Raw genomic sequence first — 72089 nt, 5'->3', positions numbered from 1 at the left:
ATGGTTGAAAGTTGAAATTTGGTTGGTAAATATTTCAATATGTTTAACTAAGTCTTGTAAGGTCAAGTCTGTGGTTGGACATGGTGTATTGGGGAGAAATTCAATAAAAACAACATTATTTTCCTACATTTTTTCAGACTTTTGTTGTAGTTGCAAACTATTGTATGGCCATGTATGGTAAGATAATTATCTAAAAATAGTTGTGTTGGATAAATAAGTGAATCTAATTTCTATTAAATCTAGTTTCACTAAATTTCATTAAGATTTGAGCATTTTATAGCTTTTTGTATAAAAATTGTCTTGAAACCCTAAGTAAGAGGGTTTGTGCACAAAAAAATGTTGTAACTCTCATTCCACCTAGTGGAATTTGATGAAACTTGGTGAAATAGATATTTTGAAAATATTTTTGGTTTCTATAAAGTTGCAAAAGTAGGGGACCAAGTTTGGTGAAATTCTGGTGATGCCCTAGGCTAGAACCTACTTGTTTTTGGTATGAGAAGATAGCTAAGAGTTGGGTTTTGATTAAAATCCAATGGAAAAGTATTGGAGTTAGTTTGGTAAGCATAGGAAGACCATTTGGGATATTTCTAAGCCACTTCTATGAAGGTTTGGGGTCTAGAGTATGAAAACCTTGGTGTGAACTAGTGAAGCAAACCTAATTAGGCCTATTTGGGACTAGGATAGTCCAATTTTGAGACATACAATCCAAAGAAACTATTGGAAATTTGGAGGAATTGATTATGTGTTGCATTAATTTTTTGTCATTGATATCAACACTAGTTGTTTTGTTATCTACCTGCTTCCGGTAGAGTGGTTGGACTTTGATATTGACCTGGAGACCTTCTCTGATATTCTCCAATTTGGTCTGGCTTGTGGTATTGGATTGGATTGGTTATTCATGTGTTCTTGATGCATATCACATTTATTTGGTTCAGGATTCGATGATTTGGATGCTATCATTTATTCTAGCAAGCCTTTTGGTCACTAGTAAGGGTTTTACCAGCATCACTTTGATGAAGATCTTTTGATGAATTTGATAAGTGGTGTTGGTGCAGCTTTTAGAAGGTTATCAGGATGCTGATGGTTATCATGCTCATGTTCCAATTATTCATGGTGTTTGATTTGGCTTGTGAAGACCTATTTTAGGTTTGGTGGTTATTCTGCTAGGTTATAGACCAGTTTGTGTAACGTGTTGGTTGATTCTTCTGATGCGGCACCAATTGGATTTATGGTTTTGTTTATGTTGTTTTGGTCTTAGGCAAACTTGGTTTATCATTGGTTTGTGGGATTATGTAACAGATCTATTGTATTATCTTCTAGGTGGCTGACCTAATTGTTTAGATCCTGGGTTGGTATAAATATGATGTAAGATCTCTTTGTAGATCATCACTTGGTATGTGGGTTTTGGGATATGAAATTATCTGTGTGCGAATAATGTTATAATCATATGCATAGGTTTTGGTTGATCATAGGTGATCGGATTGGGTTTGTGAAAGAGGTTTAACACCTTCGGTATTGAGCTTAACCGGAAATATACTCAAGCATAGGAGATTTTATTCTTGTAGTTCACTCATCTTTCTGAATTGTAGTCTGGATTTCTGGTGAGGGAGCACCCAAAGACACCAAGGAAGACACAAATGAAGTCTAAAAGAGCCTAATATCACCCATGAAGTGAAAATGATTATCTATAAGAGGTTGATAGTTGTGAGTCAATAAGACCTAATTGATGTAAGGCATTGTACTGGTTGCATTTTATAAGCCACCATGGATAAATGACCATGTGGATCAATAGGAGTCTAGGCATGAGTCAGGAAAATAAATATTGGTCCTAGAAACATCAGGCCAATCTTTGGAATAGGTTGAATACACCTTGGATTCGACAAAGTTGAAAAGTGCAAGTTGACAGCTTTTGTTGTCATTGCAAAATATTGTGAAAAGGGTTAACAAATACTCCAACGGTTCCAAAGTTTGAAAATTGGATGGAGACCATTAGGGAGGAGATATTATGCCCACTTGGATTGATTCTAGGTTTTTGTTGGCATAGTTGTTGAAGTTGATGAAATTCGATGATGTTTTGGAGTTTGGAGCAATACAATATACTTGGAGTTTTTTGAAATTATGTGTTTTTGTGGTTCATTTTTTATCAATCTGGATTGGTGGATGTTTGAAACCATTGGATGAGTTAAGTAAGTCTCTTATCTTTCATTTGAATTAAGTTTGAGGTTATGTAACAATCGGATTGTAGGGATCCATCCAAATCTAACCAGATTGGTCACAAACCCTACCAACACCTAGGTTTTCACTGTAAAGAGGCCCTTAATCTGACATTTTCATCGGAGGAACAAAAAACCTATGGGGAAAATGTTATAAGGGACATTTTATCATAATATTTTGGTATTGGTTTGTAGGGAGGCTCCAAGACCGGAGAGATTGAATTGACCCTAGGCGGGCATCTCTATGTGACCACCTGAACTGTAGAAGTGGAAATCACTTGAATAAGATAAAGAAGATGGGATCAAGTCTTAAAACCTTATATTTAGTGGTTTGACACCTTACCCCACCTTTCAAAAGTTTTGGTTTAGTCGAGGGACTTATACTAGGGGTACTTGCTTTGTAAATTAGGCCTAATTGGCTAATTAGGTCTGGAAGGATAGTAACGATACAGACCTTTCAACTTGTGGTTAGAGCCTAATTTTTTGGGGAATTGTGTAACTAGATAAAGGGTATCTGAAACTATCTTTATTTTACCTTTTACTTTATAATTTTGTTAAGTTGTGTTTGGAAAACTCAACCAATAGGGCTACTAGACAATTGGATAGTTGTGAGGAAAGTATTCCCTAACACATTGTTAGTAAACAAACTTGTCACTTCAAAATATTCTACTATATTCCCAATGGAGAAATGGAAAAAAGTTCCCAACAATTGGATAGATCATTCTTTGAAACACGATCTTCCTCTATGTTTGAGAGGGGCAACTCCCTTGTATGATAGGGGTATTTGTATTTTTACGTATAATTAACTTTGAAAAGAAAAATAGGAAATAAATATGATTGGAGTTTAAAGAAATCTACACAACAAACTTACGATGGCCACTTCGATTCCATTGACTTCTAACCTTATCATTGTCAACTCTAGACTACGCATAAGATGAGAGTGAAACAAAACATTACATTTGCATAATGCCTATATATTTCAGAGATACCAAAGAAATCTATAACATTTTATGACCATTGTCTTCATGAAACTGGGAAAGTAATTTGCAACCTTGTTATTTCAATATCACACGATAATTACATATTATTGAGCAAATGAACACTTAACAACCATGGAAACACTCCCAATCTACCTTGTATTCAAAATAGTGAAATTATACAATCCAAAAATTTTAACTATCCCAAACTCACAAAGTCCAAAAAGTCCTTCTACCATCTATATTTCTAATATTCATAGCCTCTCAAAACAACTACCTCATAACCAACTTTGATTCTGAGTTAAAAACTAACTCATTTATGCACAAATTACAATGAGTTAATAACTAGCATATTTATGCACGGAAAAAGTCAACCTACTAACCTTGACTCTATGAGATAGAAAATCACAACTTATACAATGAAACAAAAAATAAACTAAGTAAAATATGACCAAGGGGAGTATGCAAAGATATAAACATGGTGTTGATTTTCGATATCATGGAAGAGCATGCTAGATGATTATTTGTTTATGCTGAATTTGTGTTTTAGCCTTGAATAACTTGTATGCTTTGAGCGCATCTACCATGAACTTGTACCTGGGAATGATCACATTATCCATTTTTAATTTGGCAGTAGCTTGGTCATCCTGAATGTTAACCAAATTATGGTAATATGAAGGCATGTCGCAAGCATCTAAGGCAACTAAAATGGAACTGAGTCTCTTCATTCTATTTGCATTTGACACCTGTACATTTGTTAATTCAGTAATGACTCTGTCATGAAACTTTCTTAGGAGTACTTGGTTGTCTATTTGCTGAAATTTCTCTTTTATTGATACATCACCAATGATATTCATTGTATCTTCTATTACCTTCATCTTTGTTTGTTCACAAATTATCAAGAGTTTTTGATACTCATCCAAGCATTGCTTGATATTCTCCAATTTCCAACTTATACTCTTGCACCATGTACTGGATTGATTTTCTTCTTTATGAGAGAAGACCTTTTTAGCAATGAGTACATTCATATCTATTTTTGCTATCCTTTGGAATTGTTTCAAAGTATTCTGCCAAGACATTTCTTGTTCTTTGGCGTTCTTCAACTCTATTGCAATTTCCTGTTCTTGTGCATCCACCTTCATATGATCATCCTTGGCCTTCTCAATGAAGTCTAATTTTTCTAACTTCATTTGATTAATCCAACCTAACATCCTACTCTATTTCTTGCATTTGTGTATATCTTCCATCACCTTCTTTTCAATAATTCCTTCAGTGTGCGCCAATGCCAAAGTTGAGGCTGACTTCAATTGTGTATCTGAATAATCCACAACAGATATTATATAGGATGAAAGAACCTATATTTGCTGCTTTAGTTGATCTTTTGTTTCCTTATCTTTATTTGCTTTGTCAACAAGAATAGCTGCTGAAATTTGAAAATTATGGATAGCTCCCTCGTGTGTTGTAGGACCTAAATCCATCCATGTCATGCTAAAATCTACCTCATTAGCTTCACTTATATCTTTTTCAACAATGGGTTGAGCTACCTCAACACATAAATTTCCTGATGATGGATTAATTCCCAATCTGGATGCAATTTTGGTTTTCTTGGGTTTGGTTGTCCTGTGAAGTACATTTGCAACTACATCAAAACTAGGAGCTATCAACTGAACAATTCTCTTCTTATTCTACAAACTCTACTATAACCAGAATGATGAAGATGATGGTAATGATTCTTGATTGTTCACACATGCTAAGGTTAAAGATGTTAAATTATTTGGGAAGAGTGGAGATTGAACTTTAGTATGAACATCATTCATTTCAGCTTCCTCATGAATGGCAAAATCATCTTGTTGGGGTGATGAAATAATGATAGATGGTGAGATGAAAGGAATTTACTGACTATCAAAATTGGGAGGGTGTTGAGGTGAAATACTTTCTAACTCATCTTCAAGCTCCTGGGCAAGATTCACTATTTTTCCTTTTGTCTTTGATCTCTTTTTCTTAATGACATAGCTAACTTCACATGCCTTTGCAAGATCCTTCCCTTTTTCTGGATCTTCTCCATCATCACCTCCTTTGAAAATATTTTGGTGTAGACTCATCACTAGGTTTGATCTTTGTGAATTAGCTGGAATGGAAGAAATTCCTTGTCCTCCACTTCTATCTTTTGAGGAATTAGCTTTATATGAAGGTCTAGTTGTTGTAGAATCAATCCTCTTACCTTTAACCCATTCAAGCATCCTTCGAACCACATAAGTTGATCTTTCTTGAATACTTCTTATTTCTGAAATTGACCAATTGATGGGTGGAAGTGGAAGAAGTTGAGTTCTCTCAAAGTAAAAACCATCAATCAAATCAAGTTCATCATCCTCAATGCCATTCACATTTATTTCAATTCTATAGTCAATTATTTCTTTGATAGAAAATCTCATCCAGTCCCTTTTCCATACTTCAAAATCATCTTCACAGTCTTGCCAAAAAACTTCTATATCAGGAAAGTGTTCAAATCCGACACCAAGCTCGAACTCTCCTGTAGCATATCCTTTTCTATCAAACAGAAACCTCATTTAATAAAGATATAGGTGAATCTTTGCTATAGACCTCTCAATACTTTGAGCATCTGAATACCTCTCACAGCTATAATAACCAAGTCCAATGGGAAAAGAAATAATACTTTTTCTTTTATTCTAGCAAATTTTGTTGACTTGTGCAATCTGCCTGCATACCTCAATGAGGATCAACTTATCTTCGAAAAACCTCAGCAACATGAGAGGGCAGCCATCATAACCTCCTATTTGAATGTATGTGAACTTCAGAAACTATATAAAGTAACTACCATATTTCTAAATCAATGTTGTTGCTTCTGAGGATATTCTGAGTCCAATATTACCATGTAGTTCTCTTACTGTCAACATAGTGAAAACATCATTAATCTGCCTGAAGTGATGATAATTTTCCTCCAACTACAGCTATGGGTGATAATTGTAAATCTAAGTTGCATCATCATAAATGCCTTCAACATTCAACCCTGGCCATTTCTTCATCCCAACAATGGCATAAAAGAGGTATGATGTCATATGGAAATTATAATTGTTCTCCAGTTTGAGTAGCTGATCACAAAGATTATTGCCAATAATATCAGCCCAATTAATAAATTATATACCCTCATAGATGATATTAATGAACAAGAACATCCACCCTTCCAAGTCATTCAAGTCTTCATTTCCTATGACTCGGTTCAAGAAAATAACCATATTAGCAATATCTTCCATCAGTAGAGACCTGTGAATTATTTTAGGAAGCTGTGTTTTTCCTTTCCTTGGTTTTGCTAACCATTTTCTGGCTATATTATTCAAACACTGAGCTTCATTATTAATAAAATAATTTTCTGCATATTCCCTATCTACTACCTCTGTTAACTGGTCTCTGAAAGGCAACCTAAAAAATTATGGAAATAGAGATTGGATCAAGTTTAGCGACCACATTACCTTCTTATGTCCTAATCTCTTTCAGATCTAGATTAAATGCTTTCATGCATTCCAAAACTAATTTCAGACATTGGATTGATGTGGGGTATCCTTCTGCATGAGCTAATCCATTGTCTAATAACCTCTAGGTTGTCAAAGACTTATCTTTCCTTTCCACTGATTTCCAAAAATCAAAAAGACTCACATTTCCCAACTTGGTATGAAAGTGTACATTTGAGAATGGGAGCATAATCGGGGCTATAAAATTTGTATTTCATTATGACAAATAAAAATAACACTTACTCAGCCTTATTTTAATGAATGCTTACAAATAGTCAAAACAATTTACGTGCTCTATCTATGCATCCACATTGTGATTTGGACTATAAGCACAAGTTGCTATGTACTAAACATTTTAGATGTATGGTCTATGTCTACACGTTTTGCATCTTGAAGCTTCTTTGTTGTCTACTGGAAGAGGTCGTGAAATTTGGTTATACACATGCCAATTGTATTTCATAAGGCGATGTCTCTTTGAAGCATTCTATCAGACAGTTTACATGCATCATCAATACTTCCCATAATCTGCATTTTACAACCACAGTTATTCTGTCAAACCATCCACATTCTGCAGCATTCTGTCAATCATGGCATGTTGTGAGATGACATCCATTTGAGGCATTTTCATTTTAGCCACTCACATGCATTGTCATGCTTTGATATTTGCAATTGCGACATTCTATCACACCTCTCCCAATAGTGGCTATGCTTCACACTTCACGTGTATCATCCTTGTAAGCTCCCACAACCTACATGTATATTGACCATGATATTCTGTCAAATAACTCGCATCATTCCTTTCTCCTACCCACGATTAGTGATCATATAAGCACAAGAATCTGTTAAGGAATCTGCAACATTAACTATGAGTCTATAATTTGTAATTCCCATAACCACAAGATTCTATCGAGTAGTTCCAACCAGATCAGCCCATAATTTCTCCATGCTTCCATGGTTGGAGTAATGTTTACCACTGTAGCTCGTAGTGTGATTTAGCTTCCACGATTTAGCATGAATGTCAATCACAACAATTTGTGGTATGATGACTTGAGAGCAGCTTCAACTGCATTGTGGTGAATCGTGGTTTGGCATGAATGTCTCCAGAGCATTTCCAACATTAAGATCTCACAAAAATATTTAGTGCCTTTAAGCTTTGATGGGCACCCAAAACTTATCATGTGTTTGAGTTTTTGAACAAAACCAACTATTCAACTTTGCATGCATTATATCAAATAGCTCACGTGCATTGTCTGTGCGGTCACATTCTTTGAAGAGTTCTATTAGACAGTTCACTTGCCTTGGCTACGCCTCCACATTTTGCACATATGTCTAACACTTCATGACATTGTCTATGCTTCCATAATCTATAGCTATTCAAACAAATGACATGTCTTGGACCCGGATCTTATGATTTGCATCATTACAAAGTAATTAGCAGCTTTTCCAGAGCAATTGTAACGACAACATCTGGTGAAAACTCTTTATTTTTAATGCACCGATGAATGTCCATAACCATTTTCATGTATATGATCTTCCTTTGGCAATCAACTCCTTCCATTTTCTACAATTTGTCTGTGCATTTTGTTCAACAAGAATGAAATGTTGATGCTTTTTAACAAATCCCCAAATCCACAACATGCATGAATCAGCCTCTCCTAGAGCAAATGCAACAATAACTAATGAAATGGCTCTATCATTTAAATCTTTGGTGAATGCCCATGACTAGTTCAAAAATTCCTGACTTAGTTATGAATGAAATGGAAGGAGGATGAACTTGTGTTGCAGGTTTCCATTGTTATTCATTATGCTTTTCTTTTTCTTACAAAAACCCATAAGATTGCATTTTATTTGCACACACAAAAACTCTTATGGAAATGTTAAGAATGATCCAGAACGGAGCATTTCTAACCTTCTTGACAAAATGGACCCACACAAGATTAAGAAATAAGGTTAGAGATGCTCTGTTCTGGAGCATTCTTACCCTTTTTTTTTTTGTGCTCTTGAGGTTATGAAAATGGGTTAAAAATGCTCAAAAATGGAGCACCTTTAACCATTTCTTATAAACACAATGACCTCAATCTCAAAACCCATTGACCATGGAGGCAAATAGAGGAGAAATGGAAAAGACATTTTTAGACAACTTATACCTCCTTAAATGATGTCAAACATTAAAATAATTTAAAATATTAAATTATTTTGGAAAAATAATTTAAATATTTTAAATTTAATGCTCAAGCTTAAGAAAGATGACCATATCTTCCAAACGGTAGGGAGTCAGGTTTTGAAATTTGAAACATGCATTGATGGTAGGGAAACGGGCCAACAACATTATTTACTCCTCATGAAGAAACCTAAAATTTGAAAGTTTGATATATGGTAAAATATGAACTGCGTTCAGGTGAAAGTTAGCTACATGATACAAAATGACGCTTAGAACCTGCCTATCGAATGATTTCCCTCAATTATTTGTAATTTTTAAAACACGTGCATTTTTCATATTCTGACTAGCAATGACCTTGAGTCACATGCTCACTGCTTACACATAAACACCTATTGGATCTTCATTCAACATTGAGACTAGTTTGAAGTTCAAATATTAGGCATGCCAAAAATGGGGCAACATGCATCTGATAGCCAGATCTTATGGGTGTTTTGTGTTGGTTGGACCACAAATAGACAAAATCCAACAGGTTTCCCTCCCACCAGTATCAGAAGGTACTAAGCCGGTTCACACAAGGGTAGAGTGTTTTCATCATACCGGTACTGGAAGAGACTAAACCGGTATGGTTTCGGTCACACAAATTATTATGTGAGTTGATAATTTGGTAGGTGTGTTGTTCACACCTTGAATAAGAAAAATAAATTGTTTTGGACATAGTAGATGTGGGTGAGAGAAGTTTTTCACCTAGTTGGTTGCCTAGCTCTGCATCAATTTATTTGTAGTCAATGAGGCTCCTTTTGTGATGAGTAATGTGCTCTATGGGATGTGCCTTCCTGCATGTGTAGGACCCTCTTATTGTAATCACATACTTGCTATAAAAGTATTATCTAACTATGGGTAGGCTTCCCACCGTGGTTTTTCCCTTAACCAAGTTTCCACGTACAAATATTGGTGTTATGTGTTATGGATGGTTGGTTAATTGTTCTATGATTTATGTTTGTTCTTAACTGTTACATCTACTATTCTAGTATTTGGTTTATGCATTCTGGTAGAAGTTTTTATGAGATTAAAGTTTTATAATGTATTGATAACTGATTCACCCCCCCTCTCAGTTGTCCACCAGTTATCCTAACAATTGGTATCAAAGCTTGGCCATCTTTTGTAGAAGCTTAACTACTTAAGGTAGATCCTATGGAAACTAATAATTTAACTGCATCTATTTTCCAGAGAGAAACCCCTAAGCTTGATTCAACAAATTACAAAGTATGGAAGAAGATTAAGATGGAAACTCATTTGAGATGTATTGGGAAAGAAATTTGGGAGATCACGAAGAAAGGCTATACTCCTTATAATCTGACATCTGGCAATCCTCTTTCGGCAAGCCTGGATAAGGATATTGAAAATGATTATAGAGCTAGAGAAGCACTCTTGAGCATATTATCTGAGCAACAAATTATGAGATTAACTAACCAATCTAAAGTGAAGGCTATATGGGATAAGTTGGAAACTTTGAATGAAGGTGACCCTATTGTTAAAATTACTAAACTTGATGGTTACCGAGTAAGGTATGAGAACCTGAAGATAGAAGAAGATGAAAGGATTATTGATTTCATGGAAAGAGTTAATGAAATTGTTATGGGAATTTAGTGTTGTGGTGGATCCTTGAGTGAAGATGAGATTGTTTCTAAAGTTTTGAGAGCTTTCCCACTGGCTTACAAGATGAAGGCTACTGCAATTAATGAGTTGATAAAAATGGCTAACACTTTTGTTAACCGAGATACTTTGGTTGGAAAATTATCTTCTTTTGAGCTTCAAGAATTTGGTCCTCAAGGAGCTGCAAAGACTAAATATGCTTTTCATGCACCTATATCATCAACCGACAAGAGTGGTTGGAAAGTTTTATATCAGAAGGAATTGGATGAAATGAAGAAATAATATGAAGAGTTTGAGAAACTGGAAGCCCTATTTTCTAGAAGAGTGCCTACAGGTCCTGTTGGAAGTAAGTATGAAGGAAAATCACCTTTTAAATGTTTCTCATGTAATAAGATAGATTATTTTGCATCTAGATGTCCTGAGAGGAATTCAAGATTTGAAGAGAGAGATAGAAGATCTTTTAGGCCTAATCATGATTATCAGAACAAGCATAAGTACAAGAGAAACAAAGAAAAAATCATGTTACTATGCAGATGAGGAAGGTGTAACTAATTCTAATGATGAAACAACACAAGATTCGGCTAGTGGATTTGATAGTGGTAAGGAATGGGTATTTTTGGCTATTAAGGAAGATGATCTGGTACCTGTTGTTCAAAATGAGGAAAAGTCCCTTGCTACTAAAATTGAAGACAAGGATGAATGGGTGATAGACAGTGGTTGTTCACATCATATGACTAGAGATAAAAGGAAGTTTTTATCTTTGCAAAAATTTGATGGTGGATTGGTTAGATTTGGAGATGACAAAGCATCCATGATTAGAGAAAGAGGAACTATATCTTTGGATGGTAAGAATAATACTGATAATGTTTATTATGTTGAAGGTTTAAGGCATAATCTTTTGAGTGTGGGATAGTTGGTGGATAAGGGATTTCGATTACAGTTCAAGGATGAAAAATGCAAAATCATTACCAGATCTAGTTTGGAGATTGCAACCGGTACATAGACTAAAGGTAACATCTTTCATTTGAGTTGTGGTGAGAAGACATGTTTGATTGCACAAATTGATGAGAGTTTTCTCTAGCATAAGAGGTTGTGTCATGTGAATTTTGATTGCATTGTAAATATTAGTTCAACTAAGGTTGTTAGAGATATACCTAATATTGTGATGCCCTATAATCCGGTATGTAAGGAATGCCAATTAGGAAAGCAATTCAGAACTTCTTTTAAGAATATACAAGATAAATCTAATGATGTTCTTGATCTTATTCATACTAATTTATGTGGTCATTTTAGAATTAAGAGTTTTCATGGTGATAGATATTATATGCTAATCATTGATGACTATTCTAAATTGATGTGGGTTACTTTTCTAAGGGAGAAATATGACATTTTTGAAAAGTTTAAGATCTTTAAAGATAAAGTTGAGATAGAGATAGGGTTGAAGATTAAATTCTTAAGGTCATATTAGGGTGGTGAATTCACATCCGGTGAATTTAACAGTTATTGTGAGAAACATGGGATAAGGAGATAATTATCTGCTCCCCGGACACCTCAACATAATGTTGTTGTGGAAAGAAAGAACACAACTATCTTGGATGCGGCTAGAACTATGATGATGGAAGCTAATTTTCCTCATATCTATTGGAGAGAACTTGTGAGTACAACAGTAAACACATTCAATAGAGTTCATATGAAAGGAGACACTGGTAAGACACCTTATGAGTTATGGTTTGGTCATACACATTTAATTAAGTATTTTAGAATCTTTGGTAGTAAATTCTATATCAAAAGAGATGATTACATTGGAAAGTTTGATCCTAGATGTGATGAAGGGATATTTCTTAGTTATTCTAATGAAAGCAAAACATATAGATTTTATAACAAGAGATTGCAGAGAATTGTGGAAAGTGCTAATGTCAAGGTGGATGATCTATACAAAGGTCAAATTAGAACTTATGAGAGAGAACCAGAAGTGGAGATGATCATAATTGAACTGGTAGCACCTGTACCACAACATAATGTTGAACCAGTTACTCCGACAGTATTAGAAAATTTAACAGTAACTGAAGATCAGAGCAGGGAAACAGAAAGTCAGAAGACTCCTCAGTATGTAAGGTTGAATCATTCATAAGATCATATCATTGGAGACAAGAACAAAGGAGTGATGACAAGAATAAGGCTGGCAACTGATGAGGTATGTTTAATTTCTCAAGTTGAACCGACATCAATTATTGAAGCTGATAAAGATGAATGGTGGATGAAATCTATCGAAGAGGAATTAGATTAGATTGAAAAGAACAACATATGGACTTTATTTCCTTGGCCTAAAAATAAGAATGTTATTGGAACTAAATGGGTTTTTAGGAATAAATTGAATGAGGATGGACAAGTTGTGAGGAATAAGGCTATATTGGTATGTAAAGGATTTTCTATGAAGGAAGGAATTGATTATGATGAGACTTTTTCTCTAGTAGCTAGGATTGAAGTTGTGAGATTATTTCTTGCTTATGTTGCCCATAAGAAATACAAGGTTTATTAGATGGATATTAAATATGCATAATTGAATGGAGAACTTTAAGAGGAAGTTTATATTGAGCAACCTGATGGTTTTTTAATTTCAGATGATAAAAACATGGTTTGTAGGTTAAAGAAAACGTTATATGGTTTGAAATAAGCCCTTAGAGCTTAGTATGCTAGATTGGACATATATCTTTTGAAGCTTGGTTTCACTAAAGGTAATGCTGATAGTAACTTATATTATAAGATTACTGATGATGACATATTGATTATTGAAGTATTTGTTGAGGATATTATTTTTGGAGGTGAGGATAAGTTATGTATGGAATTCTCTGAAAAATATGAAGAATTAATTTGAGATGTCTATGATTAGGGAGATGAAATTTTTCTTAGGTTTGCAGATAACTCAGAATGATAAAGGTATTTTCATCTATCAAACTAAGTATGCTAGAGAGTTATTGAAGAAATTTGGTATTGAAATTTCTAAACCAGTTGGTACCCCTATGGTTACAAGTGAGAAATTGACAAAGAAAGATGTATCAGCTCCTGTAAATCCTACAAGTTATAAATCTATGATTGGTAGTTTGTTATATCTGACTCAGACTCGGCCGGATATAATGAATGTTTTTTGTATTGTATCAAGATATTAGAGTGATCCTAGACAAAATCATGAGTGTGCAGTGAAAAGGGTTTTCAGGTATTTGCAAAGAACAATTGAGTATGGTTTGTGGTATCCTAAAGATGACTTTACACTATGTGCATATACAGATGTTGATTGGCCTGGAGATGTTGATGACCGGAAGAGCACATCCGATGGAGCTTTCTTTCTTGGAAAGAAACGTGTTTAATGGATAACCAAGAAACAATCATGTAGTTCTTTATCTACTGTTGAAGCTGAGTATGTTGTTATTGCTACTAACTATACACAAGTTTTATGGATGAAGCAAATGTTGAAGGATATAAGGGTTGTTTACAATGAACTGGTAGTTATTCATTGTGATAACTCTATTTCTATTAATATATCAAAGAATCTGGTATTTCATTCTAAGACTAAGCATATTTCTATCAAGTATCATTTTCTGAAGGAGAAGGTGGAAGCAAATGAAGTCAAACTGGTTTATGTGAATGCTAAAGAGAAGATTGCAAATATCTTCACTAAACCTTTTCCTAAGGAATCATTTGAGTACTTCAGAGATAGATTGGAAGTTTCTTCCCCTCTGATAGAGACTTGAGTGATGTTGATTGGCATCAGTCCGGTATGCATTTATCAATGCTATCATTCATTCCAGATTGATGTGTTGATGCTACTACTTAGGGGGAGTAGTCAGTTGTGTGGTTCAGAGGTTGTATGATATTTCTTTGATGTTTATGTTAGATTTCTGGAATTGATGTCAAAGTGGGAGAGATATATATGAAAAACAAAGCTTTACAGAGATATCATTTTTAGGGGGAGTTTGGTTTTGGTTCAGAACTTCATTATCATATCATCTTGGAGAGTTTGTTGGATGTCTTCCATTAGGGGAGACTTGTTTGGCATTTTCTTAGCACTTGGATGTTTTTCACATCTAGTGTTGCCATCAATGCCAAAGGGAGAGATTGTTGGCAATTTGGAGGAATTGATTATGTGTTGCATTGATTTTTTGTCATTGATGTCAACACTAGTTGTTTTGTTGTCTATTGGCTTCCAGTAGAGTGGTTGGACTATGATATTGATTTGGAGACCATCTCCAATATTCTCCGATTTGGTCTAGTTTATGGTATTGGCTTGGATTGGTTATTCATGTGTTCATAATGCATATCACATTTAATTGGTTTAGGATTTGATGATCTGGATGCTATCATTTTTTCTAGTAAGCCTTTTGGTCATCAATAAGGGTTTTACCGACAACGCTTTGATGAAGATCTTTTGATGAATCTAATAAGTGGTGTTGGTGCGGCTTCTAAAAGGTTATCAAGATGTTGATGGTTATCATGTTCATGGTGTTTCATTTGGCTTATGGAAACCTTTTTGAGGTCTGGTGGTTATTCTACTAGGTTATGGACTGGTTTGTGTAATGTGTTGGTTGATGCTCCTGATGCACTACTAGCTGGATTTATGGTTTGGTTTATGTTGTTTTAGTCTTAGGCCGACTTTGTTTATCATTGGTTTGTAGGATTATGTAACGGATCTATTGTATTATCTTTTAGGTGGTCGACCTAATTTTTTAGGTCTCAGGTTGGTATAAATATGATGTAAGATCTCTTTGTAGATTATGACATGGTATGTGGGTTATGGGATATGAAATTATCTGTGTGCGAATAATGTTGTAATCATATGCAAAGGTTTTGGTCGATCATAGGTGATTAGAATGGTTTTGTGAAAGAGGTTTAAGACCTTTGGTATTGAGCTTAACTAGAATTGTACTCAGGCATAGGAGATGTTATTCTTGCAGTTCACTCATCTTTTCAGATTGTAGTCTAGATTTCTTTGTAGTCAATGAGGCTCCTTTTGTGATGAGCAGTGTGCTCTAGGTAGTGTGTCTTCTTGCATGTGCAAGCCCCTCTTATTTTTAATCACATACTTGCTGTAGAAGTATTATTTGACTGTGGTTAGGCTTCTCATCGTGGGTTTTCCCTTTACTAGGTTTTCCATGTACAAATCTTGGTGTTATGTGTTATGGCTGGTTGGTTAATTGTTTTGTGGTTTATGTTTATGTTTAACTATTACATCTACTATTCCAGTATTTGGTTTATGCATTCCTGTAGAAGGTTTTATGAGCTTAAAGTTTTATAATCTATTGACAACTGATTCATCCCCCCTCTCAGTTGTCCATCGGTTATCCTAATAGAAACTATTGGAATTTTGAGTTTGTTGGCATTTTGCATATAGATTGCATTAATGATATATTGTCATTGATGTCAATTGTGTTAGGAACCAGAAGGGTAACTGAGAGGGGGGGTGAATCAATTGTCAATGAATTTCAACCCAATTATAACTTAATCAAATTTGATACTTAATACCGGTAAACCAAACTTAATGTCGGTTGTCAAATTAGCAGTTAATATTAATAATGGTGAAACTTAATCCATAAAACATAAAGAGAAACAACATCCACAACACATAACACAAAGATTTTGATGTGGAAACCCTGTAAGGGGAAAAACCATGGTGGGAAACCTTACCCTCAATCAGATGATCCTACTGCAGATAGTATGTGTATACAAATGGGGTCTGCACATGCAGAAAGGCCAACCACCTAGAGCACACTACTCAAATGGGCGTCACAATGACTATAGTAGGATGGTTAAATCCTAGAATAATGTACTGCTTAAAATAGCATCTCCAATGCTAGATTCAGTACCGGTTAAGTTTTGATAAACACCTTCAAACCTTCCTTGAACCTTCTCCATGGTCTGCTCATATGATCTTCAATATTTGCACATACCATGTTACAATACCATACCATAACCATATCTTATTTTTCATCTCACAAATGAGATCTTACATATATACAAAACCTAAGACCAAATGTGTAGGTTGGCTCACTAGGAATATTACAATTAAATTAATTATAAATAAGTCTTGATGTGATACATCATGTCGGCTCAATACATTTACAACAATATCCAATCAATAAATCATCTCCATAATGTGTCGTGCTGATCTGGAATAGATAACGCATACCCGTCCATAACCTAGACCAATCTATTGGTAACAACAAATATGTTAACCCGATTAGACCAATAACCAAAACACCAAAGACAAATATCCAAACCATGTCTTTGATATAATCAAGTGATCTCCAGATGATAACAAGTCATTAACTATGTCGGTGAACCATATAACCTGCCAGTGAGCATATACCGATGATTGTGCATAAGTCACTAACATTGCCAGTGAACATAATGTGTCAGTTCAACAGTAAACCTATATAACCATATTGATAAATCAACAATGTAGATCTCCAAAAGGATAAGTGTTGACATCAATGACAAAACCAATGCAACACATCCATAATACCAACAAATTGAACCGGTAATGGTATTCATGTTATTGTTGATATTGTTGTTTTTTATATTGGCTAGTAACAGGTTAGAAGAGCTTTGTGGAAGATGTTGTAAACTGGTGTGTTAAGTTTGTGAGTTGAATCGGTAAACCGGTGTAAAGGGTTAAACCTTTCTATGCAATGTAACCAGTAAACCCTATCAATTGTTAAACCCTAACCAATCAAGTTTGTTGGTTTATTATCTGATGACCAGTAATGATGGAGACACGTGTGATCATTATATGAGGATAAGTTCAAATTGTTTTGGCACGTTTGGTTATTATCTAGGGAAGGAGCAAAGTGGATTGCATCTAATGCACAATGCGTGAAGAGTTACAAAGTCCGATAAAGCGGTGATCATGAAGTAGTTGGAATTTTCTTGAAGAATGTGAAGAGATTGTCATGATTTTTAATTGTCAAGATTGTACTAATTTATTTGTAATCTCGATGATGAGAATTAGGATTTTGTTGTGTTACCGACCTAATTGATTTGTATTTAAGGTCGATGAATTTGTTTGTAAAGGTTGTTGGAAAGATTGGCAAAAACCTATTGAGTGTGTAGTTGCCTAACCAGTGAATGGATCTGTACTTTGAGTAAAGGCAGATTGAAGCTTAAGAGGATTTGATCAAGAAAATGTAGTGCTATTCAGACAGATCAAGAAAACCTGTTCTTTTCTAACAATTACAACAGAAGTGAAATCCCTTAACTCGGTAAGCTCTAACAAGTTTGGTTACTTAGTAAATCCTCTAACAATGTGGTCCATTAGCTTGGATTCTTAAATCCTCTAGCAAGGTTACTCCTAATAGGGTATTGTGTTTTTCATCAAGGCATATTTGTAAATCCCTTAACCGGGTGATTCCTAACCGGAATTAGTTCTTAACTAGACTTATTGTAAAGCTTTAACAAGCTTGGCTCCTAACAGGGTGACCTTTAGAAGAGTTCAGATAACTATCCTTGTGAGTCTTATCTCACTGTGGGTTTTACCTATTTGGGTTTTCCACGTATAAACATTTGTGTCAAGTGGTGAATTTTTTTGTGGTTATGATCTTATTTGCCAATTTGATTAATTTCTGATAAGGCGTGATAACTAGAAGCATTGAGAGATGAATATGTTGAGTTATGATTAAGCATTGGTGAATGTTTACAAGATTGAAGTTGGTTACTATTAAGTTGTCATAAAAGTCAAACCAGTTGATGTCAAGTATTCTTATGAATATTGATCTTGACTGAGATATGTTTACTTTGTGTGATTGAATTTGAGTTGGGAACTTTGTATTAGTTTTTCAGTAAATTGATTCACCCCCCCCCCCCCTCTCAGTATTCTATCAGATACTTATTCTTTCATCATACCATCAATTGATATCAGAGTGTCTCAAGTCCTCTTTAATCTAAAAGCCTAACAACTTGAAGAAAAGATCTTGTAGATCATGATGAAGAAAGAAGGTCTGAAGTTCAACAAAGATAACTATAGAATATGGAGTGACAAAATGAATATTTACATTAAGTCTTGGTAGTCAGTATTGGGAACATATAGGAACTAAGTAATGGAATCTTGACTGATGATTAGAAGAAAGAACAACAAGAAAATCACCAAGCATTAGAGGCTATTATCAGTTCCCTGTCTGATGTTGAATATGTAGATGTTCATGGTCTTGAAACTACACATGAAGTGTGGCAAAAACTTGAAGATACTTATAGCGGTGATGAACATGTTAAGATTGCAAAAGAGGAGAGTTTAAGAGGAAAGTTTGATGACATGAGAATATCCAGCAGTATGGTCAAAGGATTAAAGAGATAGTTGGTGAAATAAAGAGTGCAGGAGGGAAAGTGGAAGATGCCACAGTAATCAGTAAGGTATTAAGAACCCTACTACCGGTCTATGCTATCCGAGTTGCAGCTATTCAGGAGATGAAATCCATTGACAAGAAAAAGGTAACTCTTGATTCTATTATTGGTAAACTTACTGATTTTGAACTAAATGGCTATGGTGCTAGTGTATAGAAATTAGATTAGCATTCAGATCTTCTGTCTCTAACCCATCTGTGAGAAGAAATAGAGATACTAGCCATAGCTATGAATCTAGATCCAACAGAGATGCTGATGATGAAGACAACTTAGTGGAACTTGAAGCATTGTTGGCAAAATGACTTCCTAGAGGCACTGGTAAATATAGAGGTAAGCTACCTTTAAAATGTTTTGCATGCAACAAGATTGGTCATATAGAAACTAATTTCCCTAATGGTGAAAATGAATACAAGAGAGACAAATTTAAGAAGTATAAGGGTAAAGGCAAGAGATATTGTCTTGTAGCTATTGACAGTGGTATTACTGATGAAGAATCTAATGATGATGCTAGTGAAGATATTGTGTTTGTAGCTATTAAGGAAGAAATATCAGATTAGAAGGCACTAGTATCCAGGATGGATAACTCTAATGATTAGATCATTGATAGTGGTTGTTCACATCACATGACCGGTGATCGAAATAAATTTTTTTCCTTGAAGGAATTTGATGGCGGTGTTGTTAGATTTGGCAATGACTCACCCTATATGGTTAAAGGTAAGGGAGTTATTTCTCTTAATGGGAAGAGTAGTGTTGATGATGTCTATTGGGTTGAAGGATTAAAGCACAATATTTTGAGTGTGGCACAACTTAACGACAAAGGATACCCACTGGAGTTTAGAAATGGTATGTGCAAAATCTTTGACAACAAAGGTGAATTGATTGCAACCAGGAAACAAACCAGAGTTAATCTATTTCATCTTAATCCTAAAGTTAGCAACTGTTTGATTGCAAAAATAGATGATAGATGGCTTTGGCATAGGAGATTTTGTCATATAAATTTTGACAATGTTGTTAAAGTAAGCAAGTCTAAAACAATAAGAGGTGTGCCTCAGTTAGACAAACTGGTTAATGTTCTTTGTAAAGAATGTCAGTTAGGGAAGATGACTTCTTCAACTTTCAAGAGAAAGTCCTTCTTAGTAGAGCACTTGTTAGATTTGGTTCATATAGATCTATGTGGACCAATAAGATCAAGAAGCATTCAAGGTGACAAATATTTCATGATCTTCACTGATGATTGTTTAAGGATGATGTGGATCATATTCTTGAAAGATAAGAATGAAGCTTTTGATAAATTCAAGGCATTCAGAGCCTTAGATGAGAAAGAGAGTGGCAAAAAGATAAAATGTCTGAGAATAGATCAAGGTGGTGAATTTACTTCTGAAGAATTCACTAAGTACTCTGATGAGAATGGTATCAAGCAAAAACTTTCTGCACTACGAACACCACAGCAGAATGGTATAACAGAGAGAAACAATTGGTCAGTGGTTGAAGCTGCTACGACTATGTTGATACAAGGAGGTGTAGCAAATATTTTTTAGAAAGAAGCTATAAGTACAACCGTCTACACAATGAACCAAGTTCTGGTGAAAAGAGGTAAGGAAAAGACCCCTTATGAATACTAGTATGGGAGATCAGCTGATGTTAGCTATTTTAAGATATTTGGAAGTAAATGTTTTATTAAAAGAGGTGATTACATAAGTAAGTTTGAAGCTAAGAGTGATGAAGGCATATTTCTTGGCTATTCCACCAAGAGTAAGGCCTATAAATGCTTCAACAACCGGACATAGAAAATTGTTGAGAGTGTTGATGTTCATGTAGATGAATGTCCTGAAGTTTCATATGTAACCAGTTCTGAGAAGAAGGATGAAGATCCTTGCATTTTTCTTATGGAACCTGAAAATGTTAAATAAGAAATTTGTAAAGCAAATCCTGATGTACTTGTTCAACCAAAATAAATAAATTCAAAAGAAGATGATAATGAAGAAGCTGAACCTGACGAGAATGATCATGTTATTCCTAAATATGTGAGGCTGAATCACAGTCTTGAACAGATTATTGGGGATAAGGATGCTGGAGTACTAACTAGAAGGAGAATAAGAGAGAACTCTTGCATGATCCTCACCTTTGAACCTAGAAGTGCTAAGGAGGCATTTGGTGATGATCATTTGATTAAAGCTATGGAGGAGGAGTTGGATCAAACTAAGAACAACAACATTTGGAACCTGGTACCCCGAACAGTAAACAAGAATGTTATAGGTACTAAATGGGTGTTCAAAAACAATATAAATGAAGATGGTGTTGTAGTTCACAACAAGGCAAGATTACTATGCAAAGGTTATGTGCAAGAAGAAGGAGAAGATTATGGAGAAATTTTTGCACCAGTAGCAAAACTAGAAGGTGTGAGAACATTACTTACATTTGTAACTCATAAGAAGTTCAAGGTATACCAGATGGATGTTAAGTCTGTATTTTTGAATGGGATATTGGAAGAAGAGGTTTATATAGAGTAGCCTGATGGTTATGCATTGATAGATAAGGAAGACATTGTGTGCAAATTGCATAAATATTTATATGGATTAAAGCAGGCACCCAGAGCATGGTATGAGCGACTTCATACTCATTTGATGATGATAGGCTTTGCTAGAACCAATGATGACAACAACATTTATCTCAAGTCTGAAGGAGATGAAATAATGGTCAATGAAGTATTTGTTGATGACATTATATTTGGAGGTAATGATGACATGAGTAATTGTTTTGTAGATGAAATGAAGAATGAGTTTGAGATGTCATTAGTAGGGGAAATAAAAAATTTCATAGGCTTGTAGATACAATAAATAAAGAATGGTATTTTCATTACTCAATCCAAGTATGTGAAAGAGGTTTTGAAGACTTTCGGTATGAGTGACTGTAAACCTGTTGGAACCCCAATGGTTACAGGTTGTAAGTTGTCCAAGGAAGATGTATCTAAGTCTATAGATGAAAAGGAATACAGGTCAATGACTGGCTAATTACAATATGTTGTTCACAGTTGACTGGATATTACCCATGTAGTTGGTATTGTTGTTAGATTTCAGAAGAATCCAAAGGAGGTACATTTGATGGCAACCAAGAGAATTTTTAGATATCTGAAAGGAACTATTGACTATGGGTTATGATATCCATTTGGTGGAAATTTTGATTTGAAGGCATACACAGATGCTGATTGGGTAGGAAATATTGATGATTGGAAGAGTACTATCGGTGGAGCATTATTTCTAGGTGGAAGGTTAGTTTCCTGGAGTAGTAAAAAGTAAAGTTGTACTTCACAATCTACTGCTGAAGCTAAGTATGTAGTAGCTTATATGAATTGCACACAAGCTATGTGGATGAGGCACATTTTGGAAGGTTTGAAGATGGAAATCTCAAAACCAATAAAGATTTTATGTGATAATACAAGTGCAATAAACATTTTTTAAAATCTTGTTATGCAGGCAAGGACTAAGCACATTGAATTGAAGTATCACTTCTTGAGGGAAAAAGTTCAAAGTAAAGATGTTATCTTGGAGCATGTTTCTACCAAGGAGCATCTTGCAGGTATCTTTACCAAACCTTTGCCTAAGACCACTTTCAAGTATCTTAGAATTCAATTGGGGGTTGTCCCTCTTCATGAAGTTAGTTCAACATGATGTTGATTGCATCAATCCCTGAATTACTTGTAGAATATTACATGGATTGATGAAGAAGTGGATGTATTCCATACGGGGAGCATCAAGTTGCAGTATGATGTTGATGCACAATAAGAGCATAATTACATGTTTTATTTTCACTTTGCCATTACTATCAAAGGGGGAGAAGGATGATGTGATTGAGGAGAAGAATTATGTGTCTGATTAGGTGAACTAGTGGAAAGCTGAAGACATGCAGAGCAAGGTGAATACTTGGTAATGTAAACTAGGATTCCTATTCACCAATCTCAGCAACAATCAGAGGTGTTGATATTTGTATTGCCATCAATGCCAAAGGGGGAGATTTTTGGAATTTTGATTTTGTTGGCATTTTGCATAGAGATTGCATTAATGATATGTTGTCATTGATGTCAATTGAACCGGTAATGGAATTCATGTTATTGCTGATATTGTTGTTTTTGATATTGGCTAGTAACTAGTTAGAAGATCTTTGTGGAAGATGTTGTAAACCGGTGTGTTAAGTTTGTGAGTTGAACCGGTAAACCGATGTAAAGGGCTAAACCTTTCTATGCATTGTAACCAGTAAACCCTATTAGTTGTTAAACCCTAACCAATCAAGTTTGTTGGTTTATTATCTGATGAGCGGTAATGATGGAGACAGGTGTGATCATTGTATGAGGATAAGTTCAAATTGTTTTGGTGCATTTGTTTATTGTCTAGGGAAGGAGAAAGGTGGATTGTAGCTAATGCACAACGCGTGATGAGTTACAAAGTCCGATGAAGTGGTGATCATGGAGCGGTTGGAATTTTATTGAAGAATGTGAAGAGATTGTCATGATTTCTAATGGTCAAGATTGCACCAACTTATTTGTAATCTCGATGATGAGAATTAAGTTTTTGTTGTGTTACCGACCTAATTGATTTATATTTAAGGTCAATGAAGTTGTTTGTAAGGGTTGTTGGCAAGATTGGCAGAAACCTGTTGAGTGTGTAGTTGCCTAACTAGTGAATGGATCTACACTTTGAGTGAAGGTAGATTGAATCTTAAAAGGATCTGATCAAGAAAATGTAGTGTTATTTAGACAGATCAAGAAAACCTTTTCTTTTCTAACAATTACAACAAAAGTAAAATCCCTTAACCGGGTAAGCTCTAACAAGCTTGGTTACTTAGTAAATCTTCTAACAAGGTGGCTCACTAGCTTGGATTCTTAAATCCTCCAGCAAGGTTAATCCTAATAGGGTATTGTTCTTTACATCAAGGCATATTTTTAAATCCCTTAACCAGGTGATTCCTAACCATAATTAATTCTTAATAGGACTTATTGTAAAGCTTTAACAGGCTTGCCTCCTAACAGGGCAAACTTCGGAAGAGTTCAGATAGCTATCCTTGTGAGTCTCATCTCACCATGGTTTTTAGCTACTTGGATTTTCCATGCATAAACATTGATGGACTTGAAAAGCACTAGGAGGGGGGGGGGGGGGTGAGTCAGTGACACCAAAAATAAAACTACTTCAAATACTAACCAGCAGATAAACTTAACAAAGCTTTTAAACACAATGCATGCAATCCAAAATGATATAACAACATCCACAAAAAGTAAAGCATCCACCATAACACAAGTGTTTTTACGTGGAAAACCCAAATAGGTAAAAACCACGACAAGATGGAACTCACAAGTTAACTATTTGCGGTAATAGATAACTAACTGGTTAAGGTCTACAAAGTGCTTTGCTAGGAGTGAATCTTGTTAGAGATCCCAAAGCTTGATTAGAAGCTTGTACCCTGTTAAAGGTAGTACCTTGTTAGGATTAAACTCGGTGGAGGATTTCTGAATCCAAACTAATGGATCACCCTATTAAAGGATTTAGACTTTGAAGCTTGTTAGAGCTTACCCAGTTAGGGGATTTGATTATGTTGTAATGGTTAGAAAACAACAAGAATGGTTTGATCTGTTCTAAGTAGCACAATACTTGCTCAATCAAATCCTTCTAAACATATTCAACACTTCTCTTTTGCATACTCTGCAACTTAACTCTTTTTCTTTTCTCACATAACATAACACTTTTTTTTACTGTTTTTAAAATAATTCATTGCAATGTCAATATATAGACCTTATGATTTCATGTCGGCCTTAAAAAATCATAACATAATTTCCTAGGTGCAGTGTATTTGGACAAGTGATCATAGCTCATCACAAAAATTGTTGCCAAGCAATTGGTGCAAGTAACTTCATCATGAAATATGGTAACTTATCACAAAATTACCAAATGCCGGTTGGAACAATCAAATACCGGTTTGAATAAAATATATGAACCATTGTCCTTAAATCTTTTCTTGATCTCCATCTTGATCTTCATCTTGATGCCGACTTAGTATAATCAGAGACTGTCTCTTATGCACATACCGGTTGACACAAAGTAACGATTAGAGATAAACCTCTTAGTATAACCTCTAACATACTGGTTGACAGAGTAAACAATTGAAGTTACACTGGTAGTCAATATAATCATATGTGTGTGTGAGAGTGTTTCATCAATGACAACAAATGATGAATACATTACAATCATCATCAAGCCAACAATCTCCCCCTTTGGCATTAATGGCAACACTTAGAAAATTTTACAATAATACCGCTAAGTGTGCATACACAACAAATTTACACATTTACTCATGCTCCCCCTTAATGCATACATAATACAAAATTTTCAAACACGTATACATATTTCTACTCCCCCTTTGACAACAATGCCAAATTGAAAAAGTAAAATATATATATAGAGAGAGAGAGAATTTGTATCAAAGTGTTCAACATATACAACAATAACTTAAAAGTTCATGCATTATCTAATCTCATAAAAATATCATTGAATCTCTTCTTCATCTATGACAAAACATTTTCCCATGATCCCAATATGTTCTCATTATACTCAAATGTAGACATCAGTTGTGAATGAAATTCTTCCATTGAGTCTAGTGTGTAGGTTTCAGGGGTTGCAAGAATAGCTTCTGCATTGGAGTGGGCTCACTGAAGTATGTCTTCCTATGATGTGAGCAGACTTTTGAGTTCTTTAAGAGATCGGAGTCTCTTTTCTTTCTCAATATCATGGATACCACAAATCATCTACATATTTGATAAAGGCAAATATAGAGTCCTGAAGTGGGATATATGCCTTGCATATCGTTTCTAGCTCTTGCACTATTTGTGTTTGTCTTTTTGAGATATCAAAATAACAGAAAGAAACATTAGAGGTAGAAGAAAGATACTTTACTCCTATTTCAATATCTTTACTCAACAAATCTTTATTGTGCAAAAGAGCTATTCTTCCATTATCAATATCTTTTGCCAGTTTTTCTCCATACTTCTTTTTGTGACTCTTTTCATCATAGAGTTGAGCAACATCTTCTAGTGACTTGATTTGATCAAATGCATCTACAATTAACTAACCAAGTTTACTAATAGGTGTAGATAGATGTGTTGGAGATGTTTCTGGTAGTAGACCAGATAAATTATCTACTGCAGTCTGAATTGTTTCAGCTTCAACCATTTTCTCTTTCAATCTCTTCTTATGCACTCTAGATTGCATGAGATTTTCAATCTTCATCATTTTTGATGTGCTCAAATTGTTCATATCAATAGGTCCTGAGATACTTAGAGAATCATCATCACCTTCATTAAGTTGTTCCTGCTTTGCTGGTTCAGAGGATACAACCTTAGTGACTGCTTTCTCTGTATTTTTTTCCATTTCCTTTTCAAAGGACTGTGTGACAAAAATTTCAGTAGGCTCCTTCTGAAAAACTTGAATGACTAGTGGAGATTGGGGTTTCTCTAGTTGTTCTATTTTCTATGGATTGTCCACTTTTAGTTGAGTTTTCAGTTGGTCAACTAAGGTAACCTATACATCAACATTTGCAGGAGGCTCCATATCTGGTGCAGTGTTATCTCTAGATAGGTCGACTATGTCATGAACATCATCAACAACATGAATAATGGAGTCATCCTTTTTATTGAGAGGATAGACCTCATCGGGTTGAATAATCTCTTCTTCATCCATTTTCGGTCGATGAACATCATCAACAATATTCTCCTCATTCATAGAGGACTGGATGAGTTCTTCCATTTTTTTGATTTCATAGGCTATTTTATGGGTCTTAGTTTCAACAATTGCCTTCTTTCCACTGAGTAACATCAGTCTTCTTGCTTTGAGTGTAAACTAAGATTAAGGCACTAATATCATCTTTAGAAAATTCAAAGAAATATTGTACAAATACCTCATCAATGATTTATTTTTCTAATTTAATAGCTTCCTCCCATTTATTCAAAAGAATGGTGTACACAGAATTTGAGATATCCTTTTCTAATTCATGTAGATATCTACTGTAGTGACACAGATGAGTGATTACCTGTTGAATCACTTGCTCTTTCTCATTTTTCAGTGAAGGAATCAAAATGTGTTTTTTACATTGTCAAACCTATTCCTCCTCAGTGTCTTCATTGTTCTTTTGAAATGGGTTCCTGGCTTGAAAGATGCTATATCAATAGGCACAATTGCCTTTGGCACTTCCTTAGCCTTCTTGGATATTATATCAATTGTTTTTGCCTTCTTTGATTCTTCATCAGACCCCGTTACCTCAGACTCTGGTTGCAAAATTGATTTTCTACCTCTCTTCTTTGTCTCCTTCTTAATATGTACTTTGGGTTCTGGTTCCTTTTTGGTTAGGACACTCCAGGTAACCCTAATACTCTTTATTGTTGGAGATGCTTCATCAGATTTTTTATTTTTTCCTCTTGCACTTTTTGTTAGAGTATTCAGGTATTTACTTGATTAATTAAACAATATTTGTTTAATTATTTAAGTTCTCTTTATCTCTTTTACACTTAAGCTAACTTTAGATGCATAATAATTAATTATTTTATTAATTATTATGTGCAAGCCTAGGTGTTCCTTTTTAGGGTTTCTTGACCTATTAGAGGTTGGATTCTTTTGCTTTATATTATTCCATTATCACATTACACATTTTGTGAATATTGAGCTCTCATCTTTTTGAGCATATTTTCTATGTATTGCTTCCTTACTTCTCCTTGTGATAGGTTATTCAGCTTGTAGAGATCTTTAGGCTCCTGTGGTGTTGTATTTATCAACTCTCACATGGTATCAGAGCTTCAGATCTACAACTATTTGTTCTTGTTTTGAGAATTTTTTTTTTTTCCATAAAAGTGGTCAAGCCACTAAAGTTTTTTATTAATTTTAGAAATTTTTACATCGGGTTCAAAAGGCATATCGACAGGAAAGAACCTACAAGAAAGCCTCCAGTTGTCGCCTTACATGTAAACCAAAGAACTAATCTACCCTTACAAAATAGTTGGATCCTCCAGCTTGTTTTGAGAATTTTGCATTGGAAGCAAATCTCGGGTTTTAGGAAGTTTTTTTTATGTACTTAGGGATAGGAATTTTTTCTAAGCACGTTGGACCTAAACAGACCTCACCATCATGCTCAGAAGACCCAAAAACCCTTATAGTCATATAAAACATGCCTAGTTTTGACTCCTGAGCATCTGGGGGTAATTTTCTTTTTTGAAGAGTGGGGTTTCGGAGGGTACCCCATACCTTCTGACAGTCTGGCCGACTGGACCTGTCAACACAGGTACCTCCCTTTTTGGCCCCCACCGGCCTCTGGGACCCTTCTCCCCGCTGCAGCAACCCACCGGCCCCTGTCGCAGCAGTACCCCACCGACCTCCCTGCCACCGACCGCCACAATTGCCCTGCCGACGCCCTCCTTCCCATTGCTGCCGATGCTCTTCACCACCCCCGTTGGACATAGCCTCACCATCATTTCCCTTTTTTTGCTGTCCACCTCTATGCTTTCCAGCTGTTGCCACGGCTCCTCCATCAGACACCACAACGCCACCACCTAGCCACCACAATGCCACTCACCCGCCACCGAAGCACTGCCCACGAGCCACCTCCGCCAGGCCCCTACCACCGGACCTCCACCCTCTTGTCTCTTTAAGAGGGGGTTCATTTTTTGGCCATATCTTGAGCATATAGAGTCATTTTTTTGAAAACGAATAGGCATCGAAAAGCTAGTTCAAAGTTGGACCTCGTGGTCTTGGAATTTTTTTCCAATTTTTTTGTTTGACTGTGTTTTTTTCCAGTCAAAGTGGGGTCTCTTTTTTGTACTCTGGGAGCCATAAAATGGGCATCCAACCTCTGTTTTTCAAAAAAAATAAAAATTGGAAAGCATGTGTTGTGTACTTTCCAGCCATATGGGTTTTCTTTCTAGATTTTGCTCGAGGAATATTTTATTCAATTTTTTTCTTTTTAGCACTTTGGTAGATATCTTGGTTGTTTCAGGTCCTGGGATCTCTTCTCCGAATAGGATGTCTCAGTTTTGGCTCTTCTTTTTGTTTCTGTAAAGTGGAAAATCACGATCGAACCCTAAGTGTTCCCCCCACCACTCCAAGGAGAGAGAAAGGAGGTCACTAGGGTTGACAGTTTTCACTTAGGGGAGACTTTACATTCAAAAGAGAGGTTGAAACCCACAAGATCCAATCCCACACAATGCAAGATTGGATTCTAAATGAGTTTCAAGGGTTAAGACAGCAAGGCTACCCTCTTTTGTAAAGAATGTAGATAGAAGGATTAAGCTAGGAATGCATGAAAAGTGAGAAAGATTCACTTATAAACTGAGATAGGGATATAGGATGAAGCTGCGGACCTGAAATTAGTAGTAAAATGTTGAGACGATGCTGTCCTAGAAATTTGAGCGAAAGTTGATGGGACGATGGCACCCGACGTGCACACGGTCCTCCGAAAAATCTGCGAAACGAAGGGGGATCTGTTCGTTTCTGCACAAGGATTCCAGATCTTCAATTATAGCCGCGTACCTGCAACCTACACACAAAAAAGTGAGGACGATTGGGGGGTTAGGGATTAGGGGTTTGCCTTTAGGTCAAACCCCGGTTTTGGAATTAACCAAGAAATGAGAAATGCCATAAATGTAAATGATTGTGATGTAATAAAGTACCAATACCTTGTTGTAAGAATGTTTGTATTCCTACATGCGAAGGTGTAAAGGTTGTTGTATGTTGTGTGTTGTATGTTGTATGTGATCTCTTCTTCAATGGTTGAATCCTTGTCTTGAATGCAACACTTAGCCTTGAATGGAGACTTAGAATGCTCAATTGCTTGAAGAAATGCTTGAATGCTTGAATGCTTGAATGTTTGAATATCGCTTCCGCCCCTTTTTTTCCATCTACCAAAATGGGAGAGGAAATGTAGTTTATATACTTGCCAATTAGGGTTGATAGACTAATTTTTACGACCTTAGGCTGACCAGGAAACATTATTTCCCAAATTGCAAACATAAAGACCCGATGCCCAAAAGAGACCAGGCCCAAAAATAGGGCCAAGGACCAGGGCGCTGGGCGCCATGGTCCTGGGCGACCAGGGCGCTGGGCGCCATGGTCTTGGGCGACCAGGGCGCTGGGCGCCATGGTCCTGAAGGACCAGGGCACTGGGTGCCATGGTCCCACCTCCAGGGACAATAGGGTGCAAGGAGGATCAGGCCAGGGTGCTGAAAAATGCAGTTTTTGATGTCATGAACAAGTTTCGGGGTCTCCATTCAGGTTCAGTGTTGCGTCGCCATCGTGAAGACCCAAATGCGGTTGAAATTGCAAGTGTCACAATTTTAGGACTCTACATTTAACCCCCACTTTAGCGGGAGTATAAGCGTATGCTCATACTTCCGGTAAAGTACAAGGAAACAACATTGAAAGACTTTCACCACATCAAGGAGGCAAGACACACCAAGCCCCCAGTGGACTAAGGATCTTACAACTTCGATTGACAAAGTAAAAGGGAAGATCACGAGGGAGAACCATGACTGTCAGTAGTAAGGTTCCCTCACTATGAGTCATGCAAGAAAAATACCAAAAATTTTCAAGGCAAAGCTAAGTTTGCCAAGAAATTTTCAAGTATCCTGAAAGGATAGACAAGGTGTATGCCCCCCTACGTTAAAGCGATCGCACACACCTCAATGGGGGTGATTGCTTTAAGGTAGTGATACACATAAAAAATGAGAAAGGAAAGGAGCACGTTATCACAAAGATTTAGCCCCCAAGTGTGAGATAAACCCAAGGATAATAGACACAAAACACAAAGCACAAGGTGACTTCGCTTTCCTCGAGGTCAGTATGCTATATGATAATTCATGTATATCATATGTATGTATGCATAATTGTTCTTCATTCCCCAATCAAGGAAGGTCACCTAGAAGAAGGGAACACATGTGTCTTTTGAGTCAACATGAGAGAGACCAAAAGAGATCTCAATGCTTTGCATCGTCCTCAAGTAGACAACACTAAGGATAAACAAATAGAAGAATGAGAATAACACATAGAAGAAGTAACACAAGAGAGGAGGAGAGAGTCTGCTATGCTAATGAAACTAGTCTAGCATGTCATCTACCCCCCGATCTTGCTGATCAATATTTCGAGAAGGTAGGAAACACACTAGAGGAGGAACATTGAACACAGCAGATGGAGCTATCACAAGATCCAAACAAGGGCCATGTTCATGTTCCAAGCCACGTTGTTCTTGTCTAGGAGCTAGGATAAGTGCTTTAGAAAATTCGTTAGATAAATGGTTATCAACATCAACATATTCATATTCACTATTAGAAGCAAGGGAAGTAACATTTTCATCATGAATAACATTTTCATCTATATCATCATCAAGATTTATAAAAATAGGATCTTTAACTCGCACAAGATCAAGACCATCATGCATCTTATGTTTAGGAGATTTTGGAGAAAATGGAATAATGCTTGTTGAAGGTGTGTTTGGGGATTGCAAAGTTTGAGAAGCAGCTGCCTAAGCTCTAAGACGACGCTTTCATCGACGTTCACGCGCAGAACGATTTCATCTAGTCTTAGTAGGAAGTGGAGAAGATTGAGTAGGAGGAATGTTCTCATCCTTATCACTTGGGTGTTTAGGTTGTGGTCTTTTAGGCTGGATAATAGAAGAGGAAGGTCTCTTCTCTCCATAAGAGGAAGGAGGAGGAACTGCTCCATATAAAGGAGGAATATTTGGTTTAGGAAGGAGACCAAGTCCATCATGACGAGGAGGTATAGGTCTGCTTTTAGAAAGTTTATTAGACATAGACATAGTCACATCCATAGGAATGGGTTGGGAATCTTCTTGAGGAAAGACATTAGTTTTATCTTTCAAAGGAAGAACCTCCTTCTCAAGAATGATAGGAATATCAATTTTGGGTGTTCTAGGTTCACTTAGAGATAGGATCGTATCTGTTTTCCACTTTTGATAAGATTTGAAAAGATGATCACTTCGCGGAGGAAGAGATTGGAATTGTTTAGGCCAAAAAAATCAATAGGAACGCTAGAAGTTCTTTCAGCTCGTTTAAAGAGACTATGATTGATAGTAACAACTTCATCATTATGGGAAAATTTCAAATACTTATGAATAGGAGAAGCAATAGCTTTCATGGAAGATAGCCAAGGATAGCCTAGCTTCACACAAAATTGTTCGGATGAAGGAATAATAGCAAAGTTCACATCAAGGGATTTGTTATGGACCTCAATAGGTAATGTAATAGAACCAATTGCAGGAGAAGAAAATGCATCGAATAATTTCACAATCACATCTATTTTGTCATAGATCACTTGATTCAATTGCAAAGTAAAAAGAAATTCTTCAGTAATAACATTAACCATGCACGAAGGATCAATAAGCACTCCACGGCAAGGTGTATTTTTGACTTTTGCAACTATATATAAAGGACCATCAAGTGCCCTAATAGTTTCACTAGAATCAAATGTGATGGAAGGTTCTTTAGGGTTTTCTTGCTGCTCTACAAAGTTAATCACATTCGGAGTCATAGACACAAGACCATCAGATGAGAAAGAGGAATCATTAGTCTCAATCACATTAGAGGTATGAGAAGGTAATGGATCAGTAAAAATCTTAAGATTTTGGTTAGGAGGAGCTATAGATGTATTGCCTTTATCATTCACTCCTGAAATAGAGATAGTATTATTATCAATCAAATCTTGAATTTTACCCTTTAAAACAAAACATTTTTTAGTATCATGCCCAGGTTGACGATGAAATTGACAAAAAGATTTGTTATCAAAGTAGGGTGAATTAATCTTTGCAGGATCTATTTGCTTTATAGGAGGGAGAGTAAGCACATTTTGTTCCAATAACTTATTCATAATACTATGCAATGATTCATTCAAAGGAGTAAACTTTCTTTCTTTCTTGAAAAACTTAGAAATAGGAGGCACACCTGATGCTGCATTCACATTGTTGTTGATGATGTTTTCATTGAATTTAATGGACTCTTTGTTCAGTTTAAACTTCCCAAATGGTTGTTGACTACTATCACCCTTATCACTTGGAGCCATAGGATTTGCTTGTTCCATTTGACTCACAGTCAGTTGATAATTGTGAAGAGTCGCACACAACTGTTGGAAAGAAGTAAACTCAGAAAACAGAAGTTTTTCTCTAATGTCTTTTTGTAAATTAGAAATAAAGATTCTTTGAATATCATTGTCAGGTACTAGAAAAGAGATTTGAGCATACAAATGCTTATATCTACCAATGAAATCAGTCACTTTTTCTTTAACACCTTGTTTACAATGCATTAAATCAATCAAAGTAACTTTAGGACTTATATTGTTTTGAAATTGTTGAATAAAAGCATTTGCAAGTTGTTCGAAAGAAGTAATAGAATAAGAAGGCAATGAGCAATACCATTGTAGGGCTTTATCTCTTAATGTCCTAGTAAACAGTTTTGCAAGCAACCTTTGGTCATAAGCAAAATCAGTACATATTGTTTGAAAAGTCTTAACATGTGTTAGAGGATCACCTTTACCATTATAAAGCTCCAAATGAGGGATTTCAACATGCTTAGGAGGGATAGCTCGAACAATATCAAGAGAAAGTGGGCTCGCAACATCAAATGTGGGCACACTAAACTTAGATTGATTCATAGAGGCAATTTGTTGCTGTAAAGAAGAGACAGTTTGTGCAAGATTGTTAATGGTTGCTTCAGTCGAAGAGTTCATATTAGACGTGTTAGATTGTGATGGAGGTATTATGTTATTGAAAGAAGGTATTGATTAAGAGTAAGGTGGCGGGACACTATGATAGTTAGTCATAGGAGATGATTGGAAAAGAGGAGCCAGGTTCATTTGTGGAGATGTAATAGGGACACTCATTGAAGGAATGAATGAAGAAGTTGGATTGAATGAAGGAAGAGGGTTAATTAAAGAGGAAGGATTTCCCCCATGACTAGTGATCATAGGCGGAATGTCTTGTATAGAAGTAGTCATTATGTTTGATGTAAAAGTAGGTACACTAGCAATAGAAGTCATTAAAGGAATAGAATGATTGACTTGAGTAGGAGGTTGTGTATAACCTAAAGTTTCGGCACAACTCTTCATAGGCATCACATTCGAATCCACAATGTGTGCAATACCACGCAAAATATCAATTCCACTCTTATCACTTTGAACCATACGTTTTAGACCCTCAATTAATGAAAGAGCTTGACTATCGGGATACTCTTGAGACATCCATTGCTGAAAATCATCAAATTGGTTATCCAATTTTGAAAGTTGTTCTACAGAAACCTCATGGAGAGCTTCTTCATCACTAGGAGGATTAGAGGAATTACTTGTGTCCTCGTTAAAAAGGCCATTCAAATTAGGTTCCATCTCCTCAGTAATTAAACCTTGGAAAGACTTAATTCTAAGGCTTCATCTAACGGGAATAGTGTAAGTAGGGCTTATTGTTGTAAAACTCATGCACTAGAGAGAGAGAGAAGATTTTGAATTTTAGAGGTAGCAAATTTCAGTAAAATCAGCCAATCTCCTAGATTTAAACTATTAAATGCAATCACGACAATCTCCTAAAATTTCGGAAAAAATGTCAGGGACCGTGGCGAACGGAGTGCACACGGTCCTCGCAACTTTTTTCAAAATTTTCAAAGATGAAAGTTATGATGATTTTAAAGCTAATATGAAAAAATTGAGTGATTTTATGATCCGTAGATAGGCCAAATTAAAGTTGCAATCTCAAAATTGAACCCTACCAAGATTGTTGAAAAATGCAAAATTTGAATTTTGAAAAAGAGAGGGAAACTGAAATTTTGAATTTTATGATTTTAGAGGGAATACCAAAAGCAATGCAGGTTTTGAAATTTAAAAATTGACTCAATTTCACGCAAAATTCAATTTTGAAAGCGGAAATCAAAGTAGGTATAATTAAACACTTAATTTCAAAAGTCACAAATTGCAAGAATTTGAATAAAGCACTGAAATTTCGAATGAATGCCAACACACTTTTCAAATTTAGGACAGTAAGAACACAATTTTGACATAAAATTTCAATTTCAACAATTTTTGAATGATTAGGAGCCTTAATCCAAGCAATCACTAGACCAACTTTGACTTTAATTATGAAAGTGTTGGAATTGATAAAATCAGCCAAAATTCTGGATTTTAGCAGAAAAATACAGTAAGATCTAACTCCCGAAATTTCGGAAAAAATGTCAGGGATGATGGCGCTCGGGGTGCACACGGTCCTCGCAACTTTTTTCCAAATTTTCAGGGATGAAAGATATTATGATTTTGTTGCGGAATCTAAAGTTATAGCCAATTTGGAGATGTTTTGATCAATGAAATTATCAGTCAAAGGTTGAATCAAGAGGGTTTTAAAAATTAGGGTTTTGACACTTAACCACTTAATTTTCAAAATTAAAGCACAGATATGATTTGATAATTTGCAGTAGAAGGGTAGATCTGAAACAAGCATTAACAATTAGACATTTCACAAGCTTAATTACTAAAAAGAAAATTTAGGGTTTTTATGCAATTAACCTCTAAAATTTGCAAAAGATCAAACATGGAAATGTAATTAAGGCATCCAATTTTTCAGATCTAACCATGAATAATCAGAAAGGATGTTCACGTCAGGTTCACCAAAATGTAAAGCGAAAAATCACGATCGAACCCTAAGTGTTCCCCCCACCACTCCAAGGAGAGAGAAAGGAGGTCACTAGGTTTGACGGTTTTCACTTAGGGGAGACTTCACATTCAAAAGAGGGGTTGAAACCCACAAGATCCAATCCCACACAATGCAAGATTGGATTCTAAATGAGTTTCAAGGGTTAAGACAGCAAGGCTACCCTCTTTTGTAAAGAATGTAGATAGAAGGATTAAGCTAGGAATGCATGAAAAGTGAGAAAGATTCACTTATAAACTGAGATAGGGATATAGGATGAAGCTGCGGACCTGGAATTAGTAGTAAAATGTCAAGACGACGCTGTCCTACAAATTTGAGCGAAAGTTGACGGGACGATGGCACTGGGCGCCATGGTCCCACCTCCAGGGACAACAGGGTGCAAGGAGGATCAGGCCAGGGTGCTGAAAAATGCAGTTTTTGATGTCATGAACAAGTTTTGGGGTCTCCATTCAGGTTCAGTGTTGCGTCACCATCGTGAAGACCCAAATGCGGTCGAAATTGCAAGTGTTGCAATTTTAGGACACTATAGTTTCCAATCTTCTTATCATTGTAGCATTTCATTTATGCAAACACACTGAGATAAAGTGCCATCATGCATTGCTTACTTGGGATTTTGCACATCTTGTGCCTTATTGTACATGCACTACTTATAAGGTGCCATGGGGGGGTTGATGTTTGCCTTTTGTTTGTCATCCACCTTCGTCAAGTGAGTGTTCCTTCCATGACATTCGACTCATGTTGTGTGTCAAGTGAGTGTTCCTTCCACGACACTATGTACTGTCTCTGCGCCTTCGATGTTCTTGGTTCTTCGTTATGTAGTTCTTGTTGGCTGTTCTTTTTAGTGTACTTGTCCCTCTCCCTCTTCAACATTATGGGGAGGTTTGTCCTATTGGTTCTAATGCTTCCTTGGTTTGATTGATCAGCTCTTCAAGCTTTGATTTCTCATGCCATCTGTATCTTCGAGTTCAATTGTTTGCCTTTGTTTGCCTTCTGATTTGAGTAGTGTCATTTGAGGGCACTCATACAGATTACAGTCTTCTCTACCTGGTCATGTTCTATTTTAGTGGAGGTTCTTCAAATCAGCAGTTATTCTTCGACAGTGTTTGCAGGTTCTTCATGCTTCAGTGATTCTTCCGATCTTCTCTTGTTCCTATCTTTTTGGAACATTCTTGTTTGGAGGCCTTTTCAGTCCCTCTTCTTGTTCTTTTATCTGTTTTTGGAGAGAAGTTTTTTCCTATTGAGTTTTCTCCTTTTTCTCCATTTCATAGAGATTTCATTGTATTTGGGTACCTGATCAGGCTTTGTTGCTAGAACCCATCTTTCCTACTTTCAGTAGTTGTTCTAGGTTTTAGCTTCTCCCTAAGTCTAGCTTAAGGCACGTGTTAGAGTATTTGGGTATTTACTTGATTAATTAAATAATATTTGTTTAATTATTTAAGTTCCCTTTATCTCTTTTACACTTAAGCTAACTTTAGGTGCATAATAATTAATTCTTTTATTAATTATTATGTGCAAGCCTCGATTTTCCTTTTTAGGGTTTCTTGACCTATTAGAGGTTGGATTCTTTTCCTTTGTATTATTTCATTATCACATTACACATTTTATGAATATTGAGCTCTCATCTTTTTGAGCATATTTTCTGTGTATTACTTTTTCTGTCATTTGCTTCCTTGCTTCTCCTTGTAACAGGTTATTTAGCTTGCAAAGATCTTTAGGCTCTTGTGGTGTTGTATTTCTCAACTTTCACACTTTTAATAAGTGCAGTATTGGTTTTTGCAGGTGCATCTTGGACTATCACAATGTCCAATTTTGCCTTCTTTTTGTCTTTAGGTGATGTTAATAGGGTATTAGCATAACCAACTAGTAGATCATAGTTTACCTCATAACTCATGTCTTCCATTTCTTCCTCTCTTGGCTCAATTGCTTGCATCAGGCAAAAATCAGTGGTAATAGTGAAGATTATATCCTTTCAAAGTGCTTTACCACTTCTTCTGGTAGTCTCATTCTCATGCTCATTTTCTTTTGGAACTCGTTAAAATAATTATTCATGACAATAGGGAAAGTATTCTTTACAGCCTTGATGTTGTTCTTAATTTGTGCCGAGATTGGTGAGTCCTTAGACCACTCAATGTCTCCAATTCCTGGTAGAAAGTTCTGAAAATAAAAGAATAATCCAACTAATAGCCGACCAAATAAGAATTTTAAACTGCTATCCTTTTTGATAGATTGCAAATTCAAAAATAATTGACTCCTGATAGCTTCACAGAGATCATAATTTGCATTATCGACAATCATTCTATGAGTTGTATGAACTACTGTTGAAGGGACACTGTTAAGTCTACTAGAGTAAAATACTCAGTAGCCTATTACCATTATTGCTAGTTTTACTACAATTCCTTAATATTGTTAGCAAAAAAAGAACGCCCATCAGATGTAGAATTGGTTAAGTTGAAGACAGTATTCTTAGAATTTCTCCTTAACTCGGGTACTTCACCAGTTGAGAAATAGCCAGTCATAGCCTGAATGGCTTCCTTTGTAATTGTGTGAGTTCTTTCTAAATACATGTTTTCTCCATGAACTCGACTCAAAATGATTCTGATATGCGCTTCTTTGAAATCTTCAAAAAAACAAGTGGCATTATGAAAACCCTTTTCAAAAACCCTAGCATACTTTGTCGTAATCTTACCATTCTCATCACAAAGTGATTTCAACTATGTGTAAATGTATAGAGATCCTAAATCTTCTATCTTGCAGTTAATAACTAGACAAATCACCTTTGACCAAAACTCCACTCAGAATTTATGACAATGCATTATATGACACAATCTGTTCTGCCTTTACAGCTTCCATAGGCTCAGAAGTAATTATTAACCTTTCTACATTCTTTGAAGTTGATGCCATTTCAGGTGAATAGGATTCAAAGTAGAATGTTCAAAGAAATACCTTGTTTCGTGCACGTTGCCCCGTTTACTAGTTGAAATGTCCAACTGCACACCAGTTCGACCTTTTGCAACTTTTAATAGCTTAATTTCATAAATTACAAAACAATTCAGCAATTAACAACAAAACAATCTTTCTCAACTCAGCAAGCGCTCCAAATTTCTTTCTCGAATGCGTTAGGGTAAAAATGACAAAGTAAAACTCTCTTTTATCCTTTTTACCTACTGTATTAAATTCTCACTCGTTAGGGTTACACACCCTAATTTCACCACTCAAGGGGAAAACCGGATGATAACATATTGACAAAAAGTTACCAAAATTTCATGTTTCAAAATTCTTTTCCCGCTCATTTTTCACAAGGGGTCCAAAGGTATTTTAATTATTAAGCTCCCCTTAGCCATATTAAAAAGGCTTAAGTCACCGGTGCAGGGTTCTCTTCACTGGGTGAAGGAACCGTTTTTTCTTCAGGTGAGTCATCACTTTTCTTCTTCCAAATCTGATTCATTTCCTCTCTGGTTTCTTCAACATTAACTTTTTTCTTTCCTTTCTGATTTTTAGAAGAATTGACCAGTTTGCTATTTCTGGATCTACAAAATTTTGCCAAGTGCCCCTGTTTGTTACAGTGATAACATGCCATACTAGATGATTGCCAAGGTCCCACATTTCCTCTTCTTGTTCTTCTTCTGCAATTCATAGCCACATGACCAAAGTTATTATAGATGGTGCAAATAACATTTGTTACCTTTTCCACCTCAAATGGACTAAACCGGTTGTCATAGGGTCTTTGCTAGTTTAGGTTTCCCTGGTTATTAAAATTTCTTATCTGGTCACCATTTGGTCTTGGATGCATGTATGGTACAAGATTGTTTGCTCCATATCTGCACTCAATAGATCTATGTCCATACATTCCACGTGTGAAACAATGACCTTCAAATTTCTTAGACACATACCTAGCATTAGTATTGTAACTTGCATTTCTGTTAGGTTTGTCTCTACAAACATTTGTAGTGTGACCAATTTTATGGCAAACAAAAGAAACAGGTTTAAATACCTTCTTACTGGTAGGCTTATTGATCTTAGGAGCATATTTGTTCCTAGGATTGTTCCTCTTGGTACTAGAGGATTCACCTTTTTCAGTTGTGTGAAAACCAAGTCCAGAGATATCACCCTTCATTCTTTGTGATTGAATTTGTTCTTCCAGCATGGTAGAACTTCTACTGAACTTCTCCAATTTCTCATTGGCTTCAGCAAGCTGTTTGGTGAGATATTCATTATGCTTTGATAGGTTCTCTCTCAGAGATGATGCTAGTTCAAGATCTAGCTATAGGTTCTCCTTTTCTTCTCTTTTAGCAATCAAATGCTCATGCATAGTGACACTTTCTCTTTTGATCGTTGTAATCTCTTGATCTCTTTCCTTGATAATATCTTCAGCAGCTCTTCTGGCTTCCAGTTCTTGACTGCTGTGGATAGTGAGACTTTCTAGCTCTCTCCTCAGATTCAGTTTCTCACCATTTAACTTTTCAACTTCTTCTACTAAGGCATCAATATTGACTTCATCTAAAGAACTATTATCAGATATCTCTCATAGTTTTTCAGTTAGCTCTCTCCTTTTGACTTGTGAAGCTTTCAGTTTGACCCTAAGGGTTTCAAGTTCATTTCTGCTAGCTTCTAGCTCTATATCCATTTCGAAGTAGCTCATGTCCCTGATGGTGGTTTCAAGGCTCCCTTCTATGAAATTAGGCTTCAAAGAAGTTAGGCTCTGATACCAATTGATGGACTTGAAAAGCACTAAGAGGGGGGGGTGTGAATCAATGACACCAAAAATAAAACTACTTCAAACACTAATCGATAGATGAACTTAACAAAGCTTTTAAACACAATGCATGCAATCCAAAATGATATAACAACATCCACAAAAAGTAAAGCATCTACTATAACACGTGTTTGTATGTGGAAAACCCAAATAGGTAAAAACCACGGTGAGATGGAACTCACAAGTTAACTATTTGCAGTAATAGATAACTGACCGGTTAAGGTCTACAAAGTGCTCTGCTAGGAGTGAATCTTGTTAGAGATCCCAAAGCTTGATTAGAAGCTTGTACCCTGTTAAAGGTAGTACCCTGTTAGGAGTAACCTTGGTGGAAGATTTCTAAATCCAAACTAATGGATCACCCTGTCAAAGGATTTACACTTTGAAGCTTGTTAGAGCTTACCCAGTTAGGGGATTTGATTATGTTTTAATGGTTAGAAAACAACAAGAATGGTTTGATTTGTTCTGAGTAGCACAATACTTGCTTAATTAGATCCTTCTAAACATATTCAACACTACTCTTGTGCATGCTCTGCAACTTAACTCTTTTTCCTTTCGCACATAACATAACACTTTTTTTTACTATTTTTAAAATAATTCATTGCGATGTCAATATATAGACCTTATAATTTCATGTCGACCTTAAGAAATCATAACACAATTTCCTAGGTGTACTGTATCTGGACAAGTGATCATAACTCATCACAAAAACTACCGCCAAGCAATCGGTGCAAGTAACTTCATCATGAAATGTGGTAACTCATCACAAAATTACTAAATACCAGTTGGAACAATCAAATCCCGATTTGAATAAAACATATGAACAGTTGTCCTTAAATCTCCGCTTGGTCTTCATCTTGATGTTGACTTAGTATAATCACAGTCTGTTTCGTATGCACATACCGGTTAATAGAAAATACCAGTTTGACATAAACCTCTTAGTATAACCTCTAACATGCCGGTTGACAGAGTAAACAATTGAAGTTACAGCGGTAGTCAATATAATCATATGTGTGTGTGAGATAGTGTGTCATCAATGAAAACAAATGATGAATACATTACAATCATCATCAATGACAACAATTGATGAATACATTACATATGTCCTTAAAGCCATTATTTTTGGGTGTTTTGGTATTTAAGAATTGGTGTTTTGATCTTGTCTCCCCTACTCTGCATCAACTTAAAATTTAATTATCTAAATATTAAGCTTTTTAAAAATGTCCAATTACTATAAAAACTATAACTAGAGTACCACAATTCTTATTTTGATCACATCTTCAAATTTTGAATATGAGAATCTCAAATTATGTATCCAAGTTTAGGTTTAGCTGATTTTGAATCCCTTTTTTAATCTTTCATCTCCATGTACTTATCCTTTAAGAAGGAATTTTATGACTATTTAGATCCATTTATAGGTATGTGAATTCGATTAAAAAGGCAAGATTCAAAATGAGAAAATCATATTTTAAACATTGTGAAGTCACCTTATGCGGTTATGTCTAGGGAATAAAACCATACTTGCAATGTACTTTGAGGTGGTTGAAAGACGAGGAAAAATCTAGAAATAAGGTTTTTAATTCTAAAAAGGTTAGGCATGGGATATGAACTATAGGATTGGACAATATATTATACCAAATGATCATAAAGGGTCATCATAACATTTATAATGATAAATTTAAGAATGTGTTAAAATAAATCAAAATTTGTTAATTGGGCACATTTTATCTCTATGTTTCCCCCCCTTATGGTTGCACGTGAGCTTAACGTAATCGTAAATACTAAATAAAATTAAAGTTTTAATCATCAAATGTGATTCAAGTAATATAGAAGGACTTTATTGGTGTTATTTTCTTTGTCTTTACTCTAACAAAGTATTTGAATCTACAAAACACACAAGGGATCTAGATAAGTGTACACATAATAAAAATTTCATAAATAATTTTTGTAGATTTAATGAATTTTATCTCATTTATGAAATCAAGAAGGTATTCACAAGGAAAAAAAGGACCATATTATATGTGATAAGTATTTAATTATTGAGTTGGCATTACTAAAGATACAATCCATTATCAATGTGTGAGGTATAGGATCCATAATGTGATTACATAGTGTAGGAGATGTAAAGGTGTCACTCTAACTATTGTAAGGTGTATGACCAATCCATATAGTTACTTCAACTATTTTTGTGGTGTATGAGTAATAAATATAACATATTAACCATTAATATAGCTTATGTGATACAAGATAGGATTATATCTCCTAAAATTGGTAAAATTATGATCAATTTGACACAAGGAAATATATGTTTTGAGGGGTAGAATGGGTGGACATAGCAATGTGTTCCCCTAAAGTGATGTTGTTGTTGTTTTATTTTTGTTTTTTTTAATGTAATCATTTAAGTTCAAAATACAAGGGGAAAAATTATGGCACTCAATTTAAGTGCTACACAAGTTATATCATTAAATTACAACATGATATATCACTAAATGAGATATTGTTTAATAGGTATAATATATTAGTAGTAATTTACATAGCTTTTTTTATAATCTAAGCATAGAAAAAAATTAAGCATGTCATAATAAAAGTGTTAAACAATACCATTTAAGAAATATGTGTGGCATTAATCATTAAGATAAGAGATACCATTCACCTTGTAGTCTTAAATTTTTATTAATATATATTTCATTATGTAAATGAATAATATACAATCTTTGAACATGTTGGAGTGGACTAAACAAGATGCCCATGTGTGTGTTTACCATTATTTATTATGTATTTTTTTCTCTTGGATACTTTGGATATTGTGGAGGAAAGAATTAGATAAGAATGTTACACTACAAATATTAAAATTGAGAGTTACCTAGAGTGTTTTCCTGATTTGGTAGCTATAACAAAATTATTAAATATCCTCATGGAGCACCTATGACTAGAATATTGTTCAATTTGACCATTATGATATAATCTATGACATCTATGATATATAATAAGGGTATAAATGTCGTGGTAGGTGTAAGAAGAGTTGCATACTATTATGAGATGCTTGACCATGACCATATGGAATTAGAATTCTTTCATGGCTAGCAATTTTAGATATCACTTGATTTCTTGTTTAAAATTGTCTATATATTGAAGTATATGATAATGGATTAATATAAGTTATTTACAAGTCATCTTATGCTATTATAGTTTACTATCAAAGAGATAAGTAGTTATACTATTGTAAGTTACTCTTTAGATTAATACAATTTTGTGTCTCTTTGGTGGTTTAGGTTTTTTTCATAAGGGTTTATCCATGTAAATATAATGTTATTGTTTAATTTTTTTGTGTTTTCTTCTTTGTCATTTTTGTAATTTTATTAGCCTAATTGCATCCTTTGTTGCATTAAATATCTTTTGTAATAATATTTTTATTGTGTTGTTACCATATTAATCAATATTCAAATTGTATGTTATGCAATTGAACAATAATATATAATGTTACAATATAAAAATGTTGGATCAAATAAAATTGATTTCAAGGAAGAACACTAAAAGAAAGATCAACACTTTGTGTGTATAAATTATCATTACAACACAAAAGATATATATTTTCTATACTTGATAGTAGATATATGTTGAATGAGAGTTATGCAAGTACCATTAATATAAATAAAAAATTGGATGATATCAACAATTCTTAAGACCAATGGCATGCATATTAAAAAAGAGGAAGGAATAAGAACATAGAATGGAGAGACAAGATAAGCAAAGATGAGATGAAGAAATGCCTCTTGAGTGGGAAATATATACAAGAATAATAAGGAAAAGGGGAAACATCACAAGTTTCATCATAGGTAATGGAATGATTAGTAGATGTCATAGGTAGAAGAATAATACAAATGGCACAATCAAGAAGAGGGAGATTGCATGATCCAAGAAGAATCACATGGTATTGTTGATGGGTGTTTTGACACACTCACCAATAGTCAGGTAGAATATGAAATGTATACCACCTCTCCTAAAAAGAAATTAATCTTGAAAGACAAATTACTCCAAGGTTTCTATAGTTGAGTCATGACGGTGTTGGGTCAGTCAATGGCTACTGTGAATGTACTTGTCAAGGGGCTTGCTAGTTGAAACAAAACAAACAAAATCCTTTTTTTGTATTTTCTAATTTTCACTTAATGAAAAAAAAATCCAAAGATAGATTAGGTTAATAAGAGATAAATACTAAACCAATATTGAAAAAGTTAATGTACTGCAAAGTCAATGGATCACAACAAGGTATTATCAATAACATCTAATTAGCATTTAGAAGGAACGTTCCATGAAATATGCAAAGTCATACAACCCACATATAAACAAAAATGAATATCACAAGATCATAAAATTTTTCTATTATTTTATCCTCATACACCATTAACATGCACAATATGATTTAGAAAACAATAAAACTTGAAAGGACAAGTTGTTGATTCAGATGGAAGAAGATACCAGACTACGAAGAACAGAAACCAAGAGAACACATATTGTAGATTAGGCAATCCACAAGTTGATTTTGTATTAATCTTTGTAAAATGATAACAATATCTTCAAGAGTTCATGGGAAAGAAATTGCATAAAACTAAATTATCTAGCTAAATGTCCTTGAATCATCAATTTGTGGACCCTAATAATGGGCCAAATTCTACAATTTATAGTTTTACTATGTTGGCATTTGATTGAAGATTGCATTGATGAACTATTGTATTGTCATTGATGTCAATTGTAACTAGTAATGATGTTGTTATGCAACCGGTAGGTGAGAAAGTGAAGGGAACCGGTATTACTTTAGAAGCAGTGAGATCAACCGATAACCCTACCTGTTGATGTGCCAAACCCTAACTAATGGAGCTTGGTGAATCGGTTGTATTGATTTATTATCAAATGATGATTGGTAATAATAATGCCATGTATGCATATTATATGTGATAAGTTCCAAGTGGTTTTTGGTGCATAGAGATAATGGTTTTATCTTGGGAATGAGCGAATACATTGCATGAAGTGGAAACCGCGTGATGAGTTACAGGAATCAATGAAATGGTTATCAAGGAGTGGTCAAGGTTGTCTTGAACAATGTGCAATGATTGATATGTAATCCAATGGTCATACTTGAATCAATTTTTTTGTAATCTCTATGAGATCTTAGATTTGTGATGTGTTATCGACCTATTGTTTTGCTTATGAGGTCGATGAGTTGTTTTGTTGTAGTGTTGGAAATTTTGGTTAAGTGTCAGTGTGATTGATTGTCGAACCAGTAGGAGTATCTGCAGTATGTGTGAAGGAAGATAGGAGCATGAAAAGGATCTGATCAAGAAGAGTAGTTCTATTTACCCAATCAATAAACCTTTGTTGTTCTCTAACAGTTACAATAGTTAAATCCCTTAACTGGGTAAGCTTTAATAGGCTTAGTGCTTTCTAAATCCTCTAACTAGGTGATCCATTAGCTTGGATTTCAAATCCTCTATCGAGGTTACTCCTAATAGGGCATTATAGTCAATCCCTTAACCGGGTGGTCCCTAACATGATCTTTTCTTAACACGACATTTTGTAAAGCTCTAACGGGTTTGGCTCCTAACAGGGTGAACTTCATAAGAGTTCAGAATACTTGTGGGTATTCATCCCCATCATGGTTTTTCCCATTTGGGTTTCCACGTCAAAAATCATTGTGTCAAGTGGTGAATGGTTTTTGTGGTTATGTTTTGATATGGTTAATTTGCTTAACTATTAAATCTACTTAGTTATGTTAAGATGACTGACAGTTATTTGAGATTTTACTAATGTTAGTAAAGTATTTTGATGTTTTGGTTAAATGGTTTGGGAGTTTCAAAGTTGTTATACTGTTGTTTTGATATGCCAGTCAAACTAGTAAACTATCAGTGCTATTGCAATTTGTAGCTCAGTGTTTGAACCAGTTAGTTCAGTGATTGGCTTGTGAGATTTTTTTTGATTTTGGTGAAAGTTAAGTCAGTTTTCTATCTACTGATTCACCCCCCTATCTTAGTAGTTGTCTAGATCCTTATTGATTCATCATATCATCATACCCTACATTCTAGGAAGGCATCATGCCTGCAAACTAGGATTACAAAATGAAGGGAGTCATAGTTGACATGCAAGTCACTACCTATGAACTCCAGTTAAGTGGTACTAAACTAGTACTTGACGTTCACTTCCAAAACAGTGCTCCAGCAACAAGAACTTCGAACCATGCAACAATAATTCTCAAAAAGAAAATATGAGATGCAAATCCAATAAACAACTTAGTTGTGATGGTGGTGATAGTTCTCCAACATGCATTAGGCCTTCTACAACTACCTGTTCGTTATTCACTTCTTCTTATAGTTTTGGTAGTTGTTGATAAAGCAGTCCAGGGATGCGGTAGGTGGGTCAGCAATGTAACTTATCTAGAATTTAGATACTATGATTATCTCTTTACTGCTCTCTGACTTACTAACCATCTGATCCATTATTATCTCAGCTCCTTGACACTAGAAAATTATATCTATTCATTTTGTCCACAATAAACTCCAAGTATCTACAAAATGATCAGCAACATAAGAATCCCAATTGTTGAGTATAGCTTCCTGATGTAATAAGCCATATTTCTTGAGAGTGGCCATGTCTTCCCAACAATTTAATCAAAAATTGCTCATATTTCTCAAGTGCATCAAGGAGTGGATGATATTCTTTAAGAACTTTGATATGGCTTTGCTTCATAATTTCTATCTTTAGATCTAAAATATCTATACATGATTGCAATCTATCAATAGTCTCTCCTCCCAAAAAGTCTTCCTTTTGCAACCACATCTTCTTCTAATCCTCTATTTTTCTTTAGAACCTTATGCTTTTTGGAAAACTGAAGAAGTTGTTGCTCCCATTGTGTGAAATAGTAAACAAGAGCATTTTCATTAAAATAAGCTTCTTCAACCATCTCCATTGTATTTTGTATGAACATTTTAACTTTATTCAATTGATCCTTTTCCTAATTCTTAACTAGTGTTGCTACATTCCTCATCTTATATAATGCCTTAATATCACCCTGCGGGAGTGATGAAGTAGATGGAAAGGCATCATCAGTTCTAGAATCTAGAGGCTCAACTATCTCCATGATTAGTTGCTTATATTGCCTCAATTATGCCTTGACCTCTGCCTTATTTTATATTCTTTCTCCAACCTTGTTTTGAAAGTGGAAGTAGCAACAATTGGAGTATCAATCTCCCCCCACTTGATCTGCCTACCCAAATTAACTTCTGAAAGTTGGTACCTAGGGGTGGCTTGAGAGGCTTCCTTAGAATCTTGAACCGATGCGTCTATACTAGAAATTATATCTCTTGAATCTATCCTTGAGAGGTGATGAATTGTTCTTTCTCTCTTTACTCCCCTTGGAGATTCAATAATTGCCTCCTACAAGGTTATATTCGAGAGGACGACCTTTTCCTTCTTCTTAAAGGTAAACTTTAACCATTGAGGCACAATGTCATCTTGTTCCTCTATCTACACCATTACCTCTGCAGTGATCCTATGAGATTCTATATTCCACTCCTGCTCTTCTTCTTGGTACTCTCCATCTTGTTGTTCTTCCTCTTGTTGTTCTTGTTGATCTTATTGTTTCTCTTGCTAATGTGGAGTTGGTGGCTTTTGATGTCCTTGAGCAACCTATTGAGCAAGATTATCCCAAAGCACCTGATCGGAATCGAGTTGTTGTTTCTTTGCTAGCTCCTCCAACTTCTCAAAAACTTTCTCTTCAAATATCTTTTCTGTTTCTTTTGTATGCCTTTTCTCATTTCCCCCTAATTATTGAAGTAATATTTTTCTGGTCTTGAGGAGTAAGGACCATCCTTTCATCTTACTCATCATGCTCAACATGTTCTGAACCATGTACTTTTTCTCCCATAACTTGTACATGTATTTCCATTGGTTGCACCTGTACTTCTGGCTCTTAGGTAGCCTCCAATTGCTTCTCATGCTGAGTTGTAGTGGGTTCCTCTTGTGGTTCATTTTGTTTCTTTTAAACCTTTCTCCTTTTTGGAATAACTGCAATTGGCTCATCATCTTGATCTGAATCGGTTTCAATATTATGGATGATGACCTTTTCTTGGGTTGGCACTGGAGTAGGTGTAGGCTTTTGTGTAGGATGAGATTGTGTTGAAGGAGCAGGAGGGGGTTGTGTTTTGGTAGTCTCAGTTTAAGAGGCACCCTCTCCTAGAACCATCCCAATATTAGGAACAATGGGAGTAATGGAAGCCTATGAAATAACTTGCAGTCTTGTATTAATCCCATGATCAACAACAAGCTTTAGCAATTCCCACTCCCTTATTTTAGCATCTAATTGTCTTTTCAATTCTCATTCATCAATTGGAGCAGCTACCTCCTCAGGATCAATGGAAGTGTTCTTCCTTGAATCAGACCTTGTTCTTCTTGTATATTCCTTGTGCACTTTGGTCTAAGGGTTGTCCATAGCTTTTCCTTTCTTATTTTCCTTGGTGGCACTTGGATGAATCCACAAATCAAGCCATTGTTTGGTTCTTTCTACCATCTTCTCAGTAATAACATTAATGTCAACTTCTTTTGGAGTTGAACATCTAATAGGAGTGAGAGGATTTTTATTGATCCCATTCTCTTTGAATATTGGATCCAACAATTCTCCATCATCTTTGAACTCTTTTGGAAGATTTGTTTCAATTTCAAAATCCCTAATCTGGGGCATTGTCAACTTGTAATATCCTTTTTCTCTAGCCTCAAATCTATCTTGTAAATTAGCCCAAAAATATTCTAAGGCTAGCTGGTGACCCTTGTATGAAATAGGAATCATTTGTTTTAGTTTACCATATGGGTCATATCTTTCTCTAGAATAATTGAACTCCTTTAGGCTCAAATATTGAAATTCTTTTTATGTTGCCTTACCTTCCTATATATAAGGACATGTGTGATGTTCTAAAGACACCAGTAAATTAATTCCATTCTTATTCTTTAGTCTTAGAAATGCCTTAATTGTCTAACATACTCTAGAATGATTATTCTATTGCTACAATACCTTGGTAGTAGGAATGGGTTGCCTATAAAGTCGCTGACCCAAAGGTAGGTGGATCATTGGTTTTGTAAAAAATTGGGGTTAGTTTGTACCCTATATCACTTGTAAGCTTTATTATTATAGCATAAATGAATGCATCATTCAGTCTCTTGAAATGTAGCTTGGACTGGGAGATAGGTAGTTGAGTGTAATATTCCCACACTTTCTTTTATCTAGGTTCTTCTCCCAATTTTCCTTCAGTCTTCAATCCTAGGAACTTGCCAACATGAGCTACCACCCATATGACATAAGAAGTCATGAATAACTTATTTGTTTAGAGGACTATGGTTAGTTGATTATGAATGTTATCTAAAATAACCTGTGGCCAATCAAAATAGTCTTTGCCAATCAAAATGGTGTGCATGTAATGAAACATCCATGTATGAAAATGCCTACGGTGTGGATTTCCTAAAGCTCTACTCAACATGATGATGAGGCCCCTTTGAGGTTCTTGAAAATCTTCTCTCAAAATCTCTGTATCTTTTAGTCCTATCTTCCTAGGATCCTCAAGCCATGCTTCATTGATATCTTTTATAATTAAAAGCATTATTAACAAATATGGAAGTTGATTTCTTCTTAGTTGCTACAAGGACCTCCTCCCTCACCGGCATCCCAAAGGTCATTATTATCATGTTTGATGAGAGATCAACAACCACATTTCCATCTGTGTCAGCACATTGCCTTGTGTTCAGTTGATAATGTTGAGAAATTGTTATTATAAGCTCAAGTGACTGTATAGCTTGAGGGAATATAGTGGCTTCCACCAACCCTGATCTCTTAATCCTCTTGTATGGTGCTTCAAGGGTATGAGGTGCAAGTGCCAATTGGGTTTTAATATCTTCAATTTATTTGTGTTCAATCTCAGTATCGGTTACCCATAGAACTTCATCTTCCATCTTTGAGGCATGCGTCTTCCCTTGATACTGATACTTCATTATTATAGGATTCTTGTCTAGTTGTGCTTCCTCTTTAGTCCTTTTTTTGCTTGGAGATGGGTCCATCAATTTGATTTATTTTGCAAGACAAGATCAATAATTATCCATTACATCATATTATAAAATCACCACAAACTCTGGAACTCTGGGGTTCTAGGGTGTAAAACCTTTCAAAATAGCTAATTTCAGGATTCTGGGGTTCCAGGATCCTGAACTATAAAATGCAAAACAGGAAGGAACTTCAAGATGTTGGGGTTTTAGGATCCCAAGTTAAGGAAAGGCATAAGACAACCAACTTCAAAACTCTGGGGTTCTGGGCTTAACAAAGGACCTTAAAAGGAAAATTTTGGAACTCTGGGGTTCCGGGGTTCCAAGGTAAGTAAAAACCCTCCAAGGATCAGTTTTGGAACTCTGGGGTTCTGAATTGGATAGGAAAACTTCAAAAAAAGACTCCAAGATCTTGGAGTAGGTAAACCTCTCAAGGAAGGATCTTCAAAACTCTGAGGTTTTGAGATGAGTAAGCAATAAACTTTATAAGGTGTAAGGATTTTCGAGATTTCGGCGTTTCGAGATCCCGAGATGAGCAAAATTCAAATAAAATGAGTACTTCAGAACTCTGAGGTTCCGAACTGCTTGAAAAAGGCCAACTTTATTTAAAGCATGAAAAATGTAATCTAACCCTAGGCAAAAGGCACAAAAAATGAGAAAGAAACAAGAAGAGACCAACCTAGCTAAAGGTGACAAACCGAAAAACATGAACATGTGAGGAAGAAAATCGCATAGAGGGAGAGCTCAAATTCTGTAGAGGAAGAATGCACAAATGAGTAAAAATCACCCATATTGCCCTATTTATACCCCCCCTCTTTGGCGACGACACTTGCTCACTAAACACGATCTTAGGATTCTAGGGTTCCAAGATCCCAAGGCAAAACAAAGGGAAAGCTCGGAACTCCAAGTTTCTGAGGCCTTGACAAACAAACAAAAAGACACCTCAAGACTTTGGGGTTCTGAGGTGAAACACAAAATGAGTTTAGGATTTCAAAATTTTGAAATTCCAAAACTCGCACCAAAACACAACAAAACATGAAGAACTTAGAATTTTGGGATTCTGAGGCTTCAACACACAAACAAGACAAGACTTCGAGACTTCAGGGTTCCGAAGTTCTGAGGTCTTGACAAAACAACACAAACAAGACTTCGGGACTTCAGGGTTCCGAAGTTCCGAGGTCTTGACAAAACAACACAAACAAGACTTTGGGACTTCAGGATTCCAAAGATCCGAGGTCTTGACAAAACACAAAGGCACATAGACCACTTCGGAACTCCAGGGGTCTTGGGTTCTGAAGAAGACCAAAAAGAAAACCAAAAGAGAACCTCAGAACTCCGAGGTTTCGAAGTTTCGGGATCTCAAAACAAAAAACATAAAGGAAAGCAAAAAGAAAGAAAACAAAAGACAGGAAAAAGGGGGACCCATATTTTCATGCCAAAGAAAATGATAGGGGTAGATATGCAAGGCATAACAAGTATCATCCATGTGAAGGAAGAAGTTACATACTAAAAGTGTGTTGATGAAGCTTTAAAAGGTAAGAGAAGTAGAAAATGAGTCTCTAGACGATAGCATGAATATATATTGATATTGTGTATTTAATTATGCTTTTAAAATTGTGTGGGAGGTTATATTTGATACACTATGTATTAAAATATTTTGTAAATTTGAATAGCCTTAAAAAAATCATCCACACCATGATGAGACCTTTTCCTTAATACCTATACTCTTGCAAACATTAAAATCAAAGCCAAAACTTTTTTTCATTAGATAAATGTACAATATTGTTAAGAAAAATGAAGTTTCCTTTGGCTTAGTCTAGGCTAATATAACAAAATGTATACACATAAGCACTATTAATCTAATTGATTGATTATTAAATTAAGTTGATTGGAATATTTGTCTTAGTAGTTGAAATGCAAGAGAAAAAAATTTAAAACAATTATACTTAACTCAATAATTACGGAATGTATGTAAGCTAATGAAGATCTAGATTCAAGGAAAGTCTCAAGATCAAGAACAATAGGTAATAGGTTGGAAATTGTCTTAGGATTATAATCTTTTATTCTTGAGGAAATTTGGCAATCAGACATGAACTTCTCTTGTATACACAATTTCCTTATGTGATCTATATATTTAATTTCTTCAACTATCCCAATGAACCCTAACTTCTTTATGTGTTTTTTGATATCTATAGACCAATAGTATTTTAGAAATACCTTTGTGGGGTGGTTAGTGTATACGGTGAAAATGGATAAAACAATATTGAAAGACTAAATGGATTCAACCACAAAACCCTAGCCTAACAACAACAAAGATCCACCATAACATATGAAGGTTACCTAAGACAATTCAAATCAAATTAAATCACAAAGATTATACCATCACATGTCCAATAGGGTTTGAATCTCCATTCTTCCTATCTCCATTGATCTTGCTTGATATATTTGCTCTCAGATTTTATGTGCACAAGAGCTCAACAAAGAACGGAAATGTGGTTGCAAGGAGGATCGCATATGAAAACTCAAAAGTGTAGTGTAGTCGAGTAATCATTAGGTAGTTAGAATGCATAGTGAGGGTTTGATAATGAAGGAAGCATCTCCTTATATAGAAGACACTATAAGAAACGGAGGGATAAGATTGAGAGGTGTAAAAGATAAATGGTCGGCTATGATTAGAGGGTAGGTAGAGAAAATAATAAAATAATGAGAGGGTAGGTAGTGTATGAATTAAGAGATGAATGACATGTTTCATAAGTAGAAAAGGCTAATGAATTAATTAAATAAATAAAGATTTATTTAATTAATAGAAGAAGTGGGATCAATTAAATAAATAAGATATTTATTTAATTTAGGAAAAAGGATAATTTAAATAAATAAATGTATTTATTTAAATGAGAAATAAGGCTAGAAGAGGATAAATGAATTAATTAAATAAATTAATATTTATTTAATTAATAGAAGAATTAGGCTTAAAGTAATTAAATAAATAAAGATATTTATTTAATTAGACTGGACAATTTTAGGTGTCTACATTTTGCCCCTCTTTGAGACAATGCAACTTGTTGCGTTGTTTCAAAGAAGATAAGATGAACTGATACAGAGTTGCTCCAATATGGGAATGATATATCCCCTCGAGAGATTGGATGAAAATGTCTGGAAAGATCGCAGACAATCTCTTGATATGAAAGAAAGGATAGAATGGATTGACCAGATAGGATAGAGTGACAGAGTCACGGGATAATGAAGACTGACTCAGGAAATGAGGGCTAGGGCTAGGACAGTCTATAAGATAGACCACGAGGGGAATACATCCTCATTGTCATCCACACATCCAAGAGATCAAAGTGCAGAGTGAGAATAGAACAACAACAGTCAGCAGCGATGGCATTGGTGCATAGATTCGATCACGTTCATCAATTTCAGAGGCCAGTAGATGCAGGAGAGCCGGTAAGTACCTCAAAACCTCCTTGTACTTTGTTGTAATAAATGTTGTCATTAATGCATCTTAGGTAGTGCAATAAATGCATGTTTAAGAAATGTCAAAAAAATGTCAAAAATGTGTAGGCATGTCTGTGTTGGTGCCAAGCGCGTCTAGGTTGGCTAGGCGTGTCTGTGCCAGAAAAAGCGTATGTGCCAAATGCAAGCGCGTCTGTGTTGTGCAGGCACATTTATGTTATGTGGGCACATCTGTGTTGGATAGGTGCGTCTGTGTAGAGCAAAGGCACGTTTGTATATTTCAAGCACATCTATGCAGAGCACGTGTGTTTATGCAGTATGTAAGCACATTTATGTCATGAAGGCGCGTTTGTGTCTTCAAGGTTGAATCGACAGTTTTGTGATGAACTTACACTGTCGATTGGATAAGCTGCTGAGAGGATACACTCAAGCAAGTCCTCTAGGGAAGGCTAGAATAGATCGAGGCACTTTGTGATGAACAGTGAGTACCAAGACATAATACTTTGTGATGAACATGGAGTACTAATATGAGCAGCACTTTGTGATGAACAAGGAGTGCAAAATATGAGCAGCAATTTGTGATGAACAGGGAGTGCTAAAACATGTAGCACTTTGTGATGAACAGGGAGTACCACTAGGATAAACAGCAACACTTTGTGATGAACAGTGAGTGTCACTAGGATAGAAGCAACACTTTGTGATGAATAGTGAGTGTCACTTTGATAGAAGCAACACTTTGTGATGAACAGTGAGTGTCACTTTGATAGAGTATCATAAGTACTTAGGATAAAAAGCAGCATTTTGTGATGAATAATGAATGCCACTATGACTGACATGATTGATTTGCTTGACTGCAGGAGTACTTACCTATGTTGGAGTCACGAGAGAGATTCCCATCGACTCAGAGGTTAGGACCAAAGATGACATTTGAGGACAGAGCTTCCATTGAGGTTATGGGTTTGAGATTCATTTTGCATGTGCTTGAGTTTCGAGCGAACATGGGTTTGCTAACTGCACTTGCTGAGAGATGGCATTCTGAGACATGGATATTCCATTTGCCGATGGGTGAGATGACAGTCACCTTAGAGGATGTATACAGGATACTGAGGATACCGATCGATGGGATGTTGATACCCTATGATCGAGATGGAGACAGGGATGACCTGAGATGAGTGTTTCAGGATCCAGGACTGGAGATGAAGGCAGGACATGTGGCATGGGACACTATGACAGCGACAACATTGGTGCTACCAGCAGTGCTAGGAGGAGTGATCAGTGGATTCCTATGTCCAGACAGGGCGACACAAGGGTTGGTTGTGGGTTGGGGGAGCACCTTGGAGACAATGGTTACACAGCATACTAGATATGTCTGGGGACCATGCGTGCTGGCATATTTATATTATGAGCTCCATCAGTTCGTCTACCATGGATCTGTAGGATTGGGTTGCAGAGTTACATTGCTACAGGTGTGGGCATATGAGAATCTGCCAGTGACACAACCAATACATTTCAGAGGCAGGGGTCATGGACACAACTTTGTGCACTTATATGATATGATTACATCACAACCACGGATTGACAGGTTAGAGTACTGGCATCGAGTCCTTTATGAGATTGACACTATGATATGGAGGTCGTACTGAGAGTGCGAGCAGTGGGAGGATGACGCAGCAGAGCTACCTTATACCTTCAGGAGCAGAAATCTGATTGGGCGGATGTCCTATGTACTAGAGAGGTAGTTGGTAGACAGGGTATGTAGACAGTTTGGTAGGATCCAACGGATGCCACGGGGTTCCGGTATGTATGCATGGATAGTGCAAGACCAGGAACACTTTGGGCCACTGTTGTCATATGATCAAGTCGTGATGCAGCTAGTGGAGATGACTCCCTTGGCATGGGATATGTGGCCTAAGATTGAGGATGCAGGGATGGATGTAGAGTATACTGCATATTGGGCAGAGCATCCATTTCCACGCCTGACAGATCCAGGAGAGCTGATAGATGGAGATGGTGGAGGGGATGAGGATATTGATGGAGATAGTGGGGGTAGAGGCCGACGGAGGAGGTGAGGTGCAGTAGGAGAGAGGAGAGTGGCTCCACGGAGAGAGGGTGGAGAGGAGACACAGGCTCAGGTGGTGAGGGGTCGCAGTGGGTTACCATTATAGGTGCTAGCAGCACAGGGTCCTAGATAGGTGCAGGGATAGGTATAGGGACAAGGACATGGGCATGGGCAGCCACATGAGCAGGCACAGGTACAAGGGGCCGAGGAGGATGAGGATGAGCTACTAGAGCTGAGGGAGATCTGCTAGGGATAGGTAGATGAGATCCAAGAGCTGGAGGGGGAGAGGGATCAACTCAGGAGACAGCTCAGTGATACTGAGTGGGAGTGAGATCAGGTTATCCAGTGTTACACTGAGGCTAAGATAGCACTGAGGGCTGGGAGGCAGGCGTTAGAGGACACAGGGGCTGGATATGCCTGTGTTCTGTGGGCAAGGGAAGAGATAGGTTATTGGCGAGACCTATACTACGGGGTAGTGCCACCAAAGAAGAGGGCTAGGAGCTTCCGCTGACCATCACAGACAACAACGACCAGTGGAGGGAGTCACAGGAGACAGGTGTCTAGTGGTGGGGTCATGGGTCCTCCACCACCACTAGATAGGGGAGGTAGGAGAGATGATCCTAGGGCAGGTCCTTCCAGGCTCAGACTCCGTTGAGGCTAGGTGGCTTTGAGGGAGGGAGTTCATCATAGCCTTAGAGGGATCCCTATATATTAGTTTTTGTACCATTTTGTATTATGATGTAGACACCTTCGGGTGATTGTAGCCATATGATTTTGACATCATTGTATCATGACACTTATGATTATATATATATGAGATGATTCATCGTTGCGGCAGCTATATGAATGTGTACCTATGTGATGAGATGTTCTTATGATGTATGTTTATGATATGGATGCAAATATGTACATGATGAAATGCAATATTTTTTGTTCTTTTATGTTTTAATATGTTATGCCAATGCAAATGTGAATGTATGAAACACAAATGAATATGATAATGCAAATGATTATTTACATGATGAAAATGTAAAATGTGCTAATATGTGTTGTGTGCAGGATGTGATGCAATTGTGATATCTATATGTATGTATGAAATGCTTAATATGTGGTAATGCAGGTGCAACAATATGAAATGCAAATGTTTTTGGCGTGTCATTATACTCAGTCGTGTGATATCAGGCTACACGGACTCAAGAAGGATGATGGAAGTCAATCAAGAAAGGGGGATGGAAGATAGAAGATATGAAAGTGAAAAGAGCTTCTTGTACGTTATCATCATTGAGCTTTATTGTGGCAAGTAGGTTATGACAATCGAGGCATATGTTCGACCCAGAAAGTCATTGTACCTATTTGCATGGAGATAAAACAGTTTCAAACAAAGAATGCCCCAGTTCATACTAGACTCACAGTGTCCTCATATCCTTGGACAAGTCATAGCATTACTAAGAGACAATCCACAGACAACAAAGAAAAATAGGTGACGATACCCCATCCTTGCCTTTCTAGTCAAAGACATCCTAGAGATAAAATCTCTAGTCAGAGACATCCTGGAAAAGCTAAAAGACATGTCACCAAAAAGATAAAATCAAAAGAAAACCAAGACTCGACATCAACATCCACTGTAGTCCTCAATTTTAGTGTCTCTTGTCACTTGTATAAGTCTTATTTGATTGTGGTCACAATGTTTACTTTCACAAAAAGGATAGATAGCACTGAACCATAATGTTGCCTGGGTCTGTTGAAAGATTTGATTTGTTGAAGCCCATTGTTGCTACTGTGTCTCATTTGAAACTGACTAAATCCATGAAACTGATACTTTATTGTGGAGAAGACAAAACTTTATTGTAGATTGGCGATGCAAGTGTTGCTTTATTGTGGATTGTGTGCGGATAGACTGAAGAAAAGTGGAAGAAACTGTACTCAAAACATGTGATGCTCTCAGTTCCACACCCATTACTAGATGTAGGATTTGCCTTAGCCACAGATAGGAGCTGATTTATTATGAATGGAAAGGGGTGAAAAAGGAAGGATTATTATGGATGGCTAACCAATCTTAGGTAGATCAATGACAAGCCATGATGGGAATGTGTATGTTTATTATGAGTGGATAGGTTGTGAGTGTGTGCAAAGTGAAAGGATGAAATGGAATCCTGAAGGAGTGAGGAGCAATGTCTCTACACATGGCATTGGTGACCCATTTTTCACCATGGTACTTGCCTAGGGCACCACCGAAGTGGTTCTCACTGTTGGATGAAATGTTTTTCTTTACTTTTTTGATTTTATTTTTATTTTTTTGTGTCACAAGGCACCTGTTTGCCAGGTTTTCACCAAGTAACGATTTTTTTATTTTATGATTTTTTTGTATTTTGAAATTTTTGAATTTTTTTGAATTTTTAAATTAGGATACTCTGAAGAGATATGTGTAAAACCTGTGAAGGTGCATGTTGTTTATAGGATCCTCCAAAGGTTCACCCTCTGTGGTTGAGAGATGATACGCACTAGATCCATATGCTGCTATGATGATGTAAGGACCAAGTCAGTTTGGTTCGAATTTGCCCTTCTTCTCTCCGTCTTGCTGATTTTTAGGTTTTTCTCTGAGAACTAAGTCACCTACCTCAAATGTGCAAGGGTTGACTTTATGATTGTAACTATATTTTTCCTTGACTGAATGATGTTTAGCTCGAGTGATTATCTTCCTTGATAAAGGAACTGAGATAGAATTACTAATGTGTGGACTACATTTGCCCATATGCGTGTCACCTAAAGAAGTTTGGGCACCTCTGATAACAAAGTCCTTTGAGGAAGCTCCATTAAAGGTCCATGATGTATCACCAGAAGGGAAAGGATGTGTGGAACACATTGATGAGTTATGAAGGCTTATGATTGCGAAAAGTAGTGAAAGTAGGATAGCATGATGGAGACTCAGGATCAACAAGTGTGCTTTTTGACTTAAAATTTTAGAACTTTTTCCCCCAGTTATTTTGGTATTAGGGGAGATCATCTCTTGTTCTTTTTTCTTCATAGGATTTTTATCCTTGACTTTGATTTTTGTGGAGTCCAATAGCTTTTGATTTTAATTTGGACTAAAGGATGTTTCATTATTTTTGACTTTTAGATTTTTCTTTTCAAGGCTTGATTTTTGATCCCCAATGGGTAATGGATTTTGTAATTCTTGTTGATCCAAGTCTGAAAGTGGAGTGGAAATGGAATGAGCAGATGAAATGGTAAGGCTATGTGAGTTCTCAAGAGGGTTGGCGATACATTCAATAAATTCTTTGTTGGAACCACTCTTAGGACTATTGATATCAAGGGTTGCTTGCACCACTAGAGGAGATTTGCATTCAGACTTAGTAGCCACAACAATAGGTGGTTCACACCCAATTACTTGGTATTGGAAGTTGCTTGTAGACTGTTCCTGTCGACTGAATGTCTTAGGAGATAGTGGGAATTGATCAACCTGAAAGATATACTCACCACATCCCATGTCTTTAATCTTGAACTTTTCTTTTAGCTCTATTTGCTTTGATGTAGAAGCTTTTAATGATTTTGGATCCACATATGTTGATGAAGGAATAGCCTCTCGATTACTTGGAATGATCGTCTCAGTTTTCGGTCTCAAGTTATTATAGTATATGAATGGATTAGGATCACCATTAACTGTTATTTTGACTCCATTGTGAGGAAACTTAATGCATTGGTGATATGTAGATGGAACTGCCCTCATTTCATGAATCCAAGGACGTCCTAGTAATATATTGTATGTGAGATCTAGGTCTAGGACTTGACAAACCACATCCTTTTTAACTGGCCCAACTCTAAGAGGCAAGGTGATTGTGCCTTTGGATGAATGCTCTTCATCATCATATGCCTTGATGGTAATTTTGTTTGTAGAATTCACAACTTTATCTAAATATCCCAATTGTTTAATAGTGCTCAATGTACAAATGTTCAGACCTACTCCTCCATCTATCAAGACTCATTTTATTCTGTGTTTGTGTAGGTAGGCTTCAATGTGTAAAGGTGCATTATGTGGTTGGCTCATGGAGGTGTCATCAGCTTCAGTGAAAGTAAGGGAATGTGGAATGGAAAGGTATCCCACCATAGCTTGAAACTGGTCCACGTTCAGATCAGTAGGGACAAAAGTGTCTCTCAAGATTTTGTCAAGAATGGCTTTATGTGCGAGGGATATACGTAAAAGCTCTAGGATGGAGATAAGCGTGGGTGTCTTCCCTAACTGTTCTACAAGATTGTACTCAGGCTTGGTTGATGAGGAAGTAGCGTTTTTAGCTGGAGCACCTTGCAAAGTGAATTTACCTCGATGAGTAGTGACATTACATTCAGAGGTAGGTTCGGAAGAAGATCCAATGCCTTTTAGGACAATCTTGGGTCTTTGCGTAGAATTTTCAAGCGTTTTGTCCTTGATGATAATGGTAGAGACATAATTTTCCATTGAAATGTGATTGATAGTTGAATCATAGTTATAAGATGCTCTAGTATAGTTGGTTTGGTCATCTATGGCTTTAGCTTTTCTCATCATGTTTTGGGATTGGCTCCTTAAATATCTCATGTTCTTGATTGGATGAGTGTCCTTCAATCTCAATGTCACCTCTATCAATGAGATCTTGTATGATGTTCTTCAGTCGATGACAATTTCCTATTTTATGTCCTTTGCTCTTATGAAATTCACAATATTCATCATCATTCCACCAATCTGGTTTAACCTTTGGCTCATATGGAGGAAAATCTGGAATAGTGATTACCTTGGTTGCCACTAGCTTCTTGAAAACTAATTCTAGTGGTTCTCCCAATGTAGTGTACTTCCTTCGTGACTTTGAAGTTGTTTGAGTATTCACTTGATTGTTTGTAGAGCTTGATCCATAAAAAATGATTTTGGGTCGTATTGTATTAGCATCAACAACACCATCATTGACTGTGTTCTTGTTTTTATTCCAAAATCTTGGCTTATCTTTTCCTTTAAAGTCATCTTTGTTTTCCTTGAATATCTTAATGACTCCTTGTTCAATTAGGACCTTATCTATTGCTAAGCCTTTTTCAATGACATCCTTGAAGGTGGACAAACAAGCTTTTCTTAGGTCATAACCAATGTCCTTCTTAATATTTTGGGTGAACATTTCTACCATTTGTTTTTGTGGAATTTCACAAGAGCATCTGCTGGCTAGATTCCTGCATCTTTGTAAAAATGATGAAAAAGATTCTCAATCCCTTTGTTTGGTATTGCACAAAGTAGTGACTGATATGTATGTCTCTATGTTGTATGAGAAATGTTTGATAAGTGCCTCTGCTAAGTCACCCCAAGACTTAATTCCAGGTGAGAGTTGGGAGAACCATTCCATAGCTTGATCACCTAAGCTTTGTGGGAATAATCTCATCAAATATGTCTCTTCTGTTGCTACCTCAATGCAAGCTATGAAAAACTGTCTTATATGTGCCTTAGGATCCCCTTTTCCTGTATACTTATCAAACTTAGGTGTCATAAAGTGTGTAGGAAATGGAGGCATTGGAATGCTCTTGTCAAATGGATAGGGACATATGTCTCTTATTGTGTAAGTTGGCTTTGGTGTATTTGTGTCCTCCATTTTCTTTTGTAATTCCTTAATTTGTTATTCCAAATTGTTCTTAGGTGGAGATCGACTTCTTAGATCATATCCCATGCTTGAACCAATGTGTGGAGGAGGAGCATGTTGCATATACCATTGATATTGATCATACACATGTTCATATGGAGGGGGTCTATAGTGATGCTGCGTATATGGACCACTTGGTATAGAGTCATGGTGAGGAATGGAATATCTGCTTTGTCTATGTATACCATACTCTATAGGCATTTCATGAGTTTTTTGTATTGTGTTGTCCCCAAATTTGACACGAGGTTTCCTTGTGTCCAAATTTTGAGCATCCATTTGAATATCCAATTGCTTTGGTGGTTGATCCTTAGCATTGGTATGTGATTGAGCATATTTTTCTGCATAAGACTTCCATAATGGTTTGCAAAGGTGAGTATCATATGCTTGACCATGTGTGTATGGGACCTTTGGTTTTTGAAACAAAGATGATGGTGATTCAGGCACAAGATGTGATCCTCTATTACCTCCACTATTAGGCCTCCTTTGATCCATGTTGAGGTGAGGTTGTTGCAAAGGTTGATTTTCCATTATTTGAGATATGTCAAAATCATGAGGGATCTTGTCTCCACTTTGTGCCATCACTTGTAAGAAGTATTGTCTATCTCTCCTCATTATTTCCTCAACCAAACGACTGAAACATGGATCCATAATGGAGTCTTCCACTTTTGTTGAATGTACTGAAATGTTGTCCATATTGTCATTGTGTGTATCATTGTTGTTTGTAGTGTCCATGTTCTCAACATTTGGAATGTTTCTATAGGCATCCATGTTAGGTAATGTAGTATGATCAGAATTGAAAAAAACATCATTGTCATACTCATAGACACTCATGTTTGCAGACTCTTGAGCCTCTTTAGCTTCTCTCCTAGATTTTTGGGAATGGGTTTCAACCATGAACTAGGTATTGACCAAGATGTGTGAGACTAGATGAAAATGGAAAGAGTATGGAAGACCAAGAGTTGGATGGAATGTAAATGAATCTGAAGTGTACTTGTAATGTCCAAAGTGTAAGACCAAGTATGTATGTAGTAGAGTAGGTGTGACTTCCAAAGAGACGATAGTTTCTCTTGATGAGGTAAGTTGACCTTGACTCTAAGTAAGACCAAATGAGACCCAAAGGTGATAGACCTTGATGAGGGACCACTTAGCAAAATTTTGTTGTATGTAGTGTGTTGACAAAGTATGATGAGGACAAACAAGTGACCTTTTGACTCAAGTTTAGAAAAATGTGTATGTAATGTAAGGTGTAAAGCAATGATGGAATTTGTGAGACCCAAAAACAGGTTGAATGCTAGATGAAAAACCCAGAGAGATAACCTAGGAAACTCAATAAGTCTGAAACTGACTGTTCTTGTTTGCTGAATTATAAAAGTTTTCAATCCTAAACATAGACATGCCTGTATACTTCACAGACGCGTTTAAATGACACAAACGCTATTCTATCAGACACATATGCATTTTTGAGATGTTGGAAATGCAAAGTTGCTCAAAAGACACAAACACGTTTCTTCCCTTCACAGACATGGTTAGACGACACAGACGTGGTTCTATCAGACACAGACGCGTTTCTAGAGATTTTGGAAATGCCATGTTGCTCAAAGATACAGACGCGGTTGGACAACACAAACGCGGTTCTGTCAGACACAGATGCATTTCTGGAGATTTTGTGCAATTTTTCCAATGTGTGAAGTTGCTTGTTGTGACCAAATCTGAATGTTTGACTATTTTTTCGTGACAAGAGGACACAGTGTTGATGAAGACTCAATGTTTGCAAGTGTCTAGACTCAAAATGACTCCAAAGAAAAGTGTGTTGTTTGATGTAAAATTGTTTTGCATACACTTGAAGACACAAAAGACACAATGTTTTGATGTTTGGTCTTGAGTGTTTGAATGTTTAAAATAAGTCAAGCACAAATCTTATGGCTGGCCAAGACAATAGTTGTTGATCCCACATAGAGTTTCCCCCGAGGCTACGCTATTTAGAGCGGATACTTAGATGTTTGACCCCACTGGCTCTACCCTCGGCACTCACTTCTTGGGGCAGCCAAGCATTAGTCCCCATGAAAACTCCCCGTGGCGAACTTTGTGTCTCTACTAAGAACCGTATGTGTGTGGGCCGCTACCAGAGGTCCGACCTCCTGCCCCAACAACTAGAATGATTTTGGCTTCTAAAACAAAAAGGTGCTAGTAAGGGCATCCGCTTGTGTGGCCATACATGCGGCACTTTCAGCTCTGTAAATACAGAAGGCTCCCAGCCGGTAGGGGTTATGCCCTACAAATGATCAAATAAATTTGATCAAACGGGTTTATGGGGAGACATAGTGTTGGTATGAACTAATCAACACACGTTATCCATAGTTTTCACCATGAATACAGTTGTTTATAGTGGTTCGGAAGAGGATGGCTTTTTCTCGCTACCACTTGGGTCGTTCTCTCCTCACTAGTAGTCCTAATGACCACATGAGGAGATAGGCCCTCTAAAGATTAAACAAAAAGAGCCTATTGCTTAAGACACAAAAGACAATGATTCAATTTTAGTGCACCAATTGAAGTGTTTGCTAGTCTATGAAAACAAGGCACACAATAAAGATAAAAAACCCTTGCCAAGGTCCTACAACAAAGATTTGTTAGTAGTTTGGATTTGTTTCAAATGATCACCCCTTCCTGCAAGCACACAAGTTAGGTAAATTTCAGATCTAAAAGACTTTGTGAAATAGGGGCTTTCGACAAAACGATTTTGCTTTCAAGACAAGCTACACCAATTTCGTTAGCTAGATCTGAAGATGTTAGCTCAAAATAAACTAGATCTGAAAATCCAAAAACTGAATCAAAGAAATCCAAAATGTAACAACTTCACATAGATGCGGTTATCAGAAACACAAACGCTATATAACTTCGCAGACACGCTTAGATCCGACATAGACACAGTTCTAGAACACACACACGACTCCTAGACTCAAACGCACTTGAAGACCTCACAGACGTGACTGGGGAACACAGACGTGTTTTCGGGAATCTGCAAAAAAATAAAATACTATCGAAGATGCAGACACGATTCCAGATGTCACAGATACGACAGAAAATAAAAAACACGATCCAAAAGCACGCAGACGTGAAAATATCAAAATGTTGTCGGAAATGTCAGATCTGCAACTTCAAAACAAAAATTCTGCAACAAAAGATATTAAATGCAAAAGGGAGAGTCCCACCAGACGTGCCAAAATGTATATGGTGAAAATGGATAAAACAATATTGAAAGACTAAATGGATTCAACCACAAAACCCTAGCCTAACACCAACAAAGATCCACCATAACATATGAAGATTACCTAAGACAATACAAATCAAATGAAATCACAAAGATTATACCATCACATGTCCAATAGGGTTTGAATCTCCATTCTTCCTATCTCCATTGATCTTGCTTGATATATTTGCTCTCAGATTTTATGTGCACAAGAGCTCAACAAAGAACGGAAATGTGGTTGCAAGTAGGATCACATATGAAAGCTCAAAAGTGTAGTGTAGTCGAGTAATCATCGGGTAGTTAGAATGCATAGTGAGGGTTTGATAATGAAGGAAGCATCTCCTTATATAGAAGACACTATAAGAAATAGAGGGATAAGATTGAGAGGTGTAAAAGATAAATGGTTGGCTATAATTAGAGGGTAGGTAGTGTATGAATTAAGAGATGAATGACATGTGTCATAAGTAGAAGATGCTAATGAATTAATTAAATAAACAAAGATTTATTTAATTAATAGAAGAAGTGGGATCAATTAAATAAATAAGATATTTATTTAATTTAGGAAAAAAGACAATTTAAATAAATAAATGTATTTATTTAAATGAGAAATAAGGCTAGAAGAGGATAAATGAATTAATTAAATAAATAAAGATTTATTTAATTAATAGAAGAATTAGGCTTAAAGTAATTAAATATATAAAGATATTTATTTAATTAGACTGGACAATTTTAGGTGTCTACAGTTAGTATGTCACAATTAGGGGACATATTCAACTAGGCCAAAGCTCATGTATGTGCATGAATAATAAATAAAACAATAATACTTAGTCATGCATATGCTCCTAGAATGTGTGTGCATAACTAGATTCCTTTGAGTGTTCCAGTTAGTGTATTAAATGAATGATAATTGAATTCCGCTCCCACATCACTAGACAATTACATGAATGCATTTAATGTCTTTAAATATAATGGTAGAGAAACACATTTACAAATTTGTGTTTATTTGATCATGGCTGGGAAAGATAAAGGCGAGAATTCAGTCATATTTTAATTAATTTCTTTTACTTTAAGTGGGACAAGTCGATGACAATGGGGGTAAATTCATGACTATGAAGGCATATTAAGGTAGAAAATGAGCCATATCTCAATGAAGAACACATACATAGGAATAAGTGGGAGTATATATGCGACAATAGAATAGATAGAATGAATGTATAATGATTTATGAACATTTAAAAATGAATAAGTAATCAATGTATATAAATATAGATATATAATAAGTAGATTAAAAATTAGACATGTGACCTTATACAATATTGTAATATTTGTCAATACAAATAGATCAAAAACACTTAAATAAACCCAAAACTAAATAGATATAAATATTATATTCATATTGTCACTTTTACTAAATATTTTTTATTTTGAAAGTTAAGAGTACATGTGAACTTTTAAATGTCAATGTGATTTTGATCTTTGCGTTTCGTACAAGCCAAAGACTTTATGATGGTTACATTGATTGCCTTTTCGTTGTTTTTAAATGCCTTGAAAAAAGCCTCATACATGCAAATATTGATTGCCAATAGAAAAATATTTTTAGATGTAGAATTTTATAATTATTTAATGAATTTATAGAATTTTAAACCCCTCAAGGCAAAAATATAATGTCATTTAATCAACTTTTTCTCCACCATTTTATTTGTAAAAGCTATCTAACTAAGACTTTTTAAAGAATAATTTTTAACTTAAACTTTTTGGTGTTTTCTTTTTTTGCTCCGTTAGGTAGATATGGGGAATAATTTTTGTGTTTCTTTGCTTCCATTAGGTAGACATGGGGATTAATTTTTGTTTCTTTTAAGATTATATAAATATATAAAAGGGAGGTTTATTATGCCAAGTGTTGGATCAATGTTGGAGATGTAGTAATAGAGATTTTAAAATTCTAAAAAATAATGTTGATTGTTATTTGTTTTAGATGTGAAGATTTTGTTTTGAGAATTATTTCATATATTTATATAAAAGTGGGCTTACATCATTCATATGTGGAATTTATTATTTCTAGATTTAGACATGGTCAATGTTTGAATAATTTTTAATTTCTTAGTTATGTCAATTCATGTCACATCCTTCTAGAATTTAGAGATGGTTAGCACTTGCATAATCTTTTTTTTTTAATCTTGTTAACTCATGTCACATTTAGTGGAGGGGTTGAATTAAAGATGTGTGAGAGATAATATTTTGTAAGAGAAAATGTGTATATTTCATGACAATTGACAAAAGGTATAACATATGCATTTGGTGGTAATTATTGAGGATTGGATTTGTCCTTAAATTGAATCATCAAATTCATAATATTTTGTCACGTGCTAATCAATATTTTATCTAATTGGATTCCACGTGGGAAAGACAAATGTGAATTGGAAAAACAACTCGAATAGCTATTATACGAGATATTGTACATGCACTCCAAGATCACAAGAAACCAAGCTCTCTCAAATGAACCCACACCTTGCACTATGCAATTAGGCATGTATAAAATTACTATAATAAAAACCCCCAATCTTTGTCTCAACTAGCATTGTTCATAATATAATATCCAAGTAGTCATGTTCATAAAAACCCACACCTTGCATTGTTCATAATATATCAAGAGAAAAACATGGAGGAGATTCCATAGATGTAAAATAAAAACTAGCATGAGATGGAGAAGGAACACACTTGTTAGGTACAAAAACTTCAATCTCTTGTATCTATGCAATTTTACAAGAACTATAGGTGCTATCGTGTAACCTCATGATTTGAATAAATTTTGAAATTTACTCAAATTTGCAACAAGGAATGGGAAATAAAATTTATTTGTCATTCCAAAGCCCATGTAAAATTAGTTTTTTCCCAAATAAATTGAAATGCCTATAAAGACTTAACAAGATCCTTACAAGCTATACACCCGATTTGATAATCTGATAGCCAAATCAAATAGAAAATTTGTCAAAATGACACATATATATAAATATTATCAAACATCATTGGTACATTGTATAGTTATTTTGTACCATAGTTTATCATTTTTAATTCCCAACAAAAATCTGCATCGAAAACTATCAAATTTAACACACCCAGTAAGCCCAAAAAATATAAAAACCCATTGAAAACCTTTCAAACTTGCACCATATGATATTTGTGCATGAAATAATGAAACATATAGTAAATTATCAAAAAAAATAATGGTATCACACCACACAAACTTTTGCAACACAAAATGGAGCCAAAAACACTGCAAACTATTCCACAAGCCACAATACTACAACACATTAAACTTGTAAACAATTACAAATCTTCTTCACAATGGTAACCACTAAATGAGATTATTCCCATAAACCCTAAATCTTCTAACCTTAGACTACTTGGATATTATGAACATCCCATTCAACATGTCTTTGTCTCCATTGGTCTATCAACCATTGAAGAAACAACAAGCAAAAGCTTTGTTAGAAAGGAAAAACAGTATAAACCATGATTGTGAAAGATTTTTGGATTATATAAATTTGGGATACAAATCCCCATGTCCAAGAGGCTAAAATAAATATTAATTAAAAAAAAAAAAAAATCCATCTCAAATAGGCCTCGTAAAGAATTTCCACAACCGTCTTTGAATTCTTAGCTAAAAATTGACTACAACTTCCACTATAACAATATACATGCAAGGAATCATTCTTACACCTATCATAATTTTTTTTAACTCTTATTAACCACACTTGTGTGTTCAAACTTGTCCCAATCCAATGCCATGTAGGAGAGATTCTCCAAAATGGTTTCTCAGAATAGTCTATGACAGTTGTCATAACTTCGTCATTGTCATTAATGTCTTCTATCATATAATAATATCCAAACATGCTCTTAAGATTCCAAAATGGCTCTTGAGTTGGCACCACTAGAATATTAATTGATTTAATATTTATTTTCCCAAAAGATGTAAATTACATCAGGGCATTATGAATATTAAATACATATTTTTTTTCCAATGTATCTTGTTACCTCTAACTTACTATTTTGGGACAATGGGAGCTTACTATTTTTTAGAAAAAGGGACATGATATATTGGACAAAGAGAAAATATCTTAAAAATGTCTCCCTTGCAATGGTAGCTTCTGTTAAATAAACTCTCATGAAAATTTCTTAAATTTGAAACAGTAAGAACTAACACATTAAAGATGTGACAATGTAGAATCTACAAACCCTCTCGCATTAGGAACAAATCATGCAAATCCAACATTCTTGTGTCTAGAGCACATTATATGACATGGAATCTCATGATTACACTTTTTTCTTCTATATTGTCAGCTACATTTGCCAAATAGGTCACTCTTATCATGGACAACCATAAAATATTCTTCCCTATAGCAAGAAATCTAGAAAATGCAATTTCTTATGCAAGCTATTTATGAAACATGTCATAATGCTAAACAAAAGTATAATGCTCCTTTTGGATCATTCAAACAAACATAACCCCTCATTCTTCTCTTTTGGATAGGAGTTTTTCACTCTTTCAAACAAGCTAATCTCTATTATTTCTGCCTTAAGGAAACTTTGTAAAAATCAATCTAGCTATTAGCAAGTTTCTATAGCAAGTATTCAAGCTTTCATAATTCTTCTCTAGAAACAACTCAAAATTCCTCTATCAGCTACATAACACAAATCCATTACAAGAATTCAATAGGAGGATAAAGTTGTTAGTAACGATCTCTTTATTTCATGCATTGTTAGTTTTCACTAGTAGAATAAAATATGTAAATATTTAGATTAGTATCTGATTTTATCTTATTTATCAAATATCATGGTGCTCTTCCTCATAAACTAGAGTTGGCACCATATCATTATTTAATATTTTATGTTTCTTGTTTAGACTCCTAATATTTCTAGGATCTAAGAGTAGATCATTTATCATCTTAGCATTTTTAATCAATCTTTGTCTTTGGTTGTTTGTGAAGATGGAAATAGTAAAAAAGGGGGTTTGACTAAGGTAAGTTCCAAAGCAATAGCCAACAATTTTCCCATCCTCTTTGTGTAGGTTTTATAGGTTACATTGTGAAGGAAGAACATTTTAATAGGTTAGTAGATCTATTGTGTAAGGATGATAGTGTGGTGCATCATAGTCCATGGCACATGCTAGCATCTAAGGTTGAGAAATTCCCTATTTAATGTTAAGTTTCTCTCTACCTGTTCCTTCATTTTTTCCAATAATTTGATTTCAATTTTCTCTTAAAACTCAATCCTATAAGTTTTAAGGCAAATGGGAAGTTAGAATTAAATATCCTATCTATATGTGTTGGAAATATTATTTTGGTGGTACAATATATATTACACAAATTATCACTCTCAATACCATTATATCAAATTAGATCAAAACTTTTTACAACAATGCATTTAGTAGTACCATGGCGACATAATTTGAAGTTGAGAAAATTAGGATATACTTTTACTAGATAGACCCTCCATCTAGCAAAAGGTTTAGATAAAACATTCTTAAGTGCCATAGTTTAAGAAAATTACATTATTAAAGTTTAATATTTGTTAAATGTTGAGGCTCTTGAGAGACTTTGCTAGATCAATATAGCCCAAATATACCAAGATGTATGGGTAGTGAAATTATTCCTCCAATGGCATTGACCAACCTATCTAAATGTGTTGACATTCTCAATTCTATTGTATGGGGTGCAAAACGTAAATTACCACTAGTTTTTTGCAATAATGTGTTCTACCATGAGAAAATGGTTTTAGTTTTGAGAAAAAATAGGAAACTTTTATTGGATGGACCTAACATCTAGTTATAGGTTTGAAAGAAATATTATTAGGTGTCACAGATTAAGAGAGTGGTCCCATGTGTTATAGACATGGATATACTGAGAGGGGGGAATAAATCACTATATGCTAAATTTACCTTAATTCAAATTTAATCATTGTTCTACCAATGTGAAAGAACTTTTGTCTAATGATAGAAGGAATATTATATTTGAAGGAATTTCAATTCAATCCCATCCTTTAATCTGAAAATGGTTAATAATAAGAATTTTTTTATTATGATATGGCCATTCGCCTAAGTGTACGGATGTCTTTTTGGCATGCGAAACCTTGTCACATTTCTTACAAAAATGGAACACTTTCATTTCCAAGACATACTTCTGATTAACTCATTAAATATAAACAAGTTATGTAATGACAAAAAGAATTGTAAAGGTACGCCTAAGAAAAAGGAGAAGATAATTAAAAGATAATTTGCTTGTGAGCTTGCAACAACAAGCATTGATTACATATTTTATTAGAATAATTGCAAAAGTTACTCTCTAGTTTGTGTTTTGAATTGAAAATTTCCTCTACACAAAATTATCAGTGTCCTTAGGGCTTTTACTATGTGCGATAGAAAAGCTAGGATGGGGGCCCTTTAAATTTCTTAGAGCTTGGAAAGTGTGAAGAGATGAAACAAAATGAGAAGATTTGGGATTTATTTGCAACCCCTAGAGGAGACGAGAAGTGATGATTGACAACATAAAATTTCAAGTCGCTTTGGAGCTAATTGCCAAAGCAATAGGTCTAAAGTTGTAAAGGGGAAAATGAGGTGACTTGGCAATTTGCAACAATGAAAGAAACATCACCAAATCACCTATTTTCAGTTGGGATGGTGCCTTTACATTTAAAAGAGGGGGTAAATCCACTAGATTCAATCACTAATCAGATTAGGGCTGAATACCAAGTAGATTGATTGAAATAGAATGTGTTTGACCCTCTTTTGTAAGCTGACTAGTTGAATTAAGACTAAGTACTGAAAATGAAGGCAAATATGAGAAAACAATGTTGTAGAATCAGAATTTCGTTGTGCACCTAGATCTGATAAGTTTGAGATTATTCAGAGCAGCTCTGCAAATTTTGCCAAAAGTAGCAAGGACCATGTGTCTAGACTAGAACGCCCACCCTCTTGGTCCTCTAAAATTTCCACGCGTCGAAAAGGGGTTTTCCGCCTTTGCAAATAAAGCTTAATTCTAGAGGTACAACTAGGCATTTGTTTCCTGCACATAGAGAGAAAGTGAAATGTGTTGAGAATAGGGTCTTTCCTTTAGGTCAAACCTCGGTTATGGAATTAACCAAGTGGTTGAAATAATGTAATTGAAAGGACTGAAAGTAGAAATCCTCCTCTTTGAGGGGATGTTGAATTGATTAAAAAT

Source organism: Cryptomeria japonica, chromosome 4, assembly GCF_030272615.1.
Source record: "Cryptomeria japonica chromosome 4, Sugi_1.0, whole genome shotgun sequence".
Lineage (NCBI taxonomy): Eukaryota > Viridiplantae > Streptophyta > Pinopsida > Cupressales > Cupressaceae > Cryptomeria > Cryptomeria japonica.
This window is presented reverse-complemented; position numbering follows the sequence as displayed.